General features: G+C 45.2%; 1 protein-coding gene across 1 annotated transcript; it reads right to left on the reverse strand.

The window, feature by feature from the left end:
- Positions 1–712: 712 nt before the first annotated feature.
- NOL6 (nucleolar protein 6) lies at positions 713–59,974 on the reverse strand. The gene is made up of 26 exons (XM_077284261.1): positions 59,850–59,974; positions 57,682–57,897; positions 57,421–57,537; positions 57,163–57,342; positions 56,538–56,706; positions 54,819–54,953; positions 54,518–54,687; positions 54,305–54,425; positions 52,335–52,393; positions 51,252–51,353; positions 50,847–50,962; positions 50,520–50,697; positions 50,101–50,223; positions 49,392–49,540; positions 48,933–49,008; positions 48,542–48,679; positions 46,689–46,806; positions 40,733–40,887; positions 40,465–40,628; positions 31,833–31,985; positions 31,274–31,371; positions 29,448–29,572; positions 27,699–27,788; positions 13,531–13,731; positions 7,494–7,595; positions 713–1,172 (listed from the first exon to the last, which is right to left on the reverse strand). Exons 1-26 carry the CDS (start codon positions 59,874–59,876, stop codon positions 1,023–1,025), a joined length of 3,432 nt encoding a protein of 1,143 aa, XP_077140376.1. The 5' UTR covers positions 59,877–59,974; the 3' UTR covers positions 713–1,022.
- Positions 59,975–72,089: the final 12,115 nt, after the last annotated feature.

Raw genomic sequence — 72,089 nt, forward strand, 5'->3', positions numbered from 1 at the left:
AACGGGAAACTTGTATTTGTTAATTGATGGAGGACCCAGTGGTTGGACAGACACCGATGTAATGATTATCACCTTTACATAGACTGGAATACCACTTTAATTTCTTGTGGCAGAGAAGGCATGAGCATTATTATTATGCATTGATTATATAGTGCTAATATATTCCACAGCGCTTTACAGAAATCATCATCACTGTCCCCATTGGGGCTCACAATCTACGTTCCCTATCAGTATGTCTTTGGAGTGTGGGAGGAAACTGGAGAACCCGGAGGAAACCCACGCAAACATGGGGAGAACATACAAACTCCTTGCAGATGTTGTCCTTGGTGGGATTTGAACCCAGGACCCCAGTGCTGAAAAGCAGCAGTGGTAACCACTGAGCCAGCATGCTAACCACTGAGCCACCATACTGCCCTAAAGAGGTAGTGCCTTAGCCCCACACAGAAGGGATCTGAAGCCTTCGGCACTCAAGCAGTCATGAAAATACGACTCCCAACATGCTGGGTGTTTATCAGGAAATATTAATAATGCCGAAGGTTCTGACCTCTACATTCACTAAAACACAATACTGATTATCTGATGAATGAACACGGCGGAAAGCACAAACCCATTTAGTACATTTTTCATTTTTTACTGGGATTTTCAAAATAAATCAGACACCTCAATTAATACTCGTGGGCAAACAATAAATACACGAAAACCACGAGCAATGCAAAGGAGGAACTTTACATTTATTTATACACAAATGCAGATGTTTTCATTTCCTTGCCCAAAAATACAATATCAGCATTCTAGAGTCTGACAACAAGGATCACAATAAATGTAAAAAATAAAAACGCCTCTAACGCCCTTCAATATACAATATTTAGCTATATCTGAAATGACATGATCACTGAGTCCATGAAAAATATCATTTTAATTAACAGTTCATCATAGATTCCCATCAGTCCCTGGAGTCCATCACTTCCTAACCGAGCAAGTTTATCAATGCCCGCTGTCTCCTGGTCCTAGGTGTCCTCAGCTTAGATGCTCCACCTCTCAGATTGACACTCGATGCTTTTGACCAGTCCCTCCCCTAAAATCTTAAAATCCTCCAATATGGCCTCCACGTTGGGGATCATTAGCGTGCTGTTACCTTTCTTTTCCATTACTCTTCCATTCACTCTAGTAATCTGAAGGAAAAAAAAAAAAAAGGTATAAGGTATAAAAAAAAAATCAAAAACAACATAAATGCTATGACCTGCCTACAAAACGCAACTTTTCTGCAACATTTATATAGAAAAGAACGCATAAATATATTGCACTTCATGAGCATCCCTCTTTTCGCATAATTTTAAAGTTTTGGCATAAGTAGTAAAAAAAAAAAAAAAAAAGATTAAAACAATGATAAATTTGGATTAGGCATTTACAACCATAAAACCTTCGAAACCTGCACATTAATTTTGGAGCCGATACAATGATTAAATGTCCCTCACTGTTCCCTGTTATCAGCCACTTCGGGCTGCGGAGATGCTGTAGGAATGGTGAATGCAATCTACAGTGAAGGAAATAAGTATTTGATCCCTTGCTGATTTTGTAAGTTTGCCCACTGACAAAGACATGAACAGTCTATAATTTTAAGGGTAGGTTAATTTATAACATTGAGAGATAGAATATCAAAAGTAAAATCCAGAAAATCACATTGTATAAATTATATAAATTTCCAAATTGCAGTGAGAAATAAGTATTTGATCCCCTACCAACCATTAAGAGTTCTGCCTCCTACAGACCAGTTAGACGCTCCTAATCAACTCATTACCTGCATTAAAGACAGCTGTCTTATATAGTCACCTTCATAACAGACTCCTGTCCACAGGCTCAATCAGTCAGACTCTAACCCAGTGTTTCCCAAACTCCAGTCCTCACAGTCCCCCACAGGTCATGTTTTCAGTATTTCCATAGTGTTGCACAGGAGAGACAATTCCTGATGCCTTGATGACACATCCACCACCTGTGCAATTCTAAGGAAATCCTGAGAACATGACCTGTGGGAGCCGCGAGGACTGGAGTTTGGGAAACACTGCTCTAACCTCTACAACAAGGGCAAGACCAAAGAGCTTTATAAGGATGTCAGGGACAAGATCATAGACCTGCACAATGCTGCAATGGGCTACAAAACCCCAAGTAAGACACTGTGTGAGAAGGAGACAACTGTTGGTGCAATAGTAAGAAATAGTAGTTGGTGCAATAGTAGTTGGTGCAATAGTAAGAAAATGGAAGAAACACAAAATGACTGTCAATCGACATCAATCTGCGGCACCATGCAAAATATCACCTCGTAGGGTAGCCTTGATCATGAGAACGGTGAGAGATAAGCCTAAAACTACACGGGGGGAACCTAGTTAATGATCCAAGGCAGCTGGGACCACAGTCACCAAGAAAACCATTGGTAACACATTACGCCGTAAAGGTCTAAAATCCTGCAGTGCTCGCAAGGTCTCCCTGCTCAAGAAGGCACATGTGCAGGCCCGTATGAAGTTTGCCACTGAACACTTGGATGATTCAGTAATTGGGAGAAGGTGCGGTGGTCAGATGAGACAAAAATGGAAGTCATTGGCATTAACTCAACTCGCCGTGTTTGGAGGAAGAGAAATGCTGCTATGACCCAAAGAACACTGTCCCCACTGTCAAGCATGGAGGTGGAAACATTATATTTTGGGGGTGTTTCTCTGCTAAGAGCACAGGACTACTTCACTGCATCAATGGGAGAATGGATGGAGCCATGTACCATAACATCCTGAGTGACAACCTCCCTCCACCAGGACATTAAAAATGGGTCGTGGCTGGGTCTTCCAGCATGACAATGACCCAAAACATACAGCCAAGGCAACAAAAGAGTGGCTCAAAAAGAAGCACATTAAGGTCAAATAGTGGCCTAGCCAGTCTCCAGACATTAATCCTATAGAAAACTTATGGAGGGAGTTGAAGCCACGAGTTGCCAAGTGACATCCTCAAAATATTAATGATTTAGAGATGATATGCAAAGAGGAGTGGACCAAAATTCCTCCTGACATGTGTGCAAACCTCATCATCAACTGCAAAAAACATCTGACTGCTGTGCTTGCCAACAAGGGTTTTGCCAAAAAGCATTAGGTCTTGTTTCCCATAGGGATCAAATACTTATTTGTCACTGCAAAATGCAAATTTATATAATTTATACAATGTGATTTTCTGGATTTTATTTTTGATATTCTATCTCACAATGTTAACCCCTTCCTGACGTCGGACGGGATAGTACGTCCGACGTCAGGTCCCCTGCTTTGATGCAGGGCTCCGCGGTGAGCCCGCATCAAAGCCGGGACATGTCAGCTGTTTTGAACAGCTGACATGTGCCCGCAATAGGCGCGGGCAGAATCGCGATCTGCCCGCGCCTATTAACTAGTTAAATGCCGCTGTCAAACGCAGACAGCGGCATTTAACTACCGCATCCGGCCGGGCGGCCGGATATGACGTCATCGCCGACCCCCGTCACATGATCGGGGATCGGCGATGCTTCTGAATGGTAACCATAGAGGTCCTTGAGACCTCTATGGTTACTGATCGCCGGTAGCTGTGAGCGCCACCCTGTGGTTGGTGCTCACAGCACACCTGCAATTCTGCTGTGTAGCAGCGATCTTATGATCGCTGCTACATAGCAGAGCCGATCGGGTTGTGCCTGCTTCTAGCCTCCCATGGAGGCTATAGAAGCATGGCAAAAGTGAAAAAAAAAAGTTAAAAAAAATGTGAAAAAAACATAAAAGTTTAAATCACCCCCCTATCGCCCCAATCAAAATAAATCAATAAAAAAAAATCAAACATACACATATTTGGTATCGCCGTGTTCAGAATCGCCCGATCTATCAATAAAAAAAAAGCATTAACCTGATCGGTAAACGGCGTAACGAGAAAAAAAATCGAAACGCCAGAATTACGTTTTTTTTGGTCGCCGCGACATTGCATTAAAATGCAATAACGGGCGATCAAAAGAACGTATCTGCACCAAAATGGTATCATTAAAAACGCCAGCTCGGCACGCAAAAAATAAGCCCTCACCTGACCCCAGATCACGAAAAATGGAGACGCTACGGCTATCGGAAAATGGCGCAATTTTTTTTTTTTTTTTAGCAAAGTTTGGAATTTTTTTTCACCGCTTAGGTAAAAAATAACCTAGTCATGTTTGGTGTCTATGAACTCGTAATGACCTGGAGAATCATAATGGCAGGTCAGTTTTAGCACTTAGTGAACCTAGCAAAAAAGCCAAGCAAAAAACAAGTGTGGGATTGCACTTTTTTTGCAATTTCACCGCACTTGGAATTTTTTTCCCGTTTTCTAGTACACGACATGGTAAAACCAGTGATGTCGTTCAAAAGTACAACTCGTCCCGCAAAAAAGAAGCCCTCACATGGCCAAATTGACGGAAAAATAAAAAAGTTATGGCTCTGGGAAGGAGGGGAGTGAAAAACGAAAACAGAAAAACGAAAAATCCCACGGTCATTAAGGGGTTAAAATTAACCTACCCTTAAAATTATAGACTGTTCATGTCTTTGTCAGTGGGCAAACTTACAAAATCAGCAAGGGACCAAAAACTTATCTCCTTCACTGTATTTCTCTCTGTTATCAGCAGTATCCAGCTGGCGGGAGGCCGCTGACTGCAGTGTACAAACCTCTCTGAGGTTTATTCTTTCTGATTTTTTACAGGAGACATGAGAATCAGGGATTTGGTGTTGGTGAGTATAATGAGTTTTTTATTTAAATTTTTGAATATGTATTTAAAGGGCCACTGTCACCCCCTCCAGCCGTTATAAACTAAAAGAGCCACCTTGAGCAGCAGTAATGCTGCAGTCTAACAAGGTGGCTCTTTTAGTTTTTGATTCAGTTATTCCCTCAATAAAGCGTTTTAAAATTTGCCCTAAATACCTGTCTTTAGACCTGGAGGCGGTCCGAAGCCTCCTCTGTGAATCTCCCAACTGCCGTCACTCATCTCTTCTGGGGATGTGGTCGCCGCCCCCTGAGCGCTGTTTCTTCTTAAATCCGGCGCCTGCGCTGTGCGTGCCTGCCTGGGACAGGCGCAGTCTTCATTGTCTGTCATAGGTCAGATGCAGGGTGCCTGACTGCGCCTGTGCGGGCAGTGCGGCCACCCTGTTGCTGAATCCCCGCCCCGCACTGTGTTATTCATTATGCACAGTGCGGGGCTGGGGTTCCTGGGCATGCGCACTGCGCTGTTCAGACGCTCCCCCAGCTCAGACGCTCCCCCAGCTCCCCCGCCTTCCATCGTTGTTATTTGCGGCTGCTTCATTCCAAACGCTGGCAAGGAAACCTGTATATTACGGCAACGCTGGAAAGCGGGGGACCGGGGGAGCGTCTGAACAGCGCAGTGCGCATGCCCAGGAACCCCAGCCCCGCACTGTGCATAATGAATAACAGTGCGGGGCGGGGATTCAGCAACAGGGTGGCCGCACTGCCCGCACAGGCGCAGTCAGGCACCCTGCATCTGACCTATGACGGACAATGAAGACTGCGCCTGTCCCAGGCAGGCACGCACAGCGCAGGCGCCGGAGTTAAGAAGAAACAGTGCAAAGGGGGCGGCGACCGCATCCCCAGAAGAGAAGAGTGACGGCCGTTGGGAGATTCACAGAGGAGGCTTCGGACCTGCCTCCAGGTCTAAAGACAGGTATTTAGGGCAAATTTTAAAACGCTTTATTGAGGGAATAGCTGAATCAAAAACTAAAAGAGCCACCTTGTTAGACTGCAGCATTACTGCTGCACAAGGTGGCTCTTTTAGTTTATAACAGCTGTAGGGGGTGACAGTGGCCCTTTAAAAAACAAAAAGTAAAATAATTAAAGGGTGAGAACAGGCGCTGGATTACGAGACTACTTCTCCCATCAGCGGCTCCTGCTATCACTGTTAGAATAGTAGTCTCTCATCAGACGACTCCTGGTGACCAGCTGTAAGCTTTTTACCGCGGGTCACAGTCGCGGGGTCACACTGAGATCTGACCGCGTTGACCCCACAGCGCTCTGACCACCGACAGTATCGATCTTACCAGCGTTAACATTACTACCTATCAGAACCGCCAATGTTTCGCACGCTGTCATACAGATGACAGCGTGGGAAACATCATAAGAAGTCCGTAAAAACTCAGCAAATCCGCAAACATTTTTATACCTGCGTTTTTGCTGCAGATTTGACTGACTCAATTGAAGCCAATGGGTGAAAAGCGCTAAAAATGCACACAAAGAATTGATATGCTGCAGAAAAAAAACACTGCAAGTACGTACAGAAAATTACTGATCATGTGCACAACACTTCAGGATTGTCATTGAATTAGCTTGCATAAGGATTCCATAGCGTTTTTGGCCCACTTCCGTGCGGAAAAACGCCCTGTGTGCACACAGCCTAAAAGCTAAAAACAATCTCTCAACTCTAAACTTATTCTAATGCTAAACTCAGTTTAGCATTATAAACGGTCTATATTACTTTTTTAGTATTATTTCTCATCACTTGTCTCCTTAAAAGACCCTGCAATTTCTCTCCAGCCAGAAATGGCTGATAACAGCAAGATGTAGACTAACAGTACACAGTCTGTGGCTGTAAGGCTATGTGCCTATGAGAAAGACCGGAAATTTTCTGCAAGAAATCTGCATGCATTTTTTGCGCGTTTTTGGTGCGTTTTTTTCCGGACATTTCCCAATGCATTACATAGTGGGAAAACCGCCAAAAATCCGCAAAATTAATGAACATGCTGCGTTTTTTACCGCGATGCGTTTTTTTAGCGGAAAAAAAACGCATCATGTGCACAAAAATTGCAGAATTCATTCCAAATGATGGGATGCATAATGTATGCTGTTTTTTTGCGGTTTTATAGCATTTTATAGTGAAAAAAAACGAAAAATCAGCAACGTGTGCACACAGCCTAATACTTAGGCATCAATAAGTGTGTAAAAGAAAAAAGCTTCCAAAAGTCCCGAATTTCTGATGGTTTGGATTCTGGGAATTGTATGGTGCATATACATTACACAAACGTATTATTCTGCATGTGTGCGCTCTCCCATTCACCCTGTATAATTAATGGCATATGACACATATGATCATATCAGGCAGGTTATAATTAATGACCGTGCACAGCCCACGAGGGCATTCACAGCGCAGCTAATGAGCCGTATGTACAGCCTGCTCCACCCTGCCGGCGATTATGAAACGCGGAGAGCTCGGATTATACAGGATGGAGCACTTTCCTAACACACAAGTCATCGCCGGAGATAAATCTGCAGGTTTAACAGTATCATTTACCCCAAATACAGACCCCATGTATCAATGCACTCACCCTCTGACGGTGGGTCTGTATCAGAGCATCTCACACGTGCAGCAGCCCTGGCAGAAGGGCTTGTGAGCTGCACGTGATGGACAGAGAAGGGCTCTGTTCTGTAATACGAACCCCGCGATTGTTACCCGACGGGCCGAGGACAGTACTCACCCTAAAGGGCTTTGGCGCAAAGCCAGATGGGTTCCAGATGACGCCGATGACTTCTCCTCCGTGAGCGTCATAGAAAAACAATGCAAATTCCCCAAAAGACTCCTAGAATGAGACACAGGAAACACAGCCATGAGCTCATACTACAGAGGAAAGAACCACAAATATCAGCAAGTTCTACACCAAACAAGACAGTTTTCTGTTTTCATTTCTATTCAGAAATGATTCCTTTATATCCCGGGTGACAACAAACCGTTACCAGAAAATTGTGGCTTTCGGGAGTTTGGAAAAACTGTGCCGGGAGCCAGTGGCAAACACAGAAAAGGGCCCCTGTGCAAGAACAATATACAGGACCTTTCCAGACCAAAAGCTCCTAAATATGCAAAATGACCCTTGCTTTGGAGGCAGAAATGGGCCCTCTTACCTCTTGGGCCCCTGTGCGACCACACAGGTGGAACCAATGATATGTCCGCCCCGCCGGGAGCAGAGATGACGGTTATTCTGGCTGCACCACAGAAATCCAAAAATGGCAGATTTAATCACCTGGGCAAGGATGACCCAATATTTTTTTTTTACTTTTAAGTGGTAAACATTATTAAACTCTAGTGTTGTTAAAAAATCTCATGTTTAGGACGTGCTAAAAATGTAGCTTCAACACGTGCAGAGATGTTCTATATTTTCTCAAAATTGTAAAATACTGAAGAGATGGAAAATCTCTGTAATTTCTAGTATCGTTTAAAGCCGAGAAGTATGGCCTCCATCCCCTACCAATGTCATCCATCTGGAGTATTAAGACTAGGGCTTGGATAACACTCCTCATTCTCCTGTGATCGCCAGCAGAGCAGGGGAGATTGATGACAGCCGACTTCAGCACTAGCCGCCGAGGAACAGCGCTTACAGTAGCGCTTCTTCCCCAGCAGCCGTCCGTGTAACACGGAGGACATCAAAGTGTGTTCTCCGTGTGTTGGATGTTTTGCTGTCCGTGCTGACAGCACGGTCCATGGAAACACACAGATATGTGCATAGACCCATTCATTTTAATAAGGGTCTACGTGTGTACGGGTCTCCAGTACGTGAGAGAACTGTCACCACACGTACCGGAGACACGGACGTGTGAAAAGGGCCTACAGCTGCGTTCAGTTGTTAGCGGTCTTTGAGATACCCACATGCCACTCAAAACAGCATTTTCATGCAACTTTGCATCCAAGAACAATATTGTGAAATATCAAAAATGTTAATTTCAGTTATAAGGCAGACTCGATTAAAACCAGAGATGCACAATACCTGAACAAGGTAAAAGTGGGTAGAATTAGATTTTTTTTAAGTTAAAGGGCACCTGTCACCCCGTTTTTTGAAGATGAGCTAAAAATACTGTTAAATAGGGGCAGAGCTGGGCGTTACATTAGTGTCTTTGTGTGCCTTTATAACCTACCTAAGCTGCCGAAATACCTTTGTAAAGTCGCCGTTTTCTGCTGTCACTCACGCTGGTCTGGTCCTATGGGCGTGGTGACAGCGCTGTTTCTCCCCCAGAAACCTGCTCATCATTACGTTGGTGGCGTAGTCGTGTGCGCATGTCCAAAGCAAAGATCCACTGCCCAGGAGATTCAAAACAGCGCGGTCTTCGCTATTCGCCGTTTACCGGTGGGCGCGGCCATCTTTCCTCTGGCCGCGCGTGCGCAGATGGAGCGCTCTGCTGCCCGGGGCTTCAGGAAAATGGCCGCCGCGATCTCCATCTGCGCACGCGTGGAATCCCGCGGCCATTTTCCTGAAGCCCCGGGCAGCAGAGCGCTCCATCTGCGCACGCGCGGCCACAGGAAAGATGGCCGCGCCCACCGGTAAACGGCGAATAGCGAAGACCGCGCTGTTTTGAATCTCCTGGGCAGTGGATCTTCGCTTTGGACATGCGCACACCACTACGCCACCAACGTAATGATGAGCAGGTTTCTGGGGGAGAAACAGCGCTGTCACCACGTCCATAGGACCAGACCAGCGTGAGTGACAGCCCAAAACGGCGACTTTACAAAGGTATTTCGGCAGCTTAGGTAGGTTATAAAGACACACAAAGACACTAATGTAACGCCCAGCTCTGCCCCTATTTAACAGTATTTTTAGCTCATCTTCAAAAAACGGGGTGACAGGTTCCCTTTAATATATATATATGTGTGTGTGTGTGTGTGTGTCTGCTTTGTACTATAGAGGGGCAAACACCCCGAAACATGTGTCTGCAAATTGATTTTTTTGGATCATTTTCTCTAATGAAAAAAAAATGACAATGTCTAAATATTTTTTACTTATTTGTTTGATTTGGTTCTCTTTATCTACTTGCAGGCCTTGTGTGAAAATCTGACATAATTTAGGCAAAATGTATGCAAAAATATGGTATGTAAACTGTCTCTTCAGAGAGGAAGAACTCTAGAACTCTAGTGCCACTTACTGGAAGCAGCAATCCTAAAAGTCAACATCGACCCTTTAACGAGCCTTGTCACATGACTTGCATAAAAGCCAATCTAGAATCTCAATTTGCAGACACTGTGTTTCGGGGTACTGCCCCTAATCAGTGCAAATTGTGAGATCTGGTTTGGCTGGGTGAGAGGCGTCTGACCGGAATCCAAGAGGTAACGTTTCTCCTTGCGTAGAGTGACATGTCAAGCCTGACATGCCAAGGTGGATAGATTTTTAAGCCTTCCAATGCTCTTCTTGGAAATTAAATATGCAAATTTCCTCTTCAGAGAGGAAGTGGACTAGACCTTCCTATTGAAAGTAGCAATTCTACAAATTAATATCGACCTTTTAACGAGCCTTGCCACATGACTTAGGATAAATAAGGAAAATTCTGAAGGGTTCAAACTCTCAAGTAACAGTGTATAAAGTAGGTGACTCAAGTAACAGTGTATAAGGTAGGTGACTCAAGTAACAGTGTATAAAGGCAGACGACTCAAGTAACAGTGTATAAAGGTAGGTGACTCAAGTAACAGTGTATAAAGGTAGGTGACTCAAGTAACAGTGTATAAAGGTAGGAGACTCAAGTAACAGTGTATAAAGTAGGTGACTCAAGTAACAGTGTATAAAGGTAGGTGACTCAAGTAACAGTGTATAAAGGTAGGTGACTCAAGTAACAGTGTATAAAGGCAGACGACTCAAGTAACAGTGTATAAAGGCAGACGACTCAAGTAACAGTGTATAAAGTAGGTGACTCAAGTAACAGTGTATAAAGGTAGGTGACTCAAGTAACAGTGTATAAAGGTAGGTGACTCAAGTAACAGTGTATAAAGGTAGGTGACTCAAGTAACAGTGTATAAAGGCAGACGACTCAAGTAACAGTGTATAAAGGCAGACGACTCAAGTAACAGTGTATAAAGGCAGACGACTCAAGTAACAGTGTATAAAGGTAGGTGACTCAAGTAACATTGTATAAAGGTAGGCGACTCAAGTAACAGTGTATAAAGGTAGGGGACTCAAGTAACAGTGTATAAAGGTAGGTGACTCAAGTAACAGTGTATAAAGTAGGTGACTCAAGTAACAGTGTATAAAGGTAGGTGACTCAAGTAACAGTGTATAAAGGTAGGTGACTCAAGTAACAGTGTATAAAGGTAGGTGACTCAAGTAACAGTGTATAAAGGCAGACGACTCAAGTAACAGTGTATAAAGGCAGACGACTCAAGTAACAGTGTATAAAGGCAGACGACTCAAGTAACAGTGTATAAAGGTAGGTGACTCAAGTAACATTGTATAAAGGTAGGCGACTCAAGTAACAGTGTATAAAGGTAGGGGACTCAAGTAACAGTGTATAAAGGTAGGTGACTCAAGTAACAGTGTATAAAGTAGGTGACTCAAGTAACAGTGTATAAAGGTAGGTGACTCAAGTAACAGTGTATAAAGTAGGTGACTCAAGTAACAGTGTATAAAGGTAGGAGACTCAAGTAACAGTGTATAAAGGTAGGTGACTCAAGTAAGTGTATAAAGGTAGGTGACTCAAGTAACAGTGTATAAAGATAGGAGACTCAAGTAACAGTGTATAAAGGTAGGAGACTCAAGTAACAGTGTATAAAGGTAGGTGACTCAAGTAACAGTGTATACAGGTAGGTGACTCAAGTAACAGTGTATAAAGGTAGGTGACTCAAGTAACAGTGTATAAAGGTAGGTGACTCAAGTAACAGTGTATAAAGGTAGGTGACTCAACTAACAGTGTATAAAGGTAGGAGACTCAAGTAACAGTGTATAAAGGTAGGTGACTCAACTAAGTGTATAAAGGTAGGTGACTCAAGTAACAGTGTATAAAGGTAGGAGACTCAAGTAACAGTGTATAAAGGTAGGTGACTCAACTAAGTGTATAAAGGTAGGTGACTCAAGTAACAGTGTATAAAGGTAGGAGACTCAAGTAACAGTGTATACAGGTAGGTGACTCAAGTAACAGTGTATAAAGGTAGGTGACTCAAGTAACAGTGTATAAAGGTAGGTGACTCAAGTAACAGTGTATAAAGGTAGGAGACTCAAGTAACAGTGTATAAAGGTAGGTGACTCAACTAAGTGTATAAAGGTAGGTGACTCAAGTAACAGTGTATAAAGATAGGAGACTCAAGTAACAGTGTATAAAGGTAGGAGACTCAAGTAACAGTGTATAAAGGTAGGTGACTCAAGTAACAGTGTATAAAGGTAGGTGACTCAACTAAGTGTATAAAGGTAGGTGACTCAAGTAACAGTGTATAAAGATAGGAGACTCAAGTAACAGTGTATAAAGGTAGGAGACTCAAGTAACGGTGTATAAAGGTAGGTGACTCAAGTAACGGTGTATACAGGTAGGTGACTCAAGTAACAGTGTATAATGGTAGGTGACTCAAGTAACAGTGTATAAAGGTAGGTGACTCAACTAAGTGTATAAAGGTAGGTGACTCAAGTAACAGTGTATAAAGGTAGGAGACTCAAGTAACAGTGTATAAAGGTAGGTGACTCAACTAAGTGTATAAAGGTAGGTGACTCAAGTAACAGTGTATAAAGGTAGGAGACTCAAGTAACGGTGTATAAAGGTAGGTGACTCAAGTAACGGTGTATAAAGATAGGAGACTCAAGTAACATAGTGTATAAAGGTAGGTGACTCAAGTAACAGTGTATAAAGGTAGGAGACTCAAGTAACGGTGTATAAAGGTAGGTGACTCAAGTAACGGTGTATACAGGTAGGTGACTCAAGTAACAGTGTATAATGGTAGGTGACTCAAGTAACAGTGTATAAAGGTAGGTGACTCAACTAAGTGTATAAAGGTAGGTGACTCAAGTAACAGTGTATAAAGGTAGGAGACTCAAGTAACGGTGTATAAAGGTAGGTGACTCAAGTAACGGTGTATACAGGTAGGTGACTCAAGTAACAGTGTATAATGGTAGGTGACTCAAGTAACAGTGTATAAAGGTAGGTGACTCAAGTAACGGTGTATACAGGTAGGTGACTCAAGTAACGGTGTATACAGGTAGGTGACTCAAGTAACGGTGTATACAGGTAGGTGACTCAAGTAACGGTGTATAAAGGTAGGTGACTCAAGTAACAGTGTATAAAGGTAGGTGACTCAAGTAACGGTGTATACAGGTAGGTGACTCAAGTAACGGTGTATACAGGTAGGTGACTCAAGTAACGGTGTATACAGGTAGGTGACTCAAGTAACGGTGTATAAAGGTAGGTGACTCAAGTAACAGTGTATAAAGGTAGGTGACTCAAGTAACGGTGTATACAGGTAGGTGACTCAAGTAACGGTGTATACAGGTAGGTGACTCAAGTAACGGTGTATACAGGTAGGTGACTCAAGTAACGGTGTATACAGGTAGGTGACTCAAGTAACGGTGTATACAGGTAGGTGACTCAAGTAACGGTGTATAAAGGTAGGTGACTCAAGTAACGGTGTATACAGGTAGGTGACTCAAGTAACGGTGTATACAGGTAGGTGACTCAAGTAACGGTGTATACAGGTAGGTGACTCAAGTAACGGTGTATAAGGTAGTTAGGTGACTCTTTCTTATGCAGTTGGGAATCTGTGGACTGTAAGCGCTTCCTCACCCTTAGTTCATTCAGATATAACTGGGGAGGATCATAGTCAACAACGGGAAAGCGGGAATTGATGCACGATTTATCCGCTTGCCGAAGCCCACGGACAAACGATTTGGTCGGCTGATCCACAGCTTCTCTGTGCCGGGGAATGTGCTTCGGGTTCAAGTAGATAAGAACGTCGTAGAGGTCTAGGGGAGGACGGAAAATCATCTGTTCAAAAGACAAAAACAATGTGTTACAATCCTGAGGAAACGTAAAAACAAAAGACTGGAATGACTCTATAGAGCATTCCCACTAGAAGGGCATGTCCACTCCTCCATACAGAGCAGGTGCAGGCTGGGCTAAACAGACTGCACCTGCATCTAACAGCAGCAAAAAAGAAAATAAACAAATTACAACATTGTAAAAACGAAAAAAAAAAAAATAAATAATTGATTTCGACGAGACCATAGAACTTTAACCTATTAAAATATAAACATTTTTAACCCATAAGCAATAAAGAAAAAAAGCAATTCTGCCATTGTCTTTTTGGGCTTTCTTTTTACAGTGCAGTAAAAATTATCTGAAAACATGATTTTATGTGTTTTTATTTATTAATTCAGTGGCTTAAAAAATGTTTGAACATTGTAAAAAAAATTATGTTGTGCTGCCATTTTCCATGACCCTTAGCTTTTTTTTTTAGTTGATTTAGCTATGTGAGGGTAATTTTTATTGGTACCTTTTTGGGTGCGTGTGACACTTTGATTGCTTTATATTGCATTTATTCAATTTCATTTTATTTCCCCCTCATCATTTGACCACAATTGGAATTTTTCTCCTGTTTTACAGTAGATTACATGGCAAAATTAATTGTGTTATGCAAAACTACAACTTCTCCTGCAAAAAAAACCCAAAACAAAACACACGTCCTCATACGGCTTTGATAGTAAAAAACGTGTTTTTTTAAATTTACCGTAAGATCTGTTTCTTTTAGTCTTCATTGGGGGATACAGAACCATGGGATAGTCTGCTGACACTATTATGGCATTTAAATAAAATTGCCTCCTCCCCAGCAGACTATACCTTGCCTGATGGAGCCAGGCTTCCTCAGTTTTGTGAGAAAGTAGTAGAAGGAGAAAATAATTACCGTAAGAGAAAAGAGAACAGAACTGTACGCCCAACCAGGTAACCAAGAGAGGGAGCTCTGTCCCCCAATGAAGACTACGAGAAACAGGTTTTACAGTAAGTAAAAAAAATCTTTTTCTCATTTGTCTTCTTGGGCGACACAGAACCATGGGACGTCCTAAAGCTGTCCCTAGGGAGGGATAGCATTAAATCTCATACCGCTACAACCTGGTCTTCCACCGTAACTTAAAGGGAACCTGTCACCCCCAAAATGGCTGGTGAGGTAAGCTCACCGGCATCAGGGGCTTATCTACAGCATTCTGTAATGCTGTAGATAAGCCCCCGATGTTACCTGAAAGAGGAGAAAAAGAAGTTAGATTATACTCACCCAGGGGCGGTCCCGCTGCGGTCCGGTCGGATGGGTGTCTCCGGTCCGCTCCGGCGCCTCCCATCTTCGTTCCATGACGTCCTCTTCGGGTCTTTACGCAGCGGCTCCGGCGCAGGCGTACTTTGTCTGCCCTTATGAGGGCAGAGCAAAGTACTGCAGTGCGCAGCCGCTGGAAAGGTCAGAGAGGCCCGGCACCTGCGCACTGCAGTACTTTTGGGGGTGACAGGTTCCCTTTTAAGCGGAAGTCTGGGCTACTGCCACCTGCAGCATCTTCCTTCAATGGCTTACATCTGCTGAGGCAAGAGTGTGCACCCTGTAAAGCTTAGAAAATGTATTCACCGATCAGGGGCGTACATAGAAATCATGGGGCCCCATAGCAGAAGTTCTAATTGGGGCCCAGCCCAGACCTACTGTCCTCAAAATCGTGGTTTCAACAGCCACCCTGTCATATTGAACGGCAAACAGACAAGGTCAAAGGAGCGCTAAGGATCAGAGGTTAAAATGATGAATCTTTATTCCACTACACGTTTCAACGGACAACGCCATCTTCATCAGGGGGCAATGGGGTTACATCCACAGGAAGGGGTATTTAAGGCTCAAAGAGCCAATGAGATAACATGATAAATCTACCAATAACAATAAATGTAACAGAATAACACAAAATAACACAATGTAGATTAGGAGAATTATTAAAATATATAAGTAAAATATAATGCCTAAAATAGTGAATAACAACAATGGCAGTGTGACCAAAAAATGAAACTAAAATAAAGTTATTATTTTGCCACTTTTTCCATAGTAAGGTTCAAGCCTTCAGGAGCTTGTGCCCAATTTGAATATCCAGTAGCTCTCCCTATTTATTAAACTCCCGTAACGATCAGGAGCATTGTCCGGTACTTGGTCAATAATGGCAAGCTTTAATGATCTTGGATCTTTCTGATGTGTCACAGAGAAATGTTTGGACAAATTGTGAAATAAAAAACCATTCCGAATATTCTGGCGATGTTTGTTAAGACGTGCGTTAATGGTTTGGATAGTCCGGCCCACATACTGGAGCCCACAATTGCAGTCTATTGAGTAAACACAGCAAAGGCATTTCGGGGTTCTACGATTAAAACAACCTGGATTGGGATCTGTATAAATTAAAGAGGTTGATATGTTAGGGATGGAATTACTGGGAGCAACCAAATTTCGGAGAGTACGTTTTTTTTTCTAAAAATTGTTCTCGAGCAGGGAGGTGTTTTGAAAGGATGGGGTCACCTTTCAAGATGAACCAATGCTTCCTGAGAAGATCACGGATAATTGTGTGGGAATGATTAAAAGTAGTGACCAAACTCCATTTGTCAATTTCGGAGGTTACAACATCTTTAGATATATTAGTTTTGATTTTTTTTGATGCAAGCCTCCTGAGTGTGAGTTCTGGCTTTTGAGAAAGCATCATGGATCAATCCCCTTCCGGTAACCCCTATGTTGGAACCGGTCCTTAAGGATATTTGCTTCTTTTATAAAATCATTGTCATTTGTGTAATTCTTTCTGATTCTCCAGCATTGACCATATCAGATATTTAAAATCCATTTTGGGAGATGACCACTGTTAAAATCCAAATAACTGTTGACGTCAACATTTTTAAAATGTGTACAAGTGGAAAATGAGCTGGACGGATCCACATGCACCATTAGGTCAAGGAACTGTACTGCCGTTTTAGACATCTCGGCTGAGAAGGAGAGGCTCCAGGAGTTAGCATTCAATGTTTGGACAAACCCAGAGGCCTCTTCCAAAGAACAATCCAAAGGATGAATAAATCATCGATATAGCGGCGATATAGGGCTATTTTACCTAGAGTTTGGGTAGACTGCGCGATGAAGACGGACTCGAGTGCCCCCATAAACAAGTTAGCATAACTGGGGGCGAATCTCGTCCCCATCGCACAGCCTTCCAATTGGCGATAGAAACAGTGTTCAAAAGAAAAAAACATTATCATTTAAAATAAATAAAATGGCTTTTTAAAAAAAAAAAAAAAAAAATCCTTTTGAGGATATGGTAAGTGTTCATCTGCTAAGAGATACTGATTAATTGCCCCCAAACCCAGTTCATGAGAAACATTCGTAAAAAGGGCTTGGACATCCATTGTGAGAAGAATGCAATTAGGGACCTGAGGTAGTGTTTGAAGATGGCCAGTGAGCTGAGATGAATCCCTGAGATAAGAGTCCAAATTTAAAACATAATTCTGAAGAAATAAATCAATGCACCGTAATATAATAAATTGCAAGTGATAGAACCAATACCGGAAATGATGGGCCGGCCTGGGGGGTTTAACGGATTTTTGTGAATTTTTGGTAAAAAATTTTAAAAATGGAACTTTAAATCGAGGTATATTTAGAAATTTGAACTCCTTTTTGCTAAGGATGCCAGAGGATTGCGCTTCTTTTAGGAGTGCATTATATTTTAGGAAAATTGAGATGGAGGTATCCTGTTCCAATTTCTCGCAGTATTCAGGGTCTCCAAGTAGTCTAAACCCCTCCCGTAAATAACAACTCCTATTCATGACAACCACCCACATCGGCATTTTTTATAATAATATCCTTATTAGCTCTAAGTGATTTTATAGGTGCTTTTTCCCCCCTCAACACTTAAATTAGAATTTTTCTTTTTAATAAATGGTAATGAGCAAACCTCGTTCAAAATGAGTTGTTGAAAAGTTTCAATGTGGGATCCTTTGTGATGGAGAGGATAAAATTGGCTAGAAGATATTTTAGGGTTAACATGCCGAAATTGATCTTCCATGGTCTGGGAGGGGTTTGAGGCCAAATTAGATAATTTATTTTTTTTCTATCAAAAAATTACGCTGTATAGTTAATTTTCTGATAAATTCACTCAAATCAAGCTACAAATCGAAAGTGTTTAATGGGGAATTCGGGCAAAATGAAAGACCAAGCTCAAGAAGGGATTTTTCTTCATTAGTGAGTACATACTCTGATAAATTAAAAATGCTGGAATTGCTCATGGAAGATTCTACATTGCTTTTGTTTTCTTTGGGCTGGAGTCCGAGATTATTTTGGAACTCTTTTTGGAATTTGACACTCCCCCTACATCCTCGTTTTCTCTTTTTCTTTTTGATTGGTGGCCTGAAGCCAACTGAAAAAACTGAGTGATCTTCGTATTTCGAAAAGTGCTGGTAGGGGAATATGATGTAGGGTTATAATTAAATGATTTAGAAGAAGGAAAGATGGTATCAATAAGGGATGAATCCACCAAACTGTTTCTCGTTAGACTAGTGGGTTCTACAGTTTCAATCACTGGTGGGGGAGGAGTAGAAATAGCTGGAGCAAAAGAGGTGGATGGAATGGGAGTGTCAGTGATATTTAAAGGGAATTATGAAAGGGATTGGTCATCATGAATGGTAAATTGAGAGATTGTGAAGTTATCGGTCTCAGTGTCACTGACAGTAGCTGTATTAGTTGGTGTGACTTCCATAATGGGTCAACATCTGGGAGCTTGACCTCCAACATAATTCCAGAAGGAACAGATCCATCTGACCAGCTCACAGCGCTCCTGAAGACACTATCACAACTCTTCACTTCATCCTATCATATTGAGCACCTGCAAATTTGGATGGAAGAACGCACCCCCTGGCACAGAAGGTCCAGACGGGTTCAGAAGAGCCCACGGGACATCCGCCAGGAGATTGCTCAAATCCGAATAGCAAGCCCTCAGAGGCCAATACGGAGCATTGAGTGTCTGGAACACCCTCTGCCCTGATCTTCTTGAGAACTTTAGGTAGAAGTGGTTAAAGCTGGGAAGGAAAAGATAAATCAGATTAAGGGTATGTGCACACGTTCCGGATTTTTCGGGTTTTTTCGCTATAAAAACGCATTAAAAAAACACATACATATGCATCCCATCATTTAGAATGCATTCCGCAATTTTTGTGCACGATACGTTTTTTTCCGCAAAAGAAACACATCGCGGTAAAAAGCGCAGCATGTTCATTAATTTTGCGGATTTTCCACTATATTATTGCATTGGGAAATCTCCGGAAAAAAAACGCAAAAAAAAAAAAAGCGGTAAAAACGATTGCGGATTTCTTGCAGAAAATGTCCGGTTTTGCTCAGGAAATTTCTGCAAGAAATCCTGACGTGTGCAAATAGCCTCGGTACCAAGGGATTACTAGGGCGTCAACTTCAATTGTTTGGGGCTCCCAGGACCTTGTCACAAATTTCAACACGTTGTTATATAGTATCGATGCTAATAGATCTACATCTGGCGTACCCCACGGCCGACAAATCGAACACCACTCCCAGAAACCGTAGCCAGTGTTGGAACTAAAACAGACTTTATCCTGTTGACAATCCAACCAAATGGCCTGAGTCTGAAGAACGATCTGTAGGCTCTCTACACATTGTGCAAAGGATGGCGCTTTGACAAGAATGTCATCCAGATAGGATAAAGCAATTATTCCCCTGGACAGTAGTAATGCCATAACCGGGGCCAGGATCTTTCCAAATACACTGGGCGCTGTGGCCAGCCCGAATGGGGAGCCCTGAACTGATTGTGATCTTAATTGAACGCAAAGTGAAGTAATCACTGATGAGCTGGAAAAATTGTCACATGCAAATAAGCATCTCCAATATCTCCTGAAAAAGAAATTCCCCGTTTCCATGAATGCGACCACTGACTGGAGCGACTTTATCTTGAAGTGACGAAGCAGATTCCATCTGTTCAGGTGCCTTAAATCTAAAATAGACAGCACCAAGCCATTTCTTTTTGGAATAAGGAATACGTCTGAATAAAACCCCTTGAAGAACTCTGAAGCGGGAACACTTACAATCACCCCTGTTCAAAGCAGGGAAGTGATCACCTGGTCAAAATTGGCTCTTATACTGGGATTCCAAGGAGGGCGAGAGCAAAAGAAACGATTGCGAGGTAGAGCGGTGAACTCTATTCTGTAACCCGAAGAGATTACCTCTCTGACCCAAAATCGCTGACTGTCCCCAGCCATGCCTCTTGAAAAAGGAGGAGGCAGCCACCCAGCTGGGAAGAAACCCTGAGTGGGGGCCAGCCATCAAGCCTCGACCCTCCTACTGCCTCTGGACCGAGAGGGCCTAGTCCCTGATCCAGAGGGCACTCCAAAAGTGGCTTTTCTAACGGTAGCTCTCCTGGGCTCCCCGGAGAAATTCAATCTAACCTGCCAACCTGGCAGGGAACTGGAGAAAGGGTGCAACGCCTCATGCCTCCGGAAGGGACGTATGGCCCTGGACTGAGGAAGCTGAATGCTTCTACCGCCTACTGCTTCCGACATGATTTTATCTAACCTAGTCCCAAATAAGTGAGACCCTTGAAATGGTAGTCCCATCAAAGATTTTTTTTTAGTTAGGTCCATCTTGCAAACCTTGACCCACCACATGCAGCGAATTGTGAGGCAATTACTTGCCACCTGGGTAGAGCACGCAGCTGCATCAAAGGATGCTGAACAGATATACTTCCATGCCTGTGCAAGCTGATCAGTGATGTTGGCTAATCCCAGATTCTGGGAACCATCCAACAAATTTTGTCACAAATGCCTAGCCCATGCAGTTATCGCTTTGGAAACCCAAGGCAGAAAAGGCTGGACAAAAAGCAAAACCTGCTGCCTAGCCAGAGACAGTATATGTCTATCAGTGGGATCCTTAAGTGCCGCAATCTCGGCTAGAGGTAGCGTGGTCACTTTGGATAGGCGAGACACCGGAGTAGCTACCACTGGAGAAGTAGACCAAGAGGTCACCAGCTCGGCTGGAAAGGAATATAACACATCCATCCAGCTACGCTTCTGAAAGCGTTTTTCTGGGTGTTCCCATGCTTTCTGTAATACCTCTTTAAACTCCCCATGGTCAGTGTCTAATCTAAGACAGGTCTGAGACAGATCTGGCCTCCAACACTAAACAGGAGGGCTGGCTCCAGCAGGCGAGGTATAGCCACTTTTATTTAAATACAATTATAGTGTCAGCCTCCAAGTGGCAGACGAAAATCCCAAGGTTCTGTGTCCCCCAATAAAATGAAGGGGAAATAAAAATGTAAGGGTTCATGGAAGAAGGCGAGGAAAAAACTAAGGTGTAAGAATGAAACTGGTTGAATTATTCAGGAGTAAAATGGAACCTGTCACCAGGTTTGGCTGATAAGAGATACGGCCATCACCTTTCACGGCTGATATACAGCATTCTATAATGCTGTATATCTGCCCCCAACCCAACCTGCAATAGAAGAAAAATAACTTATATTATACTTTTTTTATCCCGTGCCTAAAGTTTGATTCCTTTAATCCAGCGATATATTCATGAAACTGACATCTGGAGGAAGGTCTTCACCTGTTAACAGACGTATTATACAAGACACGATGGACACTTGTTTATCACAGATACTGCAGGACCCCCGCACCGCAGAGAATGGCGCAGGGTTAGCTTCCACCCCCCTGCTCAGGACATAAACATTCGCATTCAGCCAGTATTGTATAACGTTCATTGTGCAAGCTCAGGCGTGACAACACGACACTGTATTCCTCATTGAGACTATCCAGTACAAACAGGCAGATCCGGAGGTTGTGCAATCCTCGCCTGTACTGCAGGTATGAGGCTGGCAAGCAGGGGCCCACCATATGCATGGTGGGAATAAGTGGGGGGCACAACTGACTACCACAATGACCACTGTGATTCTCCAACTGGGTGTAGAGATGCCCAGATGTACTCGGACACCCCCTGAGAATTTCAGGAATCTCTAGGAGCCGCACAGTACACATCCGACATGTAGATCCATCAGCGCAGCAGGATGCAGATTTTTTACACCAATTTTTTTCACAATGAAATGAAGCCAAGAAAAGGATTAGGAGGACGATACAATCTAGCAATGAGAACAAACAGAAACTTTCTCCACATACACGTTCTCAATGAAACAAAGTCTCACTCTGCAGATCTTGCGTCATCAGTTCTGGAATGTCCCGGACACCTCAGCCCCAAACTGTGTATCAAATGCTAACAACAAGATTCACTAGTAGCACATCAACCCTCAAGATTATGCCCACCGCAGACTGGGTTATCGGATGCACAACAAGAATAAGTCATCATTATGGAGCTTTTAGTTCCACAAAAAGTGGAAGTCACAGGCTGATAGTTATAAAAAAAAAAAAAAAAAAGCAATTGTGCATATCGTCTTCTCCACTCCTAAGTTTTCCTTATAAGTTACTTTGGAGAGAAAGGAGAGAAAGAAAAGGAATGCCAGGTACTGGCCGCGCCCCCACTGCCAACCACAAGTGAGAGTGGCCGCGCCCCCACTGCCAACCACAAGTGAGAGTGGCCGCGCCCCCACTGCCAACCACAAGTGAGTGGCCGCGCCCCCACTGCCAACCACAAGTGAGAGTGGCCGCGCCCCCACTGCCAACCACAAGTGAGAGTGGCCGCGCCCCCACTGCCAACCACAAGTGAGAGTGGCCGCGCCCCCACTGCCAACCACAAGTGAGAGTGGCCGCGCCCCCACTGCCAACCACAAGTGAGAGTGGCCGCGCCCCCACTGCCAACCACAAGTGAGTGGCCGCGCCCCCACTGCCAACCACAAGTGAGAGTGGCCGCGCCCCCACTGCCAACCACAAGTGAGAGTGGCCGCGCCCCCACTGCCAACCACAAGTGAGAGTGGCCGCGCCCCCACTGCCAACCACAAGTGAGAGTGGCCGCGCCCCCACTGCCAACCACAAGTGAGAGTGGCCGCGCCCCCACTGCCAACCACAAGTGAGTGGCCGCGCCCCCACTGCCAACCACAAGTGAGTGGCCGCGCCCCCACTGCCAACCACAAGTGAGAGTGGCCGCGCCCCCACTGCCAACCACAAGTGAGAGTGGCCGCGCCCCCACTGCCAACCACAAGTGAGTGGCCGCGCCCCCACTGCCAACCACAAGTGAGTGGCCGCGCCCCCACTGCCAACCACAAGTGAGTGGCCGCGCCCCCACTGCCAACCACAAGTGAGTGGCCGCGCCCCCACTGCCAACCACAAGTGAGAGTGGCCGCGCCCCCACTGCCAACCACAAGTGAGAGTGGCCGCGCCCCCACTGCCAACCACAAGTGAGAGTGGCCGCGCCCCCACTGCCAACCACAAGTGAGAGTGGCCGCGCCCCCACTGCCAACCACAAGTGAGAGTGGCCGCGCCCCCACTGCCAACTACAAGTGAGAGTGGCCGCGCCCCCACTGCCAACCACAAGTGAGAATGGCCGCGCCCCCACTGCCAACCACAAGTGAGTGGCCGCGCCCCCACTGCCAACCACAAGTGAGAGCGGCCCCCCCCAATGCCAACCACAAGTGAGAGTGGCCGCGCCCCCACTGCCAACCACAAGTGAGAGTGACCGCGCCCTCACAGCCAACCACAAGTGAGAGTGACCGCGCCCTCACTTCCAACCACAAGTGAGAGTGGCTGTGCCCCCACTCTCAACCGCAAGTGAGAATGGCTGTGCCCCCACTCCCAAACAAGTAAGAGTGGCTGTGACCCCACTCTCAACATCAGGGGGAGTGGCAGTGCCTCCACTCCCAACAGTGAGAGTTGCAGTGTCTCCACTCATAACAGTGAGAGTGAATGTGACCCCACTCCCAACAACATGGAGAGTCACAGTGCCCCCTCTCCCAACAGTGAAAGTGACAGTGCCCCCTTTCCCAACAACAAAGAGTTTCAGTGTCCCCACTCTCAACAACAGTAAGAGTGGCAATTCCCCCACTCCCAACAACAGTGAGAGTGACAGTGCCACCTTTCCCAACAGTGAGAGTGGCAGTGCCCCCACTCCCAACAACAGTGAGTGACAGTGCCTCCCAAAATACATAAGAAGCTAGTGCCCACACCTTCCCTACACATTAAACGTCAGCACAGAAAATATTAGGACAGTAGACAAGCATGAGGTGACCACAATCTATCAATAAGACAGGACTTATTTAAGACCCTTTTCTCAACCTCAGCCAATACCTTTCGTTTTCTGTATGTGCTACCTGCTAACATCTACAAAGCCGAAATCACACAAACCTCATGTGTACCCATGTGACAAGTCTGTAGACAGTAAATCAATGCCATGCGTGTAATGCAATCTAGTGGAACATAACAGGAACAGGGTAGGAGCCTGCGGACAGCAAGTGCTCACCCCACCTCGCTGTCTTTGCATTAAGGTTCTACTGTACCAGGCCAAAGCCTTTTGATTAGTTATGCTTCATTAAAAATATGAACAAATACAAGAAATGACGCATTTACCTGGCAGTACACAATGGCAGGTAGCATAACACCAACAGCCCAAACAAAACATTGTCACACTTGGCATCCACCTGTTGCTCTCCATGGGCAGTAGAGAAGTAGCTCTGCATGAGCAGCTCTGTAACAAGTTCTGCAAATGGCATGTTTCCCTGTACTGGGATATAAACGTGGTCCCTGAAATCCTTCATAGACTTCCCCATCACCTGCCACACCTAGAACATAGGTAAAAGCCAGAAGCTCCTTGTTCTTCCGCTTTTCGTGGCCAACTGAAGATAAGGCTACACTAGCAAACATAAGCACCATGGGATTATTCCACACACATGGCAGTGCCAAATCACCATGTACTTCTCTCAACCAACCTCTTAAAGGGAATCTGTCACCCCATTTTTCGCCTATATGCTGCGGCCAGCGGCATCAGGGGCTTATCTACAGCATTCTGTAATGTTGTAGATAAGCCCCCGATATATCTTGAAAGATAAGAAAAACAAGTTAAATTATACTCACCCGGGGGGCGGTCCGATGGGCGTCGCGGTCCGGCACCTCCCATCTTCATACGATGACGTCCTATTTGCTTCATGCTGCGGCTCCGGCGCAGGCGTACTTTATTTTCCCCGTTGAGGGCAGAGCAAAGTACTGCAGTGCGCAGGTGTCGGGAAAGGTCAGAGAGGTCCAGCGCCTGCGCACTGCAGTACTTTGTGCAGTATTTATACAGGAGAGTGACACCTGGGAGTTGACATTTTTAAAGTGATATTTTGGGAGGTAAGATAATATAATTTTTAAATAAAGTGATTTGCAGATTGTCTATTTATCAAATTCCAATCAAATGAGACCAAGTTGTCTGAAAGTGCAGGGACATATCCCACATTATCAATGTATTGTGATGGGCACTAGGTCAGGTCGATTAGGCCATGGAAAGATTTGCAGACTCCCATTGCTGCGCTGGTCTGGTGTAAGTATATGCTGTCACCAAATTAGAAGTAATTATGGGCGAGGATGAATTTTGCAAGGCTCCAGCATAAATTCGCTGCCAATCCCTTAGTTTTCCAAGAAGACAAGACTTGGCAGGATGGAAAAGTCATCTTGTGTTAACTCTAAATCTCACACAGTATGAGGAAAAGCTGTAGCCCTGATCCAGCCGATGCATGGAGACTTACGTACAGGCAAAGCATCATGCGGAAATAATATGCATATTAGCTCCTCTCCAGAAGGAAGGAAACGTCTCACATCAGCTGGGTGTCTGCTCTGGTTAATGAGGTTGTTCGGTCATTTCATATTGGATTGGACATCAAAATGAGACCAGAAGGGGTAAGGGTACTGTCACAGAGTGGCACTTTTGTCGCTACGATGGTACGATCCGTGACGTTCCAGCGATATCCATACGATATCACTGTGTCTGACACGCAGCAGCGATCAGGGACCCTGCTGAGAATCGTACGTCGTAGCAGATCGTTTGGAACTTTCTTTCGTCGCTGGATCTCCCGCTGTCATCGCTGGATCGTTGTGTGTGACACCGATCCAGCGATGTGTTCGCTTGTAACCAGGGTAAACATCGGGTTACTAAGCGCAGGGCCGCGCTTAGTAACCCGATGTTTACCCTGGTTACCGTCGTAAAAGTAAAAAAAAACAAACCGTACATACTCACATTCCGGTGTCCTTCAGGTCCCTTGCCGTCTGCTTCCCGCACTGACTGACTCCCGGCCGTAAGGCAGTACAGAGCACAGCGGTGACGTCACCGCTGTGATCTGCTTTCACTTTACGGCGGCACTCAGTCAGAGCGGGAAGCAGACGGCAAGGGACCTGAAGGACACCGGAATGTGAGTATGTACTGTTTGTTTTTTTTTACTTTTACGCTGGTAACCAGGGTAAACATCGGGTTACTAAGCGCGGCCTTGCGCTTAGTAACCCGATGTTTACCCTGGTTACCCGGGGACATCGGCATCGTTGGTCGCTGGAGAGCGGTCTGTGTGACAGCTCTCCAGCGACCACACAACGACTTTCCAACGATCACGGCCAGGTCATATCGCTGGTCATGATCGTTGGAAAGTTGCAGAGTGTGACAGTACCCTTAGTTAACTGGCAGACCGACTAATTAGTTGTTGTTTGCTGTAAGTTGTTTGTTGTTTTCTGTAAGCACACAGAGCTGCCGGATAATGCATAACAGATCCTGTTATTTTGCAGTGACCACTACACATTGAAAGGATTTGAGATTTGCAGCTCCGTTCCATAAGTTTACATCTGGCAGCCTCCAGGGAAAAAAAACCCAGACCGAGACAACTGCTTTAAAACTTACTTAATCCATATCATCCTGAAAAATGGAAAACTGACTATTCATAAAGATTTTGCTCGGTAGCACTGTTGTAAGTGTCTACCTGGTTTTCCACACATACATCATTCGTTTCATAATTTCATCGTCGACTTATCACTAATCCCAAAATTGCACTGGCAAACAGGGCGGCCCCTGCATTAAAAGTGACAAGATCTCAGAAGTATAGATGTCCATTTTCCACAGCAGCCATACCCCAGCTGTATCATCACAATAAAGCTGTAGCGCCCCCTGCTGGAAAAAGAAAATGAGTAGTGGCCAACAAAAGATGGGAGTCGATACACAAACATCAATCATTCTCTTTGAGGTCATGATTGTTTTTTCAAAGCACCGGCTTTCACAATGCTGGAGGTTCTAGTATCTGTATTGCTGTAATGTAAGGCAGAACATCAGTTATACAATCCCATATGTATTGTACATTAATTTCCATACTTGCCTGGGTCACGTACGCTCCATCAGTGCCTCCCTTCACATTTTATTGAATTTCTCAAAAAAAAAAAAATTACCACTTGGACAATTGTTTTTCGATGCGGAATTAGATGGGAGTTTTGGACCCCTTAGTGTTAATTTTCTCAGGAAAGTTTAGTGACAACCAGTACGATGACCTGGTTACCACAGTGGGTTGTCAGTCAGCATTATTCCTAAATGGCAAATTTGTAGGAAACAGCACTGGAGTTGAAGTAATGGCAGCCAGCTCTGTTGAGCATGCCCTCAACTTTCCCATAGAAGTCAATGTGCAGCATCCTGCCTATTATTTCCTACATCCATGTGGCTGCTATTAAAGATATCTCAGGAAAAATGGCCACCCTGAAATCATGTGCAAACAATAAATACATTTAATAAAAACAATTTTAAAAAATTACTATTCTCACACAATCTTAAAAGGGTTCTCTGATGCCACTTACTTCCACATGAAGGAGGAGAGCGGCTCTGATGACTGGGTTTCGTGTGCACGATGGCCAGCGATCTGTCACTTGCAGGTATCTGCCGACGCCGTGCCATCAGGGACGCTTCCCTCCTGCGGCAGGAGTGAGCGGCACAGAAAATCCCTTTTAGTGTATCCAAACAGTGATGGAAAAGAATCTGCCATCGGGTGACGTCTGACTGTGCCACCCACCTTGATGTCACTGCTCTCTGACGGCTGCATTAACTGCTTCTCCACGGTTGTCAGCGACTCGGAGGCAAGGATGATGAGACGCTGTAAGATCTGGGGGAAAGACGCACAAGGCTTTATTGATTGTTATCGGTCATAAGCCCTAGAAAGTCAGCAAATAGGGCGAGTTACTACTTTAATGGGTTTGTAAACATTTTTACAGTTATCCCCTATCCGTAGTATAGGAAATAGCTTGCTAATCACTGGCGGTCCCACAGCAATCCTAAGAACGTGGCTCTGAAGAGCGCCGTCTGACTGGAGCAGTGGTCGATTCATTGCCTATGTGACTGCCGGAGATGGCTGAGCGCTGTACTTGGGTTTTAGCCTCTAGATGTCATAGACATTGTTACCATTCTCTGAAAGCAAGCAAAGATCTTGCAGCTGGAATGGAACAGAAATACAAAAAAAAAATTGACAATCCGTCAGAGATTTGTTCCATGCCAAGACAGATTGATTCCCCTGGTATAATATTTTTTTTTAAAAGCGTCTAAACTTTAGCTCTGGTTGCTGTACAGCAGAGACTGCAGGCGATCAGATCTGACTTACCCAACAGGCTCTTACATCAGTAAAGTTGAAAAAGGGCCTCTCACCCCAAGGGTTAGATTGCAGGTGCCCTCCACAAAAACACTACATGTCTGACGGTATCAGGCTAGACAATTTTCCTGTAGCCATTTTGGCCATTACTTTGCATCGGTGATGATGTCATGTTACTGCTTTAATACTCCAGAGCAGCATTCACTATTCTGCTGGTTATTAGTGGAAATGGTCAGCAAGTCTGCTTAGTCAGCTACTAATGGTTGATAAGGCAATAGCGAATAGAAATATGTGATAGAAATGGTCGACATCACATAATTCAAACAGCAACCTATCCTAGTTACGTATTGGGACAAGTGACAACCTGAAGAAACTCCGCTCAAGACATGGAGCATCTGTCAGAGGAGCAGCATCGTGAGCACACAACTGATCCGCCCACTCAGCTGCGGAGCATGGCTGTGACAGGAGAGAAAAAAAAACTTGTCTTGGCTCACTGAACAGTTTTTTTCTCCAGCTTCAGTCCTCCTCCATGCTCTACTGTAAACCTGTCAGACTGACTCAGCAGAATGGGTTTGCAAATTAACACGGAGCAGGACTGAAGGAGGGAATAAAACCTGCTCAGTCAATTGAGAAGTTTTGTTTTTTCCTGTCACAGCCCTGCTCTGCAGCTGAGTGAGCAGCAGGTTAGGCTACATTCACATTTGCGTTGTGCGCCGCTGCGTCGGCGACGCAACGCACAACGCAAACAAAAACGCAACAAAACGCACGCTAAAACGCTGCGTTTTGCAACGCATGCGTCCTTTTTCGCCGAAAGTTGGACGCAAAAAAAATGCAACTTGCTGCGTTCTCTGCGCCCAACGCTTGCGGCCAAAAAAACGCATGCGTCGCAAAACGCAGCACAACGCATGTCCATGCGCCCCCATGTTAAATATAGGGGCGCATGACGCATGTGGCGACGCTGCGGCGCCGAACGCTAATGTGAACGTAGACTTAGTTATGTGTGTTCACGATCCTGCTCCTCTGACAGTCGAGACATGTCTCAAGTGGCATTTCTTCACGTTGCAACCCATTTTGACATGGGACTAGGATGGGTTGCAGATTGAAATATGTTGAGGAGGCCATTTTTATCACATTCTCAGAAAACCCCTTTAAGCCCCTATTCCCGGCCAATTCCCTTACCTGAGCAGTTGGCTTTCTCTTGGTCCATACTGACATTTTCCTGTCCTTTGGAGTGGCGATGAACATTACTGGGAGTTTATCACGAGCCACTGTGAAGTCATTCTGAATCTCGGTGAGATCAGCATCTAAGAAAAGCCACAAAAAGAAAAAAGGAAAAAAAAAAAAAAAAAAAGTTATAAAAACTTTTCAACTGTCATAAAAACCTATATGACTTTTCAAAACCATTCTGAATCTACATGGAAAATAATTATACATGATACGCAGAGCCACTTTGTAAGTAAATTATATATTAATATACTCACTTATACAGCTCTATTATCTCTCTTAATTTACTGCCTGGATTATACTGATATAGCTGAATTCACATTTCTGCTGGCTGCAGAGCTGAAAATCATCCGATATAGCCAAGTGTTTGCAAAAAGCCTTCCACTATGTACTGTACAGTTATCTGGTGAAGGAACATCCATTCTATTCCAAACACAACCAGAAGAAGAGTAAATGCAGCTCTGACTTATAATACGGGGTCAGAACAGGATCCTGGAATATATTGAGAAAATGACTCCACTATTTAATGTCAGTCACATGCATTTCCAACACTGTACAAGATCTATCAGGCTTCTCATAAGCCACTATCAATTGCCAACGTGGAATTTTCAAGTTGGACCTTGCCGCAGTTGGACTCCGATGCCTGCCATGGATATTTTTCATGCACGTGATATAAACCTCCAAGATCCATTTGACTAATCACTTTCATTACAAAAAACTTTGAATAGATCAATAGTACAAGAGAATATAAGAAACATTGTAATATATCTTATTCCACACAATACTGCTTCTTTCTCCACTTATGAGCCACTTCTTCTCCGTCCACCTCCTGAACTCATCATCCTCTCTGAAAAATAGCCCAAATCTGTCTGGCTCAAGGCAAGACAAACTCCCGATACAGTGAGGTGTCAGGTTACACCTCCTATTAAGAAGCAGAATGAGAAACAGAGCAGAGGGAGACAAGACATGCCTAAATTGAATGGTTTAGCTTATCCTAGAGCTGGATTCACAGCCACAAGGCTCAGTAATGCTGAAAAACATCATCATCCTCTATGAAAAATAGCTCAAATGTGTCTTGCTCATGGAAAGACAAACTCCCAGCAAAGTGAGTTGTCAGGTTACACCTCCTATTAAGAAGCAGAATGAGAAACCAAGCAGAGGGAAACAAGATATGCCTATATTGAATGGTTTAGCTTATCCTAGAGCTGGATTCAGAGCCACAAAGCTCAGTAATGCTGACAAAATAGCTCAAATCTGTCTTGCTCATGGCAAGACAGACTCCCAGCACAGTGAGGTGTCAGGTTACACCTCCTATTAAGAAGCAGAATGAGAATACAATCAGAGGGAGACAAGTCATTCCGATATTGAATGGTTTAGCTTATCCTAGATCTGCATTCACAGCCACAAAGCTCAGTAATGATGAAAAATGTCCTCCATGCTGCTGATGCTTCTGAACATGTGTTACCAGGAATCCAGAGTGGAGTGTGTGTTGTGTATGTGAGACAGGATAACAGCTAGTCTCCCATCAGCTAGTTAAAAAAAAACAACTAAACTTATAGATAGAGCCTACCAAGGGAAAAACTGGTGAAAAAAGGCAGGACACAGATAAAGAAAAAAAAGTACAGAAATAGCGTTATTCTGTATGTATCCAAACATAATGGCTCATTCTGAAAAGTTGCCCAAGAGGACAGGTGCGCCTTAATATTCAGCAATGAACGCACAAAGGGTTAGCTCAGCTTTAGGTTAGGGATTATACAAATTCTGTGGAATTTAACACTCACCGGTCAGATCGCCATTGAGATTTACAATGAGGGGGCTGCTCTTCCAGTCATAGGAGGCCAAGAGGTTGAGGAATCGAAGGAAGCCCACCTGGGGAGAACTAAATAAGAAAAGAAGAAGAAAAATGGCATCAATCAGAGCAGTGACCCCCACTATACATTGCCCCTCTCACCCGAGTATGGCACAAGGATATTGCATGGATTTCAGACCTCAATTGGCTTTTGGGATACAGAGCACCTGATGATTGGTTGCCGCAATGATAAGAGATGACTGCACGCAAGTCTGATGGGATTTACAATAAATTTGTCACAAAAAAAAAAGTAAAAATAAAAAAAAATTAAAAAAAAAAAAAATCGGCATCAATTTACACCTGCTCAAAGCAAGTGCACAGTGCACATTAGAGCTGTGACGAGCCTACGGATGACTGTCAGGGAGGGAAAGCACTACCAACAGATAGGACTGGGTGCAAAATTTCCGACAATCTTACGACTGCATTTTCACAACCTACTTGTAATTTTAATACAACACAAAGCAGACTTTTATCTTCGCTGAGGACGATACCTTGGAGCGGTGAAGGGCATAGGATGCAGGAAGAGATAAGCCACAAGGAGATCCACACACTCCTCTGAGACGCTGTCAGCAAGGAGCTGAGCACTGAGCCAGCGTTTGGCAAGACGCGACGTGCCCCCAAAAGCCGGAAGCTGCTGGTGGAGGCTGAGGAGACAAATAATCAAATTAGGAGCCATCTTCCCTATGAGCCAAATTAGGATTATTTTTGCCATTGGGTTTCATTAAAAATGTTGCACCATTTGCTTTCTATAGCCTCTATGTTGTGCCATCTTTATTGCTTGCTGCAGAATGAGTTAAATGAGAATCCATCAGTGAACTCGCTATGACGGTCTAATACACTTTTTAAGCCCCAAAAGTCTGCATTTAAGAAACTAAAAAAAAAATGGTTTCCAAAAGTTAGGCAACCTGGTATATTCACATTGATGGATTTGTGGCGAGTTCATCTTGCTATGAATCTGATGGCAATTTTTACCATAAATCCAAGATTAAATTAAACTGTTTTACAAACTCTAAAAGGAAGAACACTTTTTCCAGTGCAACTAAAGTGGGTTTTTTTTATTTGAAGTTGCATTATAACAAAGTAATTTTTCCTAAGATCTCCGCTAGCTGTCAGAGGAAGGAAGCACTCTTGGAAAACAGCCCGCTACAGCTGACGGTTTGTAACCATTGTATTCGGTCTACAATTGGAAGCATAAATCTCAATCCTGTGCTGAAGGCTCGTTAAAATGTATCAGTAAAACAATAACTTCATTATAAAGAAACTAGAAAAGGAGATTTTTGTGTACTCACCGTAAAATCTTTTTCTCCGAGGCAATCATTGGGGGACACAGGACCATGGGTGTTATGCTGCTGCCACTAGGAGGACACTAAGTTAACACAGAAAGATTAACTCCTCCTCTGCAGTATACACCCCTTCACTGGCTACGATTTAACCAGTTCGGTAGTAAAGCAGTAGGAGCATTAAACAAAAGACAATAAACTATGTCAAAACCAAAGAAGTAACAACAAGCCAAAAAGGCTAACAGGGTGGGTGCTGTGTCCCCCAATGATTGGCTCGGAGAAAAAGATTTTACAGTGAGTACACAAAAATCTCCTTTTCTCCTACGCCTCATTGGGGGACACAGGACCATGGGACGTCCTAAAGCAGTCCCTGGGTGGGGAGCAACATAGCTGCTAATACCCCATGTACCACTGGCTTACGGCTAAGGTACCGCCGATTGCAGAATGCGCCTGCCAAGAGAGGCGTCTGCAGAAGATAGAGAATGAATGTGATAATGTTTTGTAAAAGTGTGCAAGCTGTACCATGTTGCAGCCTTGCAGACCTGTTGTGCTGACGCCTGGTGCCGAATGGCCCAAGAGCGCCCACCGACTGAGTAGAATGGGCCTTGATCTCTGCTGGGATAGGAACACCTTTGACACGATAGGATTCCTGATTAGCCGATCGAATCCATTTGGCTAGAGTAGCTTTGGAAGCGGGAGAACCCTTCCTTGGTCCCTCTGGAAGTACGAATAGGACATCCGACTTGCAGGTATCTGCCGACGCCGTGCCATCAGGGACGCTTCCCTCCTGCGGCAGGAGTGAGCGGCACAGAAAATCCCTTTTAGTGTATCCAAACAGTGATGGAAAAGAATCTGCCATCGGGTGACGTCTGACTGTGCCACCCACCTTGATGTCACTGCTCTCTGACGGCTGCATTAACTGCTTCTCCACGGTTGTCAGCGACTCGGAGGCAAGGATGATGAGACGCTGTAAGATCTGGGGGAAAGACGCACAAGGCTTTATTGATTGTTATCGGTCATAAGCCCTATAAAGTCAGCAAATAGGGCGAGTTACTACTTTAATGGGTTTGTAAACATCTTTACAGTTATCCCCTATCCGTAGTATAGGAAATAACTTGCTAATCACTGGCGGTCCCACAGCAATCCTAAGAACGTGGCTCTGAAGAGTGCCGTCTGACTGGAGCAGTGGTCGATTCATTGCCTATGTGACTGCCGGAGATGGCTGAGCGCTGTACTTGGGTTTTAGCCTCTAGATGTCATAGACATTGTTACCATTCTCTGAAAGCAAGCAAAGATCTTGCAGCTGGAATGGAACAGAAATACAAAAAAAAAAATGACAATCCGTCAGAGATTTGTTCCATGCCAAGACAGATTGATTCCCCTGGTATAATATTTTTTTTTAAAAGCGTCTAAACTTTAGCTCTGGTTGCTGTACAGCAGAGACTGCAGGCGATCAGATCTGTCCAGTGTCATTCCAAGAAAGGAGATCCGTTGAGCCGGGTTCGGAGAGGATTTTTCGAAGTTTATCTTTCAAACCAGGCGAGAAAGAGTATCCACCGTGAGATCGACGGACTCTTCGCAGGCTGGGTAAGATGGACCTTTTATTAGTAGGTCATCCAGGTACGGAAGTACCACCACTCCCCTGGAATGAAGAATGGCCATGGCAGCCGCCATGACCTTCGTGAAAACTCTGGGAGCGGTGGTGACGCTGAAAGGTAAGGCCACAAACAGGAAGTGTTCCCCGCGAAATGCGAAGCGAAGGAACTGCTGATGAGGAGGAAAAATTGGGATGTGGAGGTAAGCATCTTTGATGTCTATAGATGCCAGGAACTCTCCTTTTTCCATGGACGCGACGACAGAGCGGAGGGATTCCATTCTGAAGCGCCGAATTTTGACAAATTTGTTCAGAAGTTTTAGGTCTAGAATTGGACGCTGCGATCCGTCCTTTTTTGGGACCACGAACAGGTTCGAGTAGAACCCTTTGAACCTTTGGTCTAGGGGAACCGGAATGATGACTCCGTCCCTTTGTAGTGCCCGTATGGCCTGGAGAAAAGCTGTTGTCTTTGGTTTGGGAGGACACGACTGGAAGAAACGTGTAGGGGGGGAGGAAAATTCTATTTTGTATCCGGTAGACACCAGTTCCCTGACCCACTCGTTGGAGACGACCGAGAGCCAGGCTTGACGGAACGAAAGTAGACGACCGCCTACTTCGTTGGTGCCCTCCGGATGTTGCAAAGAGTCATTGAGTGGAGGATCTAAGGGATCTGGATCCCTTAGACCCAGATGGTCTCGGTCTGGGTTTCCAGTTACGGTTAGGTCTCTAAGAGACCTGGGGACCTCGGTCACCGCGCGAACCTCGTCCTGATGCCGAGGAGAAGGATGTAGATGACCAGTTAGTATTGTTGCAAAAAAGCCGGAATCGAGATTGTTGTTGGTACCAAAACGGCCGGGTAGGCTTTTGTTGGGGGAGAAATTTACTTTTTCCCCCGGTGGCATCCGAGATTATTTGGTCTAATTTTTCTCCAAATAAACGACCAGCCTGGTAGGGCAGAGATGTCAAAGAACGCTTGGAGGCCGAATCTGCTCGCCAATCCCTGAGCCACAGGGCTCTTCTAATGGAGATTGCATTTGCGGCTGCCTGTGCAGCGCACTTGGCCGCGTCTATTGAGGTGTTGACTACGAAGTCCCCAGCCTGGGCTATCTGGTTAGCCAGGCTGATCGCCTCTGGAGGGAGATTGCTGTCTTGGATGGTCGTGGTAAGCACCTCAGCCCAAGCGACCATAGGCTTAGCCACCCAAGAGGCAGCGAAAGATGGGAAGAGAGAGGCTCCTGTGGCCTCGAAGACGGAGCGAGCCAGGTAATCAATTTGACGGTCAGAGGGGTTCTTGACTGAGGAACCGTCTGACAGGGATAGAATAGTTTTGGAAGCGAGATGTGATACAGCAGGGTCCACTGAGGGGGACTGCAGCCAGTCCATGATTAGTTCCTGAGCAAAAGGGTATTTGGCCTCGATGGGCTTTTGACCCATGAAGCGTTTGTCTGGACGGTCCCTGTGTTTTTGTACAATCTCCTTAAACTCAGGATGAGTGACAAAAACCTTTTGGACACGTTTAGTCTTTTTAAACAACACCACGTGTTTTGGAGTAGATACGGATTCCTCGCCCACCTTCAGGGTCTTGATGACCGCTTCAATGAGAGAATCGAGTGTCTCTTGGGAGGTGGAGGAATCCTGGATGTAGGAATCGTCGGACTCATATTCAGAGTCGTTTAGGTTCTCTGGAGAAGGGGACGGGGATACTGAACTCGCAGACCCTGAAAAACCAACTCGTCCGTGGTCAGGGGATGGTACGTTTTCTGGAGCCCCGAGTCGTTAGTGACAGTACGCCCCCTGCTGGTGGACGGATCCGTACGGTCGCCCAAGTCCTCCGCGATCTGACTTGAAGGGGGACCCCGGAGGGAGTCAATTGCCTTGGCTGCTAGGGAAGCCATAGATCGTGACAAGAAAGTGGCCCACTCAGGGGGACTAGGCTCTGCAGGGTCGGCGGCATCGGCGGGAGGCTGCTGCACAGAGGCCGGGACACAATCTGCACATAACGGGGTACTGTGAGCTCGGGGCAGGGCCGTATTGCAAGTGGCACATGAAGTGAAAAACACTGTGTGCTTCTTGTTCCCCTTTTTGGTCTCCTTAGATTGAGACATAGTGTCTTTACAGAGAGAGACAGAGACAGAGCAGGGCAGTATGTGCAGGGAAGGGGTTAAGCTTTCTTGAAGCAGCTTACCCACGGTCCTGTGCCTGTGTCCCCAGGAAGGAATGTAGCAGTGGCGGTTCCGGTCAGCGTGAGCCACCTTGCAGGAAGATGTGGCAATATGGCCCCCGAGATATGCAAGGCGCCTCTCGTCCCAAACGAGAAGCGCCGATACAAAGGGCGGGGTTACGGCCGTGGGCGGATCTGCTCACTGCGGCCTAGTCCGGCTGAATAAGCCGGGGACAAAATTTCTGGGTCCTGCTCGGCAATGCGCGGCGGCGGCTGCGACGGAGCGCCGCTGACCACCGCTGACCCCCGACCAACGGCGCCTCTCCCCAGGGACCCGGACCGCACCTCTGCCGCAAAGAAGGGGCGCAGGGGGGTATGTACTCACAGTTGTGCAGGTCCTCCTGTCACTGTGAGAGTGTGCGCTCAATCCATGCACCCATGGGGGATGGAGAGGCCTCTGATATACTTCTTCTGTCCCCTCAGGGTGGGGGCTTTTTGTGCAACGCCATCAGCTGTAGGCCTTGTCTGTTGGGCCCCGGAGAGGTACATTAGAGCCAGGCTCTATGTGCTCGCCGTCTTGCAGGCGGAAGGGGGGGAGATCGGGACCAAGGAGGAAACAGTCGCCCCAGTAAAATTTGGCGTGCTCCAGACGTCGCAGGAGAGGGACGGGGAGGTATACTCGCCGTGCTCGCCTGTTGCTGGTTCGGGGGAGAGCGGACCCTATAAAAAAAGGAATCCGTCGCCCCCTTCACTCCGTTAGATAAAAAATAAAACATTTACAGAAAAATTAAAATTTAAAATAAGACACTAAGCAAGAACTGGTTGAATCGTAGCCAGTGAAGGGGTGTATACTGCAGAGGAGGAGTTAATCTTTCTGTGTTAACTTAGTGTCCTCCTAGTGGCAGCAGCATAACACCCATGGTCCTGTGTCCCCCAATGAGGCGTAGGAGAAAACTTATTTTAAACTCCTTCCTGAGAAAGTCTTATACGTGGACGTCCTCGGGAAGATACGGACGTAAGGAGCGAGTGCAAGAGCTGATCCCAGAACATAAAAGGTCAGTGTCATCATCGTTATACAGCCAACATCTGCCTCTAACATCAGTGATCAGAGCTAGCTCCATTCACTGCTGTTTAACCTCCTATATGCCGGGTCCATAAAAGGTCCGATCTATGATTTTCAAACATTGCACCTCCCTCCAAAAATACAATAAAAGGCGATCAAAACACAGTACATATCTCAACACTGTGCCAGTAAGAAAAAAAGTTACAGATCTTGGAAAATGATGGCACAAACCATAGGATAGAGATATATATATATATATATATATATATATATATATATATATATATATATATATATATATATATATATATATATATATATATATATATATATATATATATATATATATACACACACACGTATACATACATAAGGAGATTTTTGTGTACTCACCGTAAAATCTATTATCATTTTTTTACACAAAGTTTGATTTTCATTTTAAAAGAACCCTGACAAGTAATCATTGCTGCCCTAACTATATATACACCATATATATGTATACTTATATACACATGTATATATATATATGTATGTATGTATGTATGTATGTATGTATGTATGTATGTATGTATGTATGTATGTATGTATGTATATATATATATATATATATATATACACATACATACATATACACACACACACATATGTATATAACCATATATAAAGGTATAAATGTATACCGTATATACTCGAGTATAAGCCGAGATTTTCAGCCCACTTCTTTGGGCTGAAAGTCCCCCTCTCGGCTTATACTCGAGTCATACCCAGGGGTCGGCAGGGGAGGGGGAGCGGGGGCTGTCTAATAATACTCACCTACTCCTGGTGCGGTCCCCTGCAGGTCCCTGGCTTCCCGGCGCTGCAGTTTCTTCCTGTAGTGAGCGGTCACATGGCACCGCTCATTACAGTAATGAATATGCGGCTCCACCTCCCATAGGGGCGGTGCCGCATATTCATTACTGTAATGAGCGGTAACGGTGACCGCTCATTACAGGAAGAAAATGCGGCGCCGGGGAACAGACTGCAGGGACCGCGCCAGGAGCAGGTGAGCATGACGGGGGGCAGTGCGCTATAGTCACCTGCTCCTCGTTCCACCATCGGCGCCGCTGTGTCTTCCGCAGTGACGCTCAGGTCAGAGGGCGCGGTGACGCGATTAGTGCGCGCCGCCCTCTTCCTGATCGTCGGTGCAGAGGATGGTAAGACACAGCGGCGGTCAGCGGTGGAACGGGGAGCAGGTGACTATAGCAAATGCCGGGGTCCGGAGAGGTGAGTATGTGATGTTTTTATTTTTTTAATCGCAGCAACAGCATGTGGGGCAAATATCGGTATGGAGCATCTTATGTGGCCATGTGCAGCGTTATATGGGGGCAAATATCTGCATGGGGCATCTTATGTGGCCATGTGCAGCATGATATGGGGGCAAATATCTGTATGGGGTGGCCATGTGCAGCATGATATGGGGGCAAATATCTGTATGGGGCATCTGTATGTCGCCATGTGCAGCATGATATGGGGGCAAATATCTGTATGGAGCATCTTATGGGGCCATAATCCACATTTGTGCAGCATTATATGGGGCATATTTTAATACGGTAATACGGAGCACCTTATGGGGCCCATCATGAACTGTATGGAGCATTATATGGGGCTCCTGATTCAATATGGATATTCAAAAACACAAATTACTGATGTCTCAATTAATTTTACTTTTATTGGTACCTATTTTTATTTTTATTTACCGGTGGCTGCTCCATTTTCCACCCTAGGCTTACCGTATTTTTCGGACTATAAGACGCACCCCAAATTCGGGGTAAAAATTGCAGAGAAAAATATTTTTTTTTATAAGATGAGGGTCCGTCTTATTGTCCGAATTTACAGTATCTTACCTGAGGGCTGGCGCTGGCCTGGTGTCCATGGGAGGGTTGCAGCAGTGGTTACCGGCAGAGGTGCGGCGGCGGCAGAGGTGCGGGGATGAGAAGGCGCAGTGAGCGGTATGGCGTGAGCGGGGTCCCTTTCACCGGTGAGGTGATGCAGCAGCCCAGTAAGCACCAGAGCCGGGTGAATCCTGTTATCATCAGTGGTGGCAGCCATCTTCCTGAGGCCGCGCGTGCCCAGATGAAGTGCTCTGCTTCCCGGGGCTTCAGGAAAATGGCCACGGAAGGCCACGCATACGCAGATGGAGACCGCGGTGGCCATTTTCCTGAAGCCAAGATCTAAATCTGCGAACTCTGCTTCAGGAAAATGGCCACCGCGATCTCCATCTGCGCACGCGTGGCCTCCCGCGGCCATTTTCCTGAAGCCCCGGGAAGCAGAGCACGCGCGGCCTCAGGAAGATGGCCGTCGTCACCACTGATAACAGGATTCACCCGGCTCTGGTGCTTACCGGGCTGCTGCATCACCTCACTGGTGAAAGGGACCCCTCTCACTGTGTCTCCTCATCCCCGCACCTCTGCCGCCGCCACCACACCACTGAGGGTAAGCCTGCATTACGACTATTAGACGCACCCCCTATTTTCCCCCCTTTTTTGGGGGGGAAAAAGTGCGTCTTGTAGTCCGAAAAATACGGTATACTCGAGTCATTAAGTTTTCCCAGTTTTTTTGTGGCAAAATTAGGGGGGTCGGCTTATACTCAAGTATATACGGTATACATTCTTTCTTGTCATTTTTTTTTTACAGCAAAAATAATTGACAAAATAGTGGGGTTTTGCCACACTCAATCTTTTTCCCTGTTTTTCTGCACACTGAATGGTAAAACGAATGATGTCACTAAAAACAACAACGAGCCTCTCACACACACACAAAAAAAACCAAAAAACACACCACTCGTACAGCTATGCGCACACACACAAAAAAAAATCTTGGATAAACAAAATTAAAAATTGAATGCCCAAATATGAAGATTTGCCAGAGAGAGAAGGGATGCAGACAGCAAAAAAGCAACGTATTTATAGAAAAACGCTGTGTAGGCAGCAGTGTACGTGAACCTGCCCCAGTGTGTGTGGTGCCTGGACGGGTCCCCCGCACTCACCCATGTAGGGTGCTTGTCAGATGCGGCAGGTGAGTGGTTTCCAGCTCAAGTTGAAGGGATTCCTCTGTGTCGCGCGACTTCACCATTCCCTCTGGAGTAACAAACTCCTTCATGAACTGCGGCTCCCTGTGATACGCCACCTGAAGGCGAAAAACGTAGCCATCCTGGAAAAAAAATAAAAAAGGTCACAAATTAAACCATATTAAAAACAGGCACAAACAGCGAGAAAGAAAGGGGGATGGGGAGAATCAAGAATGACAGGACGGACCTTGTAGACGTCAGTGTACGTGGCGGTAGGCTTGCACAGTAATTTATGCTGGCTTTTTAAAAGTTCTGCCAGCCGGATCTGGAAGGCGGCCTTCACACGCTTTATGGCCTCTTTATCTTGAGGCCATTTCCCACTTCCTTCCATGTGACAAATCACTGCAGGAAAAAAAAAAAAAAAAAGTGAAAAAATGCTGATATCGAATATTAACCCCTTAAGCCCCGAGGGTGGTTTGCACGTTAATGACCGGGCCAATTTTTACAATTCTGACCACTGTCCCTTTATGAGGCTATAACTCTGGAACGCTTTGCCGGATCTTGGCGATTCTGACATTGTTTTCTCGTGACATACTGTACTTCATGTTAGTGGTAAAATTTATTCGATATAACTTGCGTTTATTTGTGAAAAAAACAGAAATTTGGCGAAAATTTTGAAAATTTCGCAATTTTCCAACTTTGAATTTTTATGCCCTTAAATCACAGACATATGTCACGCAAAATACTTAATAAGTAACATTTCCCACATGTCTACTTTACATCAGCACAATTTTGGAACCAAATTTTTTTTTTGTTAGGGAGTTATAAGGGTTAAAAGTTGACCAGCAATTTCTCATTTTTACAACACCATTTTTTTTTAGGGACCACATCTCATTTGAAGTCATTTTGACGGGTCTATATGATAGAAAATACCCAAGTGTGACACCATTCTAAAAACTGCACCCCTCAAGGTGCTCAAAACCACATTCAAGAAGTTTATTAACCCTTCAGGTGTTTCACAGGAATTTTTGGAATGTTTAAATAAAAATGAATTTTTAACTTTTTTTCACACAAAATTTATTTCAGCTCCAATTTGTCTTATTTTACCAAGGGTAACAGGAGAAAATGGACCCCAAAAGCTGTTGTACAATTTGTCCTGAGTACACTGATACCCCATATGTGGGGGTAAACCACTGTTTGGGCGCATGGCAGAGCTCGGAAGGAAAGGAGCGCCATTTGACTTTTCAATGCAAAATTGACTGGAATTGAGATGGGACGCCATGTTGCGTTTGGAGAGCCCCTGATGTGCCTAAACATTGAAACCCCCCACAAGTGACACCATTTTGGAAAGTAGACCCCCTAAGGAACTTAGATGTGTGGTGAGCACTTTGACCCACCAAGTGCTTCACAGAAGTTTATAATGCAGAGCCGTAAAAATTAAAAATCATATTTTTTCACAAAAATGATCTTTTCGCCCCCAATTTTTTATTTTCCCAAGGGTAAGAGAAGAAATTGGACCCCAAAAAATGTTGTGCAATTTGTCCTGAGTACGCTGATACCCCATATGTGGGTGTAAACCATTGTTTGGGCGCATGGCAGAGCTTGGAAGGGAAGGAGCGCCATTTGACTTTTCAATGCAAAATTGACTGGAATTGAGATGGGACGCCATGTTGCGTTTGGAGAGCCCCTGATGTGCCTAAACATTGAAACCCCCCACAAATGACACCATTTTGGAAAGTAGACCCCCTAAGGAACTTATCTAGATGTGGTTTGAGAGCTTTGAACCCCCAAGTGTTTCACTACAGATTATAACGCAGAGCCGTGAAAATAATTATTTTTTTTTCACAAAAATGATTTTTTAGCCCCCAGCTTTGTATTTTTACAAGGGTAATAGAATAAATTGGACCCCAAAATTTGTTGTCCAATTTGTCCTGAGTACGCTGATACCCCATATGTGGGGGGGAACCACTGTTTGGGCGCATGACAGAGCTCGGAAGGGAAGGAGCGCCATTTGGAATGCAGACTTAAATGGATTGGTCAGCAGCTGTCACGTTGCATTTGCAGAGCCCCTGATGTACCCAAACAGTACAAACCCCCCCACAAGTGACCCCATATTGGAAACTAGACCTCCCAAGGAACTTATCTAGATGTGTTGTGAGAACTTTGAACCCCCAAGTGTTTCACTACAGTTTATAACGCAGAGCCGTGAAAATAAAAATTCTTTTTTTTTCCCACAAAAATGATTTTTAGCCCCCCAAATTTTTATTTTCCCCAAGGATAACAAGAGAACTTGGACCCCAGAAGTTGTTGTTCAATTTGTCCCGAGTACGCTGATAACCCATATGTTGGGGTAAACCCCTTTTTGGGCGCACGGGAGAGCTCGGAAGGGAAGGAGCACTGTTTTACTTTTTCAACGCAGAATTGGCTGGAATTGAGATTGGACGCCATGTCGCGTTTGGAGAGCCCCTGATGTGCCTGAACAGTGGAAACTCCCCAATTCTACCTGAAACCCTAACCCAAACACACCCCTAACCCTAATCCCTACGGTAACCCTAACCACACCCCTAGCCCTGACACACCCATAATTCTAATCCCAACCCTAATCCAAACCGTAAATGTAATCCAAACCCTAACCCTAACTTTAGCCCCAACCCTAACTTTAGCCCCAACCCTAACCCTAACTTTACCTCCAACTCTAGCCCTAACCCTAACCCTAGCCCTAACCCTAACTTTAGCCCCAACCCTAACCCTAGCCCTAACGCTAGCCCTAACCCTAACCCTAGCCCTAATGGGGAAAATGGAAATAAATACATTTTTTTAATTTTATTATTTTTCCCTAACTAAGGGGGTGATGAAGGGGGGTTTGATTTACTTTTATAGCGTTTTTTATATCGGATTTTTATGATTGGCAGCTGTCACACACTAAAAGACGCTTTTTATAGCAAAAAAGTTTTTGCGTCTCCACATTTTGAGACCTATAATTTTTCCACATTTTGCTCCACAGAGTCATGTGAGGTCTTGTTTTTTGCGGGACGAGTTGACGTTTTTATTGGTAACATTTTCGGACACGTGACAGTTTTTGATCACTTTTTATTCCGATTTTTGTGAGGCAGAATGACCAAAAACCTGCTATTCATGAATTTCTTTTGGGAGAGGCGTTTATACCGTTCCACGTTTGGTAAAATTGATAAAGCAGTTTTATTCTTCGGGTCAGTACGATTACAGTGATACCTCATTTATATCATTTTTTTATGTTTTGGCGCTTTTATACGATAAAAACTATTTTATAGAAAAAATAATTATTTTGGTATCGCTTTATTCTCAGGACTATAACTTTTTTATTTTTTTGCTGATGATGCTGTATGGCGGCTTGTTTTTTGCGGGACAAGATGACGTTTTCAGCGGTACCATGATTATTTATATCCGTCTTTTTGATCGCGTGTTATTCCACTTTTTGTTCGGCGGTATGGTAATAAAGCGTTTTTTGCCTCGTTTTTTTTTTTTTTTCTTATGGTGTTTACTGAAGGGGTTAACTAGTGGGGCAGTTTTATAGGTTGGGTCGTTACGGACGCGGCGATACTAAATATGTGTACTTTTATTGTTTTGTTTTTTTTATTTAGATAAAGAAATGTATTTATGGGAATAATATTTTTTTTTATTATTATTATTTATTTAGGAATTTATTTATTTTTTACACATGTGGAAATTTTTTTTTTTTACTTTTTTACTTTGTCCCAGGGGGGGACATCACAGATCGATGATCTGAGAGTGTGCACAGCACTCTGTCAGATCACCGATCTCACTTACATCGGTGCAGGCTTACCAGCGTCTGCTCTGAGCAGGCGCTCGGTAAGCCACCTTTCTCCCTGCAGGACCCGGATGCCGCGACCATCTTGGATCCGGGACCTGCAGCGAGGAAGGAGGTAGGAGACCCTCGCAGTAACGCGATCACATCGCGTTGCTCCGGGGGTCTCAGGGAAGCCCGCAGGGAGCCCCCTCTCTGCGCGATGCTTCCCTATACCGCCGGTACACTGCGATCATGTTTGATCGCGGTGTGCCGGGGGTTAATGTGCCGGGGGTGGTCCGTGACCGCTCCTGGCACATAGTGCCGGATGTCAGCTGCGATAGGCAGCCGACACCCGGCCGCGATCGGCCGCCCTCCCCCCGTGAGCGCGGCCGATCGTGTATGACGTACTATCCCGTCACTGGGAATTAAGTCCCAGGTCACCTTGACGGGATAGTACGTCATATGGGATTAAGGGGTTAATGTACCATCTGACGCGACTGACTAAACGTTTCTGCCCTTTCAGTAACTATCTCATTTTATGAATAATGTAAAAAATGGACAATCAGAAAATCATCTTACTTAACCCCTTCATGACCGTGGGATTTTCCGTTGTTCCGTGTTCGTTTTTCGCTCCCCTCCTTCCCAAAGCTATAACTTTTTTATTTTTCCATCAATATGGCCATGTAAGAGCGGGACGAGTTGTACTTTTGAACGACATCATTGGTTTTAGCATGTCGTGTACTACAAAACGGGAAAAAAATTCCAAGTGCGGCGAAATTGCAAAAAAAGTGCAATCCCACACTTGTTTTTTGTTTGGCTTTTTTGCTAGGTTCACTAAATGCTAAAACTGACCTGCCATTATGATTCTCCAGGTCATTACGAGTTCATAGACACCTAACATGTCTAGGTTATTTTTTATCTAAGTGGTTTAAGAAAATTCCAAACTTTGCTAAAAAAAAATAAAAAATTACGCCATTTTCCGATACCCGTAGTGTCTCCATTTTTCATGATCTTGGGTCGGTTGAGGGCTTATTTTATGCGTGCTCAGCTGGCACGCTGATACCATTTTGGTGCAGATACGTTCTTTTGATCGCCCGTTATTGCATTTTAATGCCATGTCGCGGCGACCAAAAAAAGGTAATTCTGCTGTTTAGCGATCAGGTTAACGCTTTTTTTTATTGATAGATCGGGCGATTCTGAACACGGCGATACCAAATATGTGTAGGTTTGATTTTTTTTTTTTATTGATTTATTTTGAATGGGGCGAAAGGGGGGTGATATAAACTTTTATATATTTTTTTTTTTTTTCACATTTTTTTTTTTCTTTTGCCATGCTTCAATAGCCTCCATGGGAGGCTAGAATCTGGCACAATGTGATCGGCTCAGCTACATAGTAGCGATCATCAGATCGCTGCTATGCAGCAGAAATGCAGGTGTGCTGTGAGCGCCGACCACAGGGTGGCGCTCACAGCAGGCCGGCATCAGTAACCATATAGGTCTCAAGCACCTCTATGGTTACGATTCTGACGCATCGCCGACCTCCGATCATGTGACGGGGGTCGGCGATGCGCTCATTTCCGGCCGCCCGGCCGGAAGCGCCGGTTAAATGCCGCTGTCAGCGTTTGACAGCGGCATTTAACTAGTTAATAGCGGCGGGTGAATCGCGATTTCACCCGCCGCTATTGCGGGCACATGTCAGCTGTTCAAAACAGCTGACATGTCCCGGCTTTGATGCGGGCTCACCGTCGGAGCCCTGCATCAAAGCGGGGGTTCTGACCTTGAATGTACTATCCCGTCCAAGGTCAGAAAGGGGTTAAAAATGATCTTGTATCCAGAATGGATGGAAGCAGTCGATTAGTGGCCACTGATTGGCTGCAGGGTTCATGTAACATAACATCACCAGCGGTGGAACCGAGTATAGGCTGTTATTTTACATGGCAGAATATAACCGAGAAGGTGTTGTACAAGTAGTGGACACCTCTTTAAAGTTCATTTTAATCAATAGATCTTGGACTAATAATTTCCACAATTGGATGTGTTTAAATAAAATGTTCCTGTGCCGAGATAATCTTATAAATGTGCCCCTTATGTGTACTGTGTAATGGCCGTGTCTGACCGTACAGGGACATGGTCTGATCATACATCATCTCCTGGCAGGGGAGGAATCATAACTGAGTAGTGAGATGACACAACGTGGGCTCACAGCCCTTTCTTTCAGTTAGGCAACACATTTCCCTGCCTATTTGTTTCATCACAGGAGCAAGTGTTTCTGCTGTGCCACCAGCCCTGTGAACTTATCATAAGCCAAGCCAGTGACGTATGAGTCCCTGCAGTCCCGTCACTCTTATGTCACTGACTGGCTCTCTGGTGCCTGGCAAGTCAGGACGAGTAGTGGATTGTACAGCAGACGGCTCACCTTTCATAGGAGATATATAGGCTGGACAAGGCTTATCCAGGGAAGGGATGAGAAACTTCTTGTCGGCAGAGGTTTTATAATAACTCCACTCTGGGTTCACTGGGACAGGAGGGAACACCTAGAAGAAATAACCTATAAGTAAATGCTCCATGTGAATCACCACAAACAATATACGGTTCTCCTTTCGTGGGTATAAGCTGCTGCCACAAGGATGCGAACCTGAAGAATAAAGCGTTGCCTCCTCATACACAGGCTGTGCCCCTCCGGTAAGCTGAGTGCCCTAATTTATGCCAGATTCTGCATTCTAATAATTATTTTATTTACTGTTATTCCCTTACTTTTTGATAGTTAGGAAAAAAGCAAAACTTTATCCATCGATCCCCAAAGAAAGGCGAAGAGCGGTAACCCCCGCACAACGATGGTGCTGATAGAAGGCAAGCAGGACAAAGCACTGGGGAGGGTCTGTCAGCCAGCAGCCGATGGGGCGCTAGGGTCCAGCCTGCCCCGAACCTCTGTTGCCTCTCACCAGACAGAAGAACAGTGAGGCAGACGTCCTGCTGGAACCAAAGTCCTTCACTAGGGAACTGCCAGGAAGAGGGTGAGAGGTGCACAGAGTAGGGAGGAACGCCTCTGGGAAGACCTGGGGCCACGTTGGGGAAAGAGCAAGAGTGCCTAGACTTATATAAAGACAGTATCAAAGTTTTAGAATGGGAAAGGGCCTTCACCCAGATGTCACTGAGATATGGTATAGCCACAGTTACTCTGGCCCGTAAGCCTACCAGGACCATGGGAAGAACCAGCACGACTATCTGAGGAGAAGTCAACCTGCCAAAGGGAAGTCTGAGGAAGAACTGGTGGGCCGGATGGTGGGATTTGTAGGTCACAATTCCACTGTGAAAAGAAATCTTGATCACTGACCGCAAAAGTCAGACACTGGCACCTAGACAGCCTCATCGGGGACCATGGCAGGACTGGGGATAAGACGCCTGAGCAAGTCTCTGAGATAAAGGGACAATTAATCTTTGGAAGAAGACGGCAGTACACAGTGCGAATGGACCGAAAAAAAAGAGTTCTTGATGAACAGATCAAAAGAATAAGCCTAAGGGTGCAGAAATAAACTACACATGTAGGCCACAACAGAATTTGTGTCAAGCCCATGAAAAGTCCCAAATATGAAGGACTAGATCCTCCGGCGAAGGCAGATCCCGTACAGAAGTGGGAGAGAACGTGACCGTGACTTCACGATGGTTTTCCTTTTTATGATATAATAAGCTGACGGAAATCAGGCGATCCACGATGACAGCCATCCTGGATCTCTGCTCAGCATCAGGTTCAGGGCAGTGGTGTCACCTCATTGCCCTGTGGAGGGGATTGGTGGGGATTTAATTGAGTGCGGAGTGGGTGACGTGGCATTCTCTGATATTGTCAGACTGAGATATGAACATTTTTCTGGTGTGTTCAGCTCACTGCCTAGGAGATAGACCACCGCTGCCGTCTCTTGCAAGTACTGCGCATTTTCAGCTATCAGCGGTAGTCTGTCCACAAAGCAAAGAGCTATGAACAAAAGTAAAGAAAGGCTGAAAACTTTAATAAACAGTACATTTCTTGTATTTACAAGCACTTATCCGACAATATTCCATTCATAACGATGGGAATAAACCCTTTAATGCTTCAGAAAGGAGCTGGTCCTGCCAGAATGTTGCAAGATCCTGTGCCACATCCCTGGGTTGAAGGTGTAACAAAAAAAAGTAGTAGGGATTTTTTTTTAGCATTTTAGAGAGAAAAAAGGCCTGCTTGATATAATAAAAACACAGTAGAAGACATGACCATGACGATACGTAGCGAGAACTTACGTCTGTGTAGCGCAGTGCCGGGTGCGTTCCTTGGACTGCGGTGACCGTGAGCGGTAAATCATCCAGGCTCCACAGCTTCCTGCTCAGGTCATCATAAGACTGGATGACGCTGACCATCTGCTCCTCTCCCGTACCAGCCTGAAACATGCAAGACAATTCCTAATGACAATGGTAGGAGGCAGAAACCCGAGCCTTAAAGGGGGTGTTTAGAAATAGAAAAGCCTGGCTGCTTTATTTCAAAAACTGCTCCACAAGCAATCTATGGACAGGTATCGCGCTGACTATAGAAAAAAAGCAGCCTTGTTCTTCTGACCTTTACTACATAGGAATAGCTGCATCTAAGCCAATGGCACTACCATACAGACGAGACAGTGACGTTGTGTGTGATCACCTTCTTTTGCTTTGTTAGCACGCAGTCCAGGAGGTTGCCGGCATAGCGGATGGCGGGTCCAGGAAGATCGGCATGTCTAAGACATAGGAAAATAACATTGTCAACATTTTGGACAGTAATTTTCTATAAGCTAGGAGTCAGGGGCGAGGGTTAGTGTCACATCACTAGAACCCGAGGCTTCATAATAAAGTCCTGGGGCTCAAAGCTTGTGTCTGTTTACTGGGGTCCCACACGGACAAGCTGTTTTGTGACCCCAAGATTATGGGGGCATCATTTCAGAGAGTTACACCGGCTCCATTCACTGCTGCATCAGGAGGTGGGTGGGCAGGTGACATGTCATCGTGGCCCGGCAGGTATCAGTAGATGTCACCTGTCCCATTGTGGCAGTGACGGAGCAGGCATACCCCATTATTATACTCTCCCCCTTATTCTATACAGAAAGGTCATGGCCGCACTCACAGCTGGAGAAGGTGTCTAATGAGAAGTTCAGGAACGCTGCGCTTCTCTTCCACGCTACTCGCCGGCCAGACAACAGCCTCACATATAGACGCATCCTGAAACCGCCGCAGCTCAGACTTTTCTCCCCAGAAACTTTTGAACTCTGCAGCCTGGTAACGAGAGAGATAGACAGAGTTATGCATGAGCAGAGAAATATTATTTATGGCTTTATGAATATGGTTCCTATTTTTCTGAATAAATCTGCAGATAATGTAACTTTATTAATGCTTTTGTCATGAAGAAAGCTGCGAACGGCCACATAACCCTTTGCAGCAAATTCAGGAGGATAAATGTAGTACATATTGTCGGCTAATAGGGGTTTCCCTTCTGTCTAACTTGTTGTCCGTGTCCTGTAGACAAGTGTAGCTCTAGGAAACATGAGGCAGATTACAGAACGTGGGGTCAGGTTTTTGTCTCTCTGCTATCTGTCAAACAGATTTGGGCAGGACAACAGAATGTTGCAAAGTGGAGAAAATGAAGTTCTAGCCCCTGTAGTGCTGGCAGAATATTGATCAAGCGTGGAGGGCAAGATGCAAAGCATGAGACGGAGGAAGACTTATGTGCATTAAAAGACGCAGTTTTACCTTGCTATTTGGATAAACTTTGAATGGATTCTCTGCTATACTGCACTTTGCAAAAGATCTATTATTAATAGTAGTATTATACTCACCTCTGGGTTATCTGCAGCCGGTCCCTTCTCCAAAACACTGGAAAAAAAATCTGCAGTGAGCATCAGTCCCACGGTCAGGGCGCCGATGTCCTTGTGCTGCGCTGGTTCCTCTCTTATGTCCCACTGCACAGAGGGGACAGACATGTTTAGGACCGGCCATCAATAACAGTCCCGTGACCTTTATTAACATTACACTGGGAAAAGCCTATTATTACTATTTATTTATATAGCACCATTGATTCCATGGTGCTGTACGAGAAGGGGTTACATACAAAGTTACAGATGTCATTATTTTAAAATGTCAAAGATCACTTGTCTCAATACAACCAGAGCTGCACGGTTTGCAATGTCACCAATCAGATCTGTAAAAGTGCTTGGTCCTCCGCATCCCCCTCGACCATTACTTCCGGTGGGCTTACCTCAGGCTTCTGCATCGGTGCATGCGACACGAGGACCACACGCTGGTCTAGGCCTTTCTGGAGCACAGACAAGATGAAGGGCAGAGTGGCTGCCACGTAGTCCCCGCCTCGGTCTACGAGCTCATTCAACAGCTTCATCTTCTGGCAGGTTTTCTGCAGTTTGTCCACTTGCGTGATGCTGAAAAGAGGCAGCGAGACAGTGAGAGAGGGGACAAGCGCCAGGAGATCGGTGAGATCCACTTCTTCATCCCTAGGGGGCACTGCAGACCCTTCCATAGATTTTGACTCTGGGTCACCACCATTAAACAAGGTCCCGGCTATACTTACTGGAAAACATGATCAAAGCTTCTCACAAAAGGCTTGGGCACCATGAGGACCTGAAGAAAGCCAGTGGTGTTGGCGTCATCTAGGACCCTGAGAGACTCCTTGGCCTCAAACTGGATCTATAGGGATAGAAAAGTGGTTAATTAGCCATTTTTTCATTATTTCAGTCCCCTTGGCTGTTATGTAACTGCAAATCTGAGCTAACCTTCCTTTTTTTTCTACAGGGATCCCTCTCTGTTTTCCCTCTCTGTCTATAAGATGGGGGATCTTATAGACAGAGAGGGAAAACAGAACAGATGGAGCAAGTGCCCTGAGCCGGAGAAGAGGACCAAGAGGGAACTTATAAGGCTTGAAGGAATGGCACAGGGTTGGCATATAAGACTAACGAGCAGTTCCATCCTCTCTCACCTGCTTGTATTTGGCAGCCGTCATCTCAGCACAGAGATTCACAAGTCCCAGGGGGTCCACAAATACCACTTCAAAGGCCTGATGGAAATCCACTACGGAGGGCTGCAAACAGGAACAAGGCGGGAGCCATCAAATAGACACATATTGTATATGCAGAATCCAAGATGGGGCAGCACACGTCATAGCGGAAACCTCACAGGATTCCCTGCTTGATCAGTGTCTGTAAAATGCTTGCTCTGGAAACGGTCATCCTATATTAAGCCTAAACCCTCCAAAAACATATAACGTCCGCTCAATATCTGCTCCAAAAACTCAGCTAAATGACTCTGTGTGCACATACCCTTTGGCAATGTTCACACTGCGGGTTTAATTTTTTAATTTTTTTTTTCGGGTGTTTAAAAACCACAAGTTTTCAAACAGAAATCTCTTCAGGAAATTCTTCATTTCTCTAAGAGGTTTTGGAAGCGTTTCTCTCTTTCTAAAGTTGTTTTGAAGCCTTTCAGAAGTTTTTTGTATCTTTTTGTTTGGACAGTGCCTAGTTTGGAGAAATTTCCTTCAGAATTTCCTTTAAAGAAGTAACATGCACGTTCTTTTTTTTTTTTTTTAAAACTTCTTCAGGGGAAACAAAAAGTTTTAAAAAAAAAAAAAAAATGGATTTGCCATAATCGTTTTAGCCCCTGAAATGTCAGAGCGACGATTTGTAAAATTCATTGCAATGTCTGCTTTTCTCCACTAGATGTCACTGCTGGATTGGATTAAAATGTCACAGCAACACTTCAGGATCATCATTGCAATGTGGCTTTTCTCCACTAGATGTCACTATTGTAATGGCTTTCTATAGGAAGCACATAACATATTTCCAGTTGCACATGTAGTGCTGCCATTCACCGCCGTGCAGTACAAAGACTGTCAGTACCAAAGTCAGGGGGAAAATACAAATATAAATTTCTGCACCATTGCCGCCCACAACTTGATCCAATGTTAGTTACTACTTCTTACTAAGACATGAAATGGCTAAAAACCAGCAAGCGTAAAAAAAATAAAGTTTCATTTAAATGGTGCTAGACAACCAGCGACACCTACCGAGGCCGGGTCCGTGGATGAGGACATTGTAATTCCGTCGGCTGTCAGATCAGTGCTTGCTGCGGAAACAGACAAAAGGTTTCAGAAAAATTAGAGGCAAAATAAATGATGCTGTAAAGAAACTCCACGTTGATGAGGTTTCAGATTTGGAGAAAATTCAGGAAAAAGCCGCCGACATCGCAGTACTCTGCCGACGGCGGATTTTTACCAAATGTTCTATTAAGAAAGCAGGCGGCTTCGGTGCACAAGCCACCCGAAGAACGACTATGATACTTCGGAAGTGCTAAAGGAAACCTGTCAGTAGGATTAAAGGGGTTGTCCGACTATGAGACTGCAGACTTGTAAATCCTCCCAGATCTGTGCGCTGTGAGGTTTCTCCGGTATCGGTGCCAGTAACGGCGGTCACGTGACCGGGATTTGTGCAATATGAATACTCCCACCCAAAATACAACCTCACACAATACACTCGCATTGAACTGGAAACGGTGTAGTGGGATTCTGGCCAGGAGCGTGCGTATCACATACTCACAGACACGTGACCGCCTTTCCCGGCACCGATACCGGACAATTCTCACAATGCAGAGCTTATTGTAAATGACAGCAGGCAGATTCCCGGTGAGATCTATGTCCGGCCCATAGATCTTAACAGCTCATTTACATATAATGAAAACTTGGATTTCTGTGGGGTAAGGCATCAGATCGTAGATATCAAGGTATCATTTTATTCAGCTTCCTATGACCTGCGTGCCCATACAGACGGCTCAGGAGGGCGAATCTACTGACAGATCCAGTTTAAAAAAGCAACAAAAGACTGAACGCATGCCGAGAAAAGTCGTTTTCCTTAGACAAGTATATGTTCATATTTTTGAACGTTTTTTTTTTTTCAAAGGTTTTCAGGGACGAAAATCTTCTGAAAGCCGTGTTGTGTGCACAGCTCAGTTTCTGCTCCAAAAACTCCTGTGTGCACATAGTCCAACGTGGATTCTAGATTGTAAATTGAAGCAGAATTGTTGCAGCAAATCCTTTGTATCTGCATTTACAATAAGATACGCAGCATGTCAAGTTATACTTCGGATTTTTAAAACGAATCTCAGTAAAATCCACTGCAAATCTGAAGCAAAATCTGCACGCAAAACATGTAGACTATGTAGATTATGCCATGGAAATTAATAAAACTTCCACAGCAAATGTGCGATACAATTATTTATGCTTTGAAACATTCCCTAATGCTGAATGTATGTCACTATGGGCGAGTGAATGAGTGCAAGTATGAGTGTTCGTGAGAACAAGGACGCCATGTGTAAGGAGCACAGCGGTCAGTATGCACTAAGTAGGGAAGAGCAGAGGTCTCGCAGCCTTCCAGAGAGGCCCTAATGGAGATGAGTGAATCGATTCACAAGACTGGTCCAGTGGCCGGGTCAGTAAGGATGGGGGCCCAGCGAACCTCTTATTTGTCGGCATCCGTCTCCTCTTTCGAAAAGCCAGCCTGGTGCGACCTCTTCACTTTGACATGATGCAGACACATCGTCGTGCCAGGCCTCCTAATCAAAAAAGAGGAGCAGCGAGTGCCGGCAGCTAGGAGGCGATTTCTCGAGGCTAATATCCACCAGCCACGGGACACTGACCCGATTCTGCTGCTTCACATCAACAGAGAAGCTCTTTCTCTTCCCGGCTGCTCTGTAGATGAGACATGAAAGCCAACATCATGCTAATTGCTTCCCGCAGTTAGGCGACGGGGAGCCGGCAGTCAACAAATCAGAGCGGAAGAGAAGCTGCTCTGTCAACGTGACGTCAGCGGAAGCCGCAGAATTGCAGTCTGTGTCCACTCGGCGCCGGCAGAACAGATAGGTAGTTAGTATGTACCTGCCTGTTAGTTCTTGGTAAATAAAAATTAAATAGTCCCAAATAACCCCTTTAAGTACAACAAGCAATCACACTGTCTGCAGAGCGTCACATAGAGTCCGTCATACCCAAGAACTGCAGGGTGTTCCTCAGAACCTGATGTCCATTCATGACTTTGTTGATTTTTTTCCTGGAGAGCAGATAAGCCACAAGCATGGAAACCACAAAGCCATTAAAGCTGCCGTAACCCTAAAGAAATAAAAATATAAATGATTTATTCATGCATATAATAATGTGGGGCGACAGTCTCTAGGGATCACAGACTGTAGCCCGTCCATCACCTTGTCCAGCTGCCGCTGGCGTAACCAGACTTTCAGAATAGAGATTCCATCTTTCATGCCAGGGAAGTCGGACACGCAGCTCGACAGGTGGTGAAAATGCTGCTCCATGGCCAGGTCAGACAGGACGGCATTGTTATAGTGCGGGGTGGGTGGTAAACTGGCTCCCTGTGCTGGAAGAATGATGAACACAACCTGAGACGTGGGACTCTCTGTGGACTGCAGAAAACTCAAAACTATATATCCCCCCCATCACTGCTATGCAAGCTATCATCCCCTCCGCACATCAGCGCTTGATTCTTACCTTTGGGGACATTTTTATCTCCCAGGTACCAGGTAGGCCGCACGTTGTTCATGCCGGGGAAGAATCGGCTGCACTTAAACATCCCAGGAGGCAGACAAACGTGAATGCGGACGGTCACCATCTTTACATCCTCACCTGTCCAGACAAGAACATTAAACATTTATGGCGCTTTCACACTGCACTCAGCACATGCTCGGTGGTCCCGTCAGAGCATATGTTCGAACCCCCCGCAACACGGGATTCAGGTGTATGCTCCGATGGGGCCATACGCTATAATGGTGCCAGCAGAGCGAATGTGTGCTCTGTGGGGCATCATTTTCTGGGGTATATAGCTACTGGAGGCGGACGTCCAGACACAGTCTACTACACAACCAGTGTCTGTGTCCAAAAGGCGTGATCGGGGGTCATCGGTGCGTTGGCATAACAACCAGAGGTCTCCTGCAGACTCCTTTGGTTGTTGATGCCGGATTGCTGTGAGCGCCACCCTGTGGTCGGCGCTCATAGCAAGTCTGTAATTCTGCTACATAGGAGCAACCTGAGCATCGCCTCTATGTAGCAGAGGCGATTGGGTTGTGCCAGCTTCTAGCTTCCCATGGAGGCTATTGATGCATGGCAAAAGTAAAAAAAAAATGTTTTAAAAAATATGAAAAAAATAAAAAAAAAAATATATAAAGGTTCAAATCACCCCCCTTTCGCCCCATTCAAAATAAAATAAAAAAATAAAAAAAATCGAACCTACACATATTTGGTATTGCCGCGTTCAAAATTGCCCGATCTATCAATAATAAAAGGATTAACCTGATCGCTAAATAGCGTAGCGAGAAAAAAATTAAAAACTGGAGAATTACGGCGAGATTGCATTCAAATGTAATAATGGGCGATCAAAAGATCGTATCTACACCAAAATGGTATAATTAAAAACGTCAGCTCGGCACGCAAAAAATAAGTCCTCACTCGACCCCAGATCACAAAAAATGTAGACGCTACAGGTCTCAGAAAATTGCACAATTGTATTTTTTTTTCAGCAAAGTTTGGATTTTTTTTTCCACCATTTAGATGAAAAAGAACCCAGACATGTTTGGTGTCTATGAACTCATAATGACCTGGAGAATCATAACGGCCGGTCAGCATTTAGTGAACCTAGCCAAAAAGCCAAACAAAAAATAAGTGTGGGACTGCACTTTTATTGCAATTTTTTTGTCCCCGTTTTCAAGTACATGACATGGTAAAACCAGTGATGTCATTCAAAAGTACAAAAGTTCAAAAGCTTATTTCAAGCTTATAAAGTGAATTTACTATCACTGACACAGAGCATGGAGTATCCGCAGAGCACAGTTGCAGTACACAGCTGCTACATCGTAGTCTCAAGGCCACAGTCGTCCTGTAGCTTTAGACTTGGCATCAGTCGGATCTCTTAAGTTTTCCTTGCACAAAGCTGCTCCTGACTGCCTGGTTGTGCAGAGATCAGAAGCCCACCTAGCTGACTTCAAGGAGGCAGCGCTGCAGCTCCCTGCACAGCAGGTGACCAGGGTGGTGCGGTGCTGAGAACAGTGAAGGGGCCGCAGTGCTAAACCAGTGCTGACCAATCAATCACACAATTATGGCATATCCCAGCAATGTGCCATTAGTTTGGATGATGGGAATGATGCATAAAGTTACACAGAAATGGTATTTGGTAGGGGTGAGGGTCTCAACTGAAGAGTCAGGTGTAATACTCACCCTCCGGCCTCAGAAGCAGCATCGGCTTCAAGTGATTACTGTTCATATATGCAAACTTGACGCTGCTGAAGATTTGGTTGGGTGCCAGCTGAGAAGCGATGTATGCCAGGTAAAGCGCCCTCTTCCTCAGGTAACGCTGATTCAGGTGATCTTTTGCTTCCAGGATTTCCTGAGAGACATGAAAAACTATTACAAAACTTATCCAAAGTTATAGAAAGTCTCACAACCTGCCAGATAACAGACTACGAGATTATAGATTCATGCCGGCCATATTCAGCCTTTCTCAAAGTGACTTCCAATGTGGACAGGGGTGATGACAGCTACCCCTGTCCAAGTGCCCACCGGGGACCAACCAACCCCCTTTATGAGCGAGAACAGAGAGCATCTCAGCTCTGGTCTAGCAGGCTTTGTCTTATGAACCCCATTATATGAAATAGTGCTACATTACCCCCGACTTTAAAGACTGATCATCGGGGGTTAGAGAAGTTTATACTGATCGCAGGACCCACTCACACGGCTGTCTTGGACAGAAATCCTTTTAGGTATGGCAGAATGAGCTTTTGCGACCTGTCAAGACAACCCCTTTAACTCAGAGCAGAGCAGTAGATGCACGATGGACTCCTACCTGTGGCATGGTGACTGCGACGTCCACATTGATCTCAGGCTTAATGCATGTTCCCAGCAGGTAACTCCCCACCACCTTGATGGAGGACGGGGGCAGGAAGTGAAACGATCCTTTTACTTGGAAAGGAATCTGCAGGAAAGGAACCTTCACGGATTTGGGGAGCCAGGACTGGTCTGCGATCTGCGGAGGAGAGAGCGTCAAACATTATATGACACATTAAACCATGTAGAACAGAGGCGCAGTCATTCCAGGCCTTACGTCTGTTTGCGGAGTCTTCGGGATTTTCTTAATGAGGTCACTGATTTTCTGCAAGAAATCATCAATGCTTTTCCTCCTCTTGTCCTTCAGTTTTACTTCTTTCAGCAGCTCTTCAATCTGTATATAAATTAATTTGTAATTAATATGAATCTGTAATGTCATATTAACTGGAGAGAGCCCCATTAATAATTGCATCCCTCCCAAGTAGCAGTGCTGGTAATGGATGGATGGACGGACGGACAGACGGACGGATGGAGGTACCTGCATGTGCAGTAGGTTGGTGTGGTACAGCTGCTCCGTCTCTTTCAGTTGGATCAGCTCCTCGGTGCTCAGGGGTTTGCTCTCATCAGACTTCTTTTTCTTTGCAGGTTTTGGGGGTTTAGACTTTAAAGGTCTTTTTACCGCTTTTTTAGCTTTCTTCTTGGTAGCCGGAGGGTCAGCGGACTGCTCGACACCATCCTTACCATGGTCCCCATCCTGTAATCCATAACAATGGGATGAACACAAAAATCCACAAATGACAAGCTCTACCCGCACCCGCCACCACATCAAGACCACGATACACTGCCACCCGAAATTGAAAGAAAATGCCGCTCTTCACATGTTCCCCCCATTATGGCTAAGCTTTATTACACAGGGGGGGGGGGGGTTGTTACCCAACTTTTGCCACACTGGTGTGAAAAAAAGGGAAAGAGGATCATATGGCGGGACATGCTACAAGTCCAGGAAAGGTGAGAAATAGTGATGAGTGAGTATACTTGTTACTTGGGTTTTCCGAGCATGCTCAGGTGTTCACCTAGTATTTTGGGCATGCTCGGAGATTTAATTTGTGCTGCCGCAGCTGCATGATTTGCGCCTGAATACATATGGTAATTCCCTAAGGCCAGGTTCACACTGCGTTAACAGCAGCCCGTTCACAACATGCGTTAACGGGCTGCTTTTAACGCAAGTGCCGATGTATCATTGCGCTAGCGCAGATAGAGCTAGCAGATGCTCTATCTGCGCTAGCAGTGACAGACCCAGAAACGCTGCAGCCCGCGTCCGAGGGTCCATCACTCAATGACGGCACATCCCTAGCGCCCACCCATTGTGGGCGTGTGCTAGAGATGGAGGCGACATTGGACTCAATGGCGGCATTAACGGACTGCGTTACACCGCGTTATGCCGCGGTGTAACGTAGTCCGTCTAACGGACGCCAGTAACGTAATATGAACTCAGCCTAACAAACAGGCAATCCCTGCATGTGTTCAGGCTGGCTAGCAGCCGTAAATCATGCAGCTGCGGCAGCACAAACTAAATCTCCGAGCATGCCCAAAATACTAGAACACCCGAGCGTGCTCAGAAAACCCGAGTAACGAGTATGCTCGCTCATCACCAGTGGGAACCGTTTATATGTAATGGCGTTCTATGAGCAGTAACCACAGAGGCATATAGTTCCGCATAGGAGCTGCAGACACAAAACATGCAGTACATGAACCTGTGATCATCTGATCGCTCAAGTCTCCTAATCGACTAAAAAAAAAATTATAAATGTCATGTCCCAAAAAAAAATCAGATCAAAGTATTAAGTTATTCAAAGCCGAAAAGAAAAATAAAAAAAAAAGGGAAACGCCAGAACTGTAGTTTTTTGGTAATGCACATCCTCCAAAAATGCAACAAAAAGTTATCAAGGGATCGTATGTACCCAAAAATTGTATCATTAAAAAAGTCAGCTCAGCGCACAGAAACACAAGTCCTCACACATGGGAAGATAAAAAAATGTTACCGTTCTCAGAGTATTTAGAAAAAACTAACTTTTTTTTTCACCACTAGAACTACAAACCAAACCACACTGTGTCGTCCTTATAGCGCTGATCTAAAGAGTGAAGCGATCCGATCACCACCGCACAATAATACAAAAACCCAATGGAGGATTTGCGGGTTTTATTCCCAATTTCACCACATTTGGGATTTAATTTTACAACTTTCTCATTAATTCTCAGTACGTGATACGGTAAAATCAATGGGGTCATTCAAATCTACAAAGGGGGGGGGGGGGGGGGAAGGTGTAAAAATGGAACATTTCTGGGGTTTAAAGGAGAAAGGGAAGGAGGCCGTGGGTAAGTGGAGGTCTGGCTGGAGGAGGGGGCTGACCAGATTGTGTCCTGGGAGCCAAGTGCACCAGGAAGTGCCCAAAAAGTGGGCAAAATTGGGGTAAAAAAACACCTATAAAGGGGGCACTGGGGGTGGTGACAGGGTGTGAGAGGACAGCACGGGGGGCATGGACTATGGCAGCACCACAGGCAATGCTCTGTGCCCAGGTAACACGGGGAACACACACTTATCACAGACTATATATCACAGACTATATAAAAACACCGAAGAGGCCACAACATGAATATTCATGGGCTGCCCGGCAACTGACACGCCTCCAAATACAGCATTTTTACCGGCACTTTGCTCCGTTTCCCCTTCATCTCCCCTCCGCCGGAACACGTGGGTCACCGATTCCCAGACTCTCAGACCACGCCCATCAAAGCTTCCCATTGGATAAGACTTTCGTCGCACATAGAACGTCAGAGCTGAGGCGCTCAGGAAGTTACGTCAGAGCTGACGTAATACAGATACGACTAGGGCGGCCATGACTGTTACGGGCAATTTTGCCCATAGTTTGTAGAAGTGGCGTGAAGCCATGATTTATACGAATATTATATATTTTCTTCCGGGGAACGAAGTGGGAGCACAATTACACCATATAATTAAAAAGTTTACCCACTGAACTTTAGGGGGGGAGACACTTCCAGGAGCTGTAATGTAGTGGCTGACCTTGTAAAAAAAAATAAGGTAAAAAAAAGAATCTATCCGTTTCGATGTTTCCTCATGACAACACTTCCTGTCTAGGCTTCATAGGAGATCGTTGCATTCATTAAATACTGCAATACTATAGTATCATAAAGAATCGCAGGTTTATGCCTTGGAGGGGATTTGAAAAATAAAGTAAAAAAAATAGTGTTAAAAATTATATATCCCCCCAAAAAAAATCTGAATCATATCCTTTTTTCCTCCATAAAAAAAAAAAATAATATCATTTTCAGTGTTGATACGTCCATAAAAATCTCACCGGGCAAATAAGAAAAAAAAAATCCTTCACTCAGTTTCCTCGACAAATATAATAAAAGTTATTTATCTGGGAAAATGCTATTTTTTTTTTCTAGAATATTCAGAATATTTTTGAAGCACTAAAATATATTAAAAACGAATACAGCGTTAATATGGCGGTGATGGTCCGGACCTGGAGAATCACACTGCCAGTCACTGTCACCGCACAACAAAACCTCGGCAAATAAATTAAAAAAACAATGTCAGAATTGCGTTTTTTTATTTTTTTCACCATCTCTCCGCACCTGGATTTTCCCCCTGGATTTCAGCACATTATAGGGAGAAATGAACGGTGGGGCTCAACACGACAACTCGTCTTCATACAGTTGTGGGGGGGAGATAAAAAAAGTTCTGCTCTTAAAAAAAGAGGAAAAAAATCAACGCACGGAAACAAAAATCGTCAGCACCAGGAAGGGGTTAAGAAGTAGACATATTGAGTGTTGCCATAGTAACACTGACTTATAGAATAAACACAATCTATATGGACGGAAAATTCACGCAACAGGATATCACCTTGTCCTCATGTTCTTCACATTGAAAAAAAAATAATAATAATTTATTGAAACAATTCCCCCCTCAGTACGGGTCCTGTTCTCATGCAGTTTTGTGGATCGGACTCGGCCATTAAATGAAGGCTCCTTTAAAAGTGGATGGTATATGGAAGCCATTTCTTTATAACGCATCCTTGTTTTTTAGAGGGGGGGCAGCAAAAAACAGACATGGTCGCCTGGATGTGCTGCTGCCATGGAGGATTTTATTGTTACTGCTGTAATTTGATTGACTTCTACCCGACACCATAAACTGCAATATTTCTAAATAGACCATAGGTGGCAATGAGGAGTCATAAAATAAGATCTCCCTGTACAAGGCGCCATTACTGATATTAGGGGTAGGACACCGCGCTCCATGTCTCATGTGACGTTTATTCTGGTTCAGCTACACAGACGGTGATTTGTTCTGTTTGGCTGTATATCGCTTCTATACACTGGTGGGCTTAGACATGGGCTTCACAGACATAATTACCAACAATGGAGCAGTGGCAGTAAGCCAAGTGACTGCTATGTGGCCCGTCAGCTGGGGGGAGCACAGTGCCAAACTCCCCTGCCCCCCTAGCCTGGCATCCCCCCATTTCTCATGACTTGGGAAGTTGGGAAGATTTTTTTGCTGCTTTTTTTTTGCTGCTTTTTTTTATGCTAATTTTCAGCTGCTTATAGGTGCGTTTTTTGTGCGTTTTTATGGTGCGTTTTTTGTGCGTTTTTGGTGCGTTTTTTTTCATGCTTTTTTTGTGGTATATGGTGAATCAAACATGTTTGATGACTACACCAAAGACACTCAGTTAGTACTCAAGCACGCTCACATAACACGTTATCAGAGCACGTTCACATCACTAGTATTTACCTACTACCTGGTCATTTAATTTGTTAGAAAAGGACACCTCACAATGGCTCTTCACACCTGACAATGGCTCACAATGGCTCTTCACACCTTACTACCAGGAACTCCCTCACAATAGATCACAATCAGGACACCTCACAATGGCTCTTCACACCTGACAATGGCTCACAATGGCTCTTCACACCTCACTACCAGGAACTCCCTCACAATAGATCACAATCAGGACACCTCACAATGGCTCTCCACACCTGACAATGGCTCACAATGGCTCTTCACACCTCACTACCAGGAACTCCCTCACAATAGATCACAATCAGGACACCTCACAATGGCTCTTCACACCTCACAATGGCTCACAATGGCTCTTCACACCTCCCTAACCACACCCCTAAGCTCTTGGCTGTGAGATCCCTTCCTGCTGGCCATGATTTTCTGCACAAAAAAAGCAGCAAATAATGCTACATGCGTTTTTTCAGCGTTTTTGCAGCGTTTTTTTCATCACCCATTCAAGTCAATGGGTGAAAAAACGCTGCAAAAACGCAGCAAAAACGCTGAAAGAAGTGACATGCCCTATGTCCAAAAAAAGCAGCAAAGCAGAAAAAACTGATCAAACAAAAAACCAACGTGTGTGCATGAGATTTCTGAAATCTCATAGGCTTTACTGGTTCTGTAAAAAGCAGCTGAAAATTAGCATAAAAAAAAGCAGCAAAAAAAAGCAGCAAAAAAGTCCTGTGTGAACGTACCCTTATACCAACTTCTCACCGGAGCGTGCGGCCGCATAGCAATACATGCAGCCGCACTCTCCGCTCCTGAGTGACGACGGCAATGCCGGGTATTAACATGCGAGACTCGGCCGTATTTCTCGCATGTGTGATCCCGGCCTCAGATGCTGTAGTGAACAGCAACTGAAGTATCTTAGTGTTTAAATGACAGGGGGCCTCTGTCAGTCCCGTTGTGCCCCCACAACAATATAGCTGGAAACTGCTGGCTTGGTTAATAGCACGCAGAGGCTTATGGGGGCACCATTACAGATGTATAATGAGAGCATGCTGCTTCTTCCTGCATCCAGGACCTCCATGAAGCTACTTCTTCCTCAAAAACTACAACTTCTCCAGAACCTCCTCCCCTCTGAGGGATCGTGTATGGAACGCCCACCAGGGCCGAGGGGTACTTGGTACCGCGTCTGGTACTTAAAGGGATGTGTCACGGCGGCGGTGACGCGGTCCATGGCCCTGGGTGCCCATGTTAAAGGAAAGGTCTTTAAAGGGGGATTGTGAAATAAAGTTTGTTCGTGACGCCACCTGTGGTTTTCGATCAGGGATGACCGACGCTGCTAAAAGGGGTCCACTGGGGTGCTGTTATGGCAGCAGGGATGGTATGGCTTCCCACAGGTGAAGCTGGGTCCCCAGGGCTCCCGGTGTAGTAGGGACAGGTGGTTGGTGGTGTAGAAAGAAACGGAGGACAGAGGGTTGCAGTCTCTTTACCTCTTTACTGTAAAGTTCAGGCAGCCACAGTCCAGGATACCAGATCACAGGTGCTGGTATGGTCCGGCTGGCTTGAAAGCAAATTTGGAATCCCCCTTACCAGGTGGGGTTGGAAGCCTTCCTTCTAGCGCTGTGTTGTAGTCCCTTGCTGCCTTAGGCTTCACACAAGGTCCTCACGTTCTCTCTCTGTCCCCCAGGTTGGTAGAAAACTACCCGCATGACAGGTAGCTCTAGCCTTTTTTACAGGATCTCTATCATGACCCGGGCTCCATCTGCTACTATGTCTTCGGGTGTTAATGGTGGACAGGTGAATTGAAGTCCAGCCGTCCGCCGGTTTCTGCCGTGGGCCATGAAGTTACCTCCACAACCTCAGCCTTCTGACTACAGGTATCTGCGCTCAGCGTGGAGGAAGCTCAGTCGCAGCTTCTCTCCAGCTCTTCACTTTCCTGCGCTCGACTTCCCCTCTCAGTCTCTTTACAGACTGCTCTGCTCTCTTTTCCTTTCCAGGAGCTGCAGCACCTCATGTGGCTGCACGGCCCCAGCTTTCCTCTCACACTCCTCTCTCCTCTGTTCCTCTGACAGACTGGCTAACTCCTCCTCCAGACCAGAATATATATCTATATCTAGGGAAGTTCCCCTGAAACCGGGTTCAGAGCTCCCCCTTCTGGCCTGGAGTCAGAACAGTGTTGTATGTGCTGAATACCTGATAGAGGGACCCTTCCTGGATTCCAAGTATGACATTACACTCCACGTGAGGAAAGCAATGCCACTGTAACAACTGGTTACCTGGGGTGTTACATGTACAGTCTCCTGGTTTGGCAAAGGTGCACAGTCCCTCAGTGAGGGTTTGGGTATCCATGTGTGGATGCAATTATAACAGCAGAGAACTTAGCCCTCACCATAGCTGGCAACACAGATAAATTATATCACACAAGCATGCATTTTGTGGCACTACAGACATGGGCGCCACAAGCTCAGCGGACAGTGCCGTACATACGCTAACACATATATCCAGCTTCTCAGGACCCCAAGGGGAGAACAGACAGGATCTGATCTATGCTCTAACATTGGCTTGTGCTGTTCAGATGAATAATATTTTTCTCGGTCTGAGTCCCAGATGAGACTCACACATTCAAGTCTTTAGGTGTGTAAGGAAGTGGGCAAGCGAGGAGATGAGTAGGGTTAATGTCTACCTAAGTAACTGCAAGTGAACACTGCCATCTTCTGGTTAAGGGTGAAAGTGAAAGTAAAGGAAAAATTACAATGATAGGAACCTAATAGTGGGAACCTTTGTTCCCACAGGAAGAGATTGAAGAGGACAACAGGTCAGGTGTCTGTGACCAGCGCCAGTAGAAGTCTGTAACCAGCGCCAGTAGAAGTCTGTGACCAGCGCCAGTAGAAGTCTGTGCCCAGTGCCAGTGGAAGTCTGTGACCAACGCCAGGTAAAGTCTGTGACGCGTGCAAGTAGAAGTCAGCGAGCAGAGCCAGTAGAAATCTGTGAGCAGAGCCAGTAGAAGTCTGTGACTAGCCTCAGTAGAAGTCTGTGACCAGCGCTAGTAGAAGTCTGTGGCCAGAGGCAGGAGAAGTAAGTGACCAGCACCAGTAGATGCCCGTAAGCAGCGCAAGTAGAAGTCTATGACCAGCAGCAGTAGAATCTGTGACCAGCAGCAGTAGAAGTCTGTGACCAGCAGCAGTAGAAGTCTGTGACCAGCGCCAGTAGAAGTCTGTGACCAGCGCCAGTAGAAGTCTGTGACCAGCACTAGTAAAAGTCTGTGACCAGCGCCTGTAGAATACCATGACCACATCTGAACCAGGCTCAGGAGACGATCCGACTGTAGCAGAGGACGGTTCCTATGGGCTGTTACTTCCAGAACAAACATAAAGTACAAGGTGTAGGAGGGAATGGAGACTGCCAGTGCAGCGAGCACATTGTATACCCAGTGACTCGCATATCTAGGATTTGCGACCTAGCGTGAAGTACCGGGGACTCCTGCTAGGGCCAGTTTAACGATCAGAGGTGTTTATAGAGGCTACGAGGGGGATGGGCCTGGCGCTGAGAGTGACGCCTGTGAAGTTGAAACATAAAGGCATTACCAGTCGTTTAACTGCTAGATAACAAGGACAGTGTATGTAATAGAACGTTGCATAGATATTGTATGTAAAGCTGCAATATCACTTTTTATAATTTGCCCGCCATACCTTTAGTCTGTCCGGGGGGCACGTCTTTTCCCCCCGGACACAAACGCCTCCCAGCCATCACTCAGCCCCTTTGTGCGCGTGGCGCCGCCTCTGCCTTCATTAACGTCCCCGGCGCATGCGCTGTAAGTTCCTTTTTCGGGCATGCGCTGTTTGCGCTGCCCTTCAACTCACATCATATGATGGGAACTTACAGTGCAGGCCCCGGGGACGTTAATGAAGGCAGAGGAGGCGGTGCACGGCGCACGGAGGGGCTGACTGATGGCTGGGAGGCATTTGTGTCCGAGGAGAAAAGACGTGCCCTCCGGACAGACTAAAGGTATGGCGGGCAAATTATAAAAAGTGATATTGCAGCGTTTGAAGGGACCCCCCCAAAAAAAGAACTACCTTCACAGAATGCAGCATTAGTGCTGCACAAGGTGGCTCTTTTAGTTAAAAACGCCAGGGGGGGGGGGGGGGACAGGTTCCCTTTAAGTTTAAGCAAACAAAAGATAGCCTTCTGCCACACAAAGTGAAAACAAACAGAAAACAAACAGTCCATATAGCACTGCATGTCCGCACGCTCAGATCAGTGTCTTAGCAAACACACACTGGATGCCTCCAGATTCTAGAGGATATGCACAGCGATAGAACCAATTTAGGTAATCTGCGTATTCGCCTCTTATGTCAGGTTCAGAGATAGAGAGAGATGGTTATGCAGCGCCCCAGGGTCCTGGTCTTTGCAGTAATGTCATTCTCCTCTAGGGGAGAGTGGTGTTACGTTTGGAGGCAAAGAAGGACAACTGCATCCAGGTATCACAAACATGCAACACATTTCACACTCCAGGCCGCCAGGGGGAGCTCTTGCTCCTATATATTAGGTCACTCCCCACATTGGTAAAACTGGTGACCTGTAGGGAAAGTTAGTTGCTGGCTGAGCACAGCGGTATAGGCCAAGGTGCTGCACCCCAGCCAGAGGTGTGGTACTCCGCTCTCGGGTAAAGAGGGGACATTACCCAGTACCCACACACTAGCACCCAACACTAGACCTCTCCAGGCCAGGGAGGGACTAGGTAGAAGGTATGGGTGGAGAGAGTGGCAGTTGTGAGGGGTTGTCATGGAAACAAGAGGGAGGAGTTAGTCAGTTAGAGAGAGGAGAGTGTGGAGTTGGAGCTGGGGACTTGAGGAATGAGGAGCTGGTTCCAGCACCAGAGGACAGAGAGAGAGAACAAGGAAGATAGGGGAGAAGCTCCTGAGAGAAGGAAGGAAGGGGACCTAGGGGCAAGGGAAGTGAGGAATCTACCCTGGGCAGCCAAATCCACAGCAACCGTAGTCAGGTGGAAGGATCAAGTAGCAAGCCGGAGGCTGTGGTATCTGTATGTGCCACAGCCACATTCACACATATTCGCCGAAAAGGCAGCCACATAGGATCAAGGGGAACAGGAGGACGTCGCCCAACAGGATCCGAGGCTGCTGGCTTGGGACACTTTGTGTGAGGCGCAGGGCAGGAGGGCGAAGCCAGCGCAGAGAGATGGCCAGGGAAGGCACATAAGAAAGGGAGTCTCAGGAAAGTGAACCCCAAATTACCTGAGAGCTGGCTGGACCACAGACCCAGAGGATACAGCACCAAGCTGGGGACTGCATCTAAGAACTGTGAGTAAAGTGTGGAAACTGCACCCTGTTGTGTCCTCTGAATTATTACTGTGTCACCTGCCCTGCATCACAACATTCACCATCATCGACTTTAACTCTTTAACTGCTCTGGGGCCTAGCTCTACCCGTGGAGAGTTGAAACATCTCTGCTGCGTCACCATCTGCCCCAGTGGACCTGAACCGCAACGTCGGCCATTTCCCTATTGCCGAGTACCACGGGTGGCATCACGAACTAACTCCCAATAGACTTTATTTCCCCTTCATTTCATTAATTTTATTGCACGCCCAGGGCCATGGACTGGGTCACTGCTGCCGTGACAACCCCCTGAAGAACCGTCTGACCCAGCCCGAGTATCCCACGGCCCTAGAGGGCGCTCCATAGGCCGGGCAATAAGAACATTAAGGCGGATGCCTTATTTTGTTGATTTACTATGGGAGGAGATAATATTAAGCCAGTTCATATATTGCAGAAAGGAATAGTTATTGCTACTATACGTTCTGATCTGGAGAGGGAGGTCATAGAGGCTCAGGGGGACGTCCCTGCTGCCTGTACTTCAGGTAAACTGTTTGTTCCTGTGAATCTTCAAATTAAAGTTTTAAGCTAACATCATGATTCAGTCTTGCCCCAACATCCTGGTAGTAAGGCCACCATAGGTCTTCCCACTCATTGTTTTGGTTTTCTGGGTTTCAGCAGCATGTTCAGGAGTATGTAGGTGAAGCGCTGGCAGCCGGGGGACCACCACGGTGCAGGGAGACTACCGTACACAAGATGAGGTGCAAACAGCAAAAGGGTAAATTTATTGGAAGGCAAGGAATGAAGTGGATGAGGAAGGTGCAAACAGGGGTATACAATGGCAAAAGATAATTTACAAGAGTTGTATTCTTTAGCCGGGCCATCAAATAGCACGGTGCTCCAACTATTACAGACTCAATATATGTCACACAAGCAAATGCAAACAATAAACAAAGAATGATGCTACTCTACATATGCATGGTGGTGCGCACAGCTCTCTGCCAGCTCCATGAAACGTGGTCTTCTCCTTGCTTCTGGATCCTGGAGGCGCTCCTAGAAACTGTAAATCCCTTTCTCGGTATCTTCATGGCTTCTCAAACTAGCACAGGACAGCCACCCTTGCTGCACCCGAAGAGTCCGTCCAATTTCACGAGTCCACTCCGTCCCAGGCTGTGGGACCTCTTTTCTTTTACAGGTACAAGCTTAGCACAGATGTGCTCTGCAGCAGCTCCTGCTCACATATTCCCACGGCTCAACTCCTCCCCTTAGCACAGGGCAGTTCATTTACACAGTCTATTGCAGGGGGGAGCAGAACATTTCATCACAGCAGTCAAGGAGGTGCTGACTCTTAAAGTGGCAGCGTGTTCCTTACTGTCCATAACAGTACTACCCACCTACATACTGTTGGTGCCTTCAGTATTTGTTCATGTTCTAAGACCCCACATACTCGGCAGTCTGGGTCTCTCCAGCGATTCCCTGTAGACCTTGGACTCAAATATTTGTCTCATTTTATTGCGTTGACTGCTTTACCTAATGCAAAGACCTTGGCACGAATTTTTATAAAAGAAATCATGAGGTTACATGGGATTCCAACTGGTATTGTTTCTGACCTGGGGGTGCAATTTATTTCAAAATTTTGGAAAGCATTTTTGCTTGTCTGGGGGTCAATCTTTCATTTTCTTCTGCCTTTCATCCACAGTCTGAATGTGTTAACCAGTATCTTGAGTCTTATCTTAGGTGTTTTGTGTCTGAGAACCAGAAGGATTGGGTTACTTACTTACCTTTAGCAGAATTCGCTGTGAATAACCGGTCATGAGTCTACTGGAGCATACAGATTTCATCCTCAATTCTGCTCTTTCAATAGAAATCCTGCTTCAGGGGTACCAGAGGAGGAACAGGTTTCTTCATTCACTACATCATTGTTGCAAGGTGTGCTTGATGATTTGAAGAAGATGGGTTCAAATATGAGTGTGGCTGATGTGAAGGTTCCTCTTGGAAATTTGGACCCAGATGTATCGGTCCCTGCAAGATTGTGGTTGTTGTTAATCCCATAGCATTTCGCTTTGCTTTGCCTCCCACTTTTAGGATCCATAATATGTTTCACCAATCTCTACTCAAAAAATACATTCCTTCCCCTGAACCATATACCACCTCCACCTTCCCCAGTCATTGGTGATGGTACCCTGGAGCTTTAGATAGCTTAGATTGTCAATTCTCTCTTGATTCCTCGGTCTATTCATTATCTGGTACACTGAGAAAGTGGGTACCAGCATCTGATGTTCATGCGATCAGGTTGGTCATGTCTTTTCCCTCTGCCTACCCAGATAAACCCGGCTCAGAGGTTCCGGAGGTCCTTCTTAGAATGGGGGGTACTGTCATGGGAATACCGTGCCAGAGAAGGGCCAGACGATCGGGTCCAGGGCAGTAAGAACATTGTCGGCTGGCACTCATGCTGGCATCCTGGGCGACTGTTGTGTTTACTAGGTTGTGCAAATCTTTTGCTCATCTCTAGCTTAGATATAATTACTTATCAGATATCTTGACACATGATATGGGTAAAAACAATAACTTTTCAGACAGTATCACACACGAGAGGCTTGGATACACTGGCCTGACAGCTCACTTGCTGTGGAGATCATTTAGTAAGCAAATTCAAACAGTTCTCACTGCATAGTGCGCACATTGATCTCATAAGCTATTAATGTACAAGAGGAGATAATTACGTAGTTATCAGAGCAGGTATAATATAATGTATAGATGAGTTATTCCTTCTGACATTAATAATTTTTTTGTTAACAGCATTCATTTTGGAAGTCGCGTGCTGCAGCAAATCCTCTCTAACATCAGTGAGCAGCGCGTATTCTTCATGGAGTCGTGTCTTCAGATTCCAAGTCTATGGTGTTACAGCAAAAAAATATATGTTGTGGGATGGCGGAGCTGATGATTATCGCCTTATACCTTATACAGCTCTGGCAAAAATTAAGAGACCACTGCAAAAGGTTCAGTTTGTCTGATTTTTCTCTTTATAGGTATATTTTTGAGTAAAATGTAAATTGTTCTTTTAGACTATAAACTACTGACAACATGTCTCCGAATTTCCAAGCAATACATTTTGTTTGTTTTTTTCTGAAAAAGAAAAATGGTCAAATAAAAAAAAAACAAAAACAGTGCTTTCAGACCCCAAATAATGCAAAGAAAACAAGTTCATAATCATTTAGAAACAACAATACTAATGTTTTAACTCAGGAAAAGTTGAGAAATCAATATTTTGTGGAATAACCATGATTTTTAATCACAGCTTTCATGTGTCTTGGCATGCTTTCCTCCAGTCTTTCACACTGCTTCTGGTGCAAAAATGTAAGCAGTTCTTCTTTGTTTGATGGCTTGTGACTATCCATCATCCTCTTGATTACATTCCAGAGGTTTTCAGTGGGGTTCAGGTTTGGAGATTGGGCTGCCTATGACAGGGTTTTGATATGGTGGTCTCTTAATTTTTGCCAGAGCTGTATATGAGTTAAGTACCCTTTTTTATTTTTTTTCTTCAGTGAGAGCCAAAATGGGCTAGACCCTTTACTTTGCAGTCTCCTGCTAATTAAAATCACCTGTGCCAAATGGGAGTCATGGGGGCTCAGTCTCGCAGCATGGGTGCTGTGTGGCAACAGGCCGTCTGCCCTGCTGGTGCATTGCCGCTGTGGCGGTGGTCGCCGCACGGCTCCGCTCCGTTAGGGCGGTAGGACTCACTACGAGGTTTGCCGTGACGTGGCAGTGGGCTTCATACAGTCTGATCAGAATGTTAAACTGAAAACCTCATATTCAGTTATATACATTTTTGCCTAGCGGCTTTGGAACAACTTATGATTTTTGGAGGTGCGGTTCATGCCTTTTTTTTTTTTTTCCTTTTTGTGGAGACCCCATTATAGATAAAGGGATACTTATGATGGTTTTTATGTCAGTCATTCAACAAATACAGTTTGCAACAAAGCTGATGGTGGCTCTGGTGCCGTAATGTCCTGATTGTGTTTCTTTTGCCATATTTCGTTTCTAATTGTGGTTCTGGTGATGTATTCAAGTAGTGATGATGGTTTTGGTGCTGTATTCATCACCACAACATCATCAGTACATGAATACAAAACCAAAATCATCACCGATACATAAATAGATCACCAGAGCCATCAATAGTACATAAATACAGCACCAGCACCAGAACTATAATCAGTAAATAAATGTCACTAGAACCATCATCAGTACATGAATACCGCACCAGAACCACCATCAATATATGAATACATCACCAGAGCCACATCAGTACATTAATGAGTCACCAGAACCTCAATAAGTGCATGAATACATCACGAGAACCACCGTCAGTAAATAAATACAACACCAATACCATCATCAGTACGTTTATGTCACAAGAACTACCATCATTACATGAATACATCACCAAGTTGGGTATGTGCACACGTCCGGATTTCTTGCAGAAATTTCCTGAAGAAAAACGGAAATTTTCTGCAAGAAATCCGCAATTTTTTTTTTTGCGGTTTTTTTCCATTTATTTTCGTGGTATTTTTAGCATTCTGCAAGCGTAATTAGCTTGCAGAATGCTAAAGTTTTCCAAGCGATCTGTAACATTGCTTGGAAAACTGACTGACAAGTTGGTCACACTTGTCAAACATAGTGTTTGACAAGTGTGACCAACTTTTTACTATAGATGCAGCCTATGCAGCATCTATAGTAAAAGATAGAATGTTTAAAAATAATAAAAAAAATAAAAAAATGCTTATACTTACCTGCAGACAGCGGATCTCCTC

Source organism: Ranitomeya variabilis, chromosome 1, assembly GCF_051348905.1.
Source record: "Ranitomeya variabilis isolate aRanVar5 chromosome 1, aRanVar5.hap1, whole genome shotgun sequence".
In the NCBI taxonomy this organism is placed as follows: Eukaryota; Metazoa; Chordata; class Amphibia; order Anura; family Dendrobatidae; genus Ranitomeya; species Ranitomeya variabilis.

Coding starts and splice junctions, on each gene's coding strand:
- NOL6 (XM_077284261.1), bottom strand. CDS start 59,876: ATGAAGGGGAAACGGAGCAAAGTGCCG. Junction 57,898..59,849: donor GGAAACGGAGCAAAGTGCCG/GTAAAAATGCTG, acceptor TATGGATTACAG/GATGGGGACCATGGTAAGGA. Junction 54,688..54,818: donor AGATAAAAATGTCCCCAAAG/GTAAGAATCAAG, acceptor TCATTCTTCCAG/CACAGGGAGCCAGTTTACCA.